We start from the raw sequence: 72089 nt of genomic DNA, 5'->3' as shown, positions 1-72089 counted from the left end.
TCACGGCTTCACACTTAGAAAAATTAGGACTGGAGTTCCTGTAAAAGAGTGAACATAAAGGAAAAAAATTAGGCTTGGAGCTCCTGAAAAAGAGTGAACGCATAAAGGAAAACAAGTAAGAAAACTATACAGGAAAACAAGTAGAGTGTATTGAGCATATATATGTTGTCCCTGGAAGGCGAACACATACAACAACAAGAACAGCAAGAGAATTATCCAAGAATAGAGCATGGAAGCGGATTAACTATATGGAACCAAAAACTGAATCATTGCAGATCAGATTACACAGGAACAGAATGTAGAAGCAGATCATATGGTAGCAAAACCAAATCATTACGGAGAACATAATAATACATGAAGAGAAAGATGCAACTATCCAGGCCAAAACTGGACAAACCACAAACAACAACAACAATAACAACAACACAACGAGAGAAGTAGCCCTATTTGCATCATGTTGACCAGCACAAGCAGCCATATATGCATCGCAAACAAAGAACACTCGACATCCAACATCTGAAGACATTGCAATTATTTCTAAGCACATCTAGCATACTAGTTTCCGCAAAGAGCATAAGCAAGCATGATACCATATCAATTGCACCACATCAACCAAATTATTCAGGGAGCACAATATGCACATGAACAAAGACAGGTTCTGGGTCCTGTTTGATTCACCTAGTTGATGAGGGCGGCTGAGCGGGAGACGAGCTCGATGTCGTTGCCATCAAGGACGATCTCATCCTTGACCTTCGCGGACTACAGCTCCGCCAGATGCAGCAGCAACACCTCCGACAACCACATCAATAGCACCAATAATGACCTGCGTGACATTTCATATCATCATTACAGAATAAAAAAATTAAGACACAGGCAGCAAATATAGCTTCAGCATTACGAAATTATCATGTAACTGTTGAGCAGACAGGAATATAGCTTCAGCATTATAGAATTATCATGTAACTGTTGACTGTGAAGCTGTCAAACAGAAACCTGATTATAAACTATGGACTATGAGATGTCATAGCCGATCCAGTGGACTGTGAGATGTCAAGCAGAGCAACGTCTGCTAGAGCAACAGCTCCATGGACTAAAATAAATGCCCACAAGGATCATGAGAAAGAGCTAAAAAGGTTTGTTGTAAAAGAGTGAACATAAAGCTACAGAATGTACTACTGCTGAGGCCAGAACCAAACAACTTCAATGGAAACACTAAATGTAAGCGGTAGAACAGATCTAAAAAGGTAAACAAAATATGAATTATGGTTCACTTAAAATGTGATAGATGTTTAGCAAAATTGTTTGTGGGAGTAACCTTAATCGTTCAAAATCAGAGTTGAAAATGCAAGGAAATTAAGTTGCAGAAGACAATCAGGTATTCTATTTACACAGCATTGTCAACAAATTAAGTTGCAAGGAAATTCTTGAGGGTGTTGGGCACGATCTCAGACGACAGGTTGAGGAAGGTGCGGAGGAACTCAATGTCGTCGTTGGCCAGGTACCAGTAGTAGTGCTGCCACGAGAAGGTCTCCCTGACGTACTCCTTGGACTCGAAGCTCTGCATGAGCTTGATGACCTCGAGGTTCAAGGCATCGACCTGGGGGTGCTTGGCCAGGTTGTAGTCCTTCTTGGCGTACAAGACTCCCTCTGCACACGCATCACAATAGATTCATCGGTAAAATCATTCAGTCCATCCAAAGGAGTGGCATTCTTGCACACATAAAAAGTTGAAATTAGCACCAAGGAATTCAGTTAAGATGCTCAGACTACTGTAATAGTCAGTAGAATTCTTCCAGATTGCAGCTTGACATGAATAAGATTCTATAGTTAGAAGTTAGTGGTGTCCAAACTGTCTATGCTCGAACCTTGCAGCAACCGCGCATAAGAGCGAACTCGCTGCGGTCAATGGGTGCCAAGAACACTGACGGGGCAACATGGTTAAAACCCTACGCAAGACATGGATCGAACCCTACAGAAGAAGACTAACGAGATGGCATCTGAATCCTGGTCACGGCCGGCGCGGTGCGTAAAATGGGCGGGGGAGGGGGGAGGAGCTCACCCTGGAAGAGGTACTTGCAGATCTCGCGACGGTTCTTCTTGGAGATGATCTGCGGAGGGAGACAAGGGAGGTCAGATTAGGCGGTTCTACGACCGGGGCAACCAACGGGGAGAGCGGACTCGGCTGGGGATGCTTACCATGGTGACAGGCGCCGGGGGAGGAGGCGGGGGCGGAGACGGCAGCGCCGCGGCATGCAGGGGAACGCCCTGGCCTCCTCCGGCCCCCTCGCGACGCCATCGCTCGCCCGCCACTTGGCCAAGCCCCGCGGGTCGAGGCCCGCGCGCCCGCCCACGTCGTCGGGGAGCAGCGCGAGGGGCGCGGCCCCGTAGGCGGAGAGGGAGCAGGGGCGCGAGTGGGCGGAGGGATCCGGAGGCGGGTGGCGCGGCAGGCGGCTGTAGGGGGAGAGGAGCCATCGGTGCTCTACTGCTCAGCTCGCCGAAGCCCGACCACGACCAGGTCGGCGGCGCGACCGGAGAGGAGACGAGCTGTAGGTGGAGGAGGACCGCAGGCTCCGGCGCGATCTTGGCGAGGGAGACCGCGGGCTCGGCGTCGCCTGGAGGTGGAGGAGCCAACGGCGGCGTGCGCGGGTGCGGGGAGGATGGGAGCCGCTGCGGGTGCGGGGAGGGGGTGGGAAGGAGGTTGGCGCCGGAGATCTGGATGCGGTGGGGAAGGGAGGGGTCGGGGTGGCGATGCGGTGAGGATGGGCGCGGGGAGGCCATGGATGCGGGGAGGTCGCCGCCGGCTGGTGGGATCGGGGGAGGGGGATCTGAGGGGGACGAGGGGATCTGCATCGGGGGAGAGGGGAGAGGAAGAAAGAAAGAAAGAAAGAAAGAAAGAAAGAAAGGAGGCGGGGGGTGGATGGAAGATGCCAGCTAGGGTTTCGCCTCAGGTGGGGTTGGTGGGGGAGGCGAGGAGCGACAGCTACCGTTGGATCCAGGAAGATCCAATGGTGTTTTGTGCATGATCCGTGTGCCTTGTCCACGGATCAATCAGAACGCAATACAATATTATGACCAATTGAATTGGTCGTGATAAATTTAAAAATAAGATGTTAGATCATCTTAGCTATTTACCTGACCTGATACATTGGGAAAAAATGAAACAAATGAAAAACCTTCTCATCATGTCATCAAATGTGACCTAGTTTTTAGAATAAAAAAATAACAAAATAGTAATAAGGAACTTTTCATTTTCTTTGCACGAAAATTCATTTTTCATTTTTTGAGTGCTCAAAATGAGTTTTTTTGTGAAGGACCTACCATATATTTGTTACAAAATTGTACCAAATCATTTTTATAAAATATTAGGACATATTTAATGCACAATTGACAAAATGATTGGGTGCCAAAAGTTTTGATCCACCTCTGGTGAAAAAGACAAATTCCCGCCGATTCAGGTGGAAGCGGGTCAAATTTGAACTGCAGCTGTCTCATAGTTTGCTATTTATTTTTTCCAAAAATCATTTCTAGGTACATAAGTATCTATTTAATCAGAGAAATATCAAAAATTTTCCAAGATTCAACCACTAGCTAGGAACGGTCAAGCCCGCCGTTTTGACTGCATTTTGAAACGGGCATAAAAAATTCAAAAAAATCAAAAAATTGGAAAACCTTCGCATTGTGTCATTATATGTGACCAAGTTTCCAGGAAAAATAATAAACTTGTAATACGGTAATTATTTTAGAAAAGTGTTCTCATAAATGAGCTATCACGTGTGAAGATTCATGGATTTCAACCCAAACGCTCAATCTCATGGTCACATTCATGGCATAGTTTGTTCAAATGATCTCATATTGTGCACAAGGGTGCATCTTGGAATTCTAAACAATGTTGCCAAAGGGAGTTTTCATTTTCTTTGCACGGAAAATTCATTTTCCATTTTTCGAGTGCCCGAAATGAGGTTTTTTTGTGAAGGACCTACCATATATTTGTTGCAAAATTGTACCAAATTATTTTTATAAAATATTAGTACATATTTAATGCACAATTGACAAAATGGTTAGGTGCCAAAAGTTTTGATCCACCTCTGGTGAAAAAGACAAATTCCCGCCGATTCAGCTGGAAGCGGGTCAAATTTGAACTGTAGCTACCTCGTAGTTTGCTCTTTATTTTTTCCAAAAATAATTTCTAGGTACATAAGTATATATTTAATAAGAGAAACATCAAAAAAAAAATTCAAGATTCAACCACTAGCTAGGAACGGTCAAGCCCGCCGTTTTGACCGCATTTTGAAACGGGCATAAAAAATTCAAAAAAAATCAAAAAATTGGAAAACCTTCGCATTGCGTCATTATATGTGACCAAGTTACCAGGAAAAATAATAAACTTGTAATACGGTAATTATTTTAGAAAAGTGTTCTCATAAATGAGCTATAATGTGTGAAGATTCATGGATTTCAACCCAAACGCTCAATCTCATGGTCACATTCATGGCATAGTTTGTTCAAATGATCTCATATTGTGCACAATCGTGCATCTTGGAATTCCAAACAATGTTGCCTAAGGGAGTTTTCATTTTCTTTGCACGGAAAATACATTTTCCATTTTCTGAGTGCCCGAAATGAGGTTTTTTTGTGAAGGACCTACCATATATTTGTTGCAAAATTGGACCAAATCACTTTTATAAAATATTAGGACATATTTAATGCACAATTGACAAAATGGTTGGGTGTAAAAAGTTTTGATCCTCCTCTCGTGAAAAAGACAAATTTCCATCGATTCAGTTGGAAGCGGGTCAAATTTGAACTGCAGCTGCCTCATAGTTTGCTATTTATTTTTTCCAAAAATCATTTCTAGTTACATAAGTACCTATTTAATCAGAGAAACATCAAAAAAATCCCAAGATTCAACCACTAGCTAGGAACGGTCATTCTCGCCGTTTTGACCGCATTTTGAAACTTGCATAAAAAATTCAAAAAAAAATCAAAAAATTGGGAAACCTTCGCATTGTGTCATTATTTGTGGCCAAGTTCCCAGGAAAAATAACAAACTTGTAATATGGCAATTATTTTAAAAAAGTGTTCTCAGAAACGAGCTATCACGTGTGGAGATCAATGGCTTTCAAGCAAAATGATCAATCTTATGGCCACATTCATGGCATAGTTTGTTCAAATGATCTCATATTGTGCACAAGGGTGCATATTGGAATGGCAAACAATGTTGCCTAAGGAAGTTTTCATTTTCGTTGGACGAAAAAACCATTTTCCATTTTTTGAGTGCCCGAAAGGAGGTTTTTTTGTGAAGGAACTACCAAATAATTGTTGCAAAATTGGACCAAATCATTTTTATAAAATACTAGGCCATATTTAATGCACAATTGAAAAAATGGTTGGGTGTAAAAAATTTTGATCCACCTCTCGTGAAAAAGACAAATTTCCGCCGATTCAGTTGGAAGCGGGTCAAATTTGAACTGCAGCTGCCTCATAGTTTGCTATTTATTTTTTCCAAAAATCATTTCTAGTTACATAAGGACCTATTTAATCATAAATACATGGTTTGGTGGCGATACGTCGAGGTTTGGGCGGTGGCCGAGGGCCCCAACTCTAGAGCGCGTAAACTCGCATGCCCGTCGCGTGGTCACCGCGTGACCGTAATGTTGCCATGTGTTCTGGGCGGCCTAGGCATGTCTAGTGGGTTGGGCACTCCCCAGGTTGGTGCTAGGAATAAAATTACAACATAAGATTCTCACGAGGAGACCGATCGATGCTCAAACATGAATTAGCAGCCAAGTGTTTGATTAGCGGTACGGGAAATGCACATGGCCAATGGGCGTGAGTTTTGGCTGAGGATGATCATCTACTAAGGAGAATGTCTTCACAAATTTTTAGCTCAAAAGGAGGATCCTAGGTGGTACTTGCTTTGCAAAGTACCACGCTGGACAAAAATATGAATGTTGAAGCTGGGCTCAAAATAATGAATGGAGTGAGCTGAAATTTTGTGGAGGATGGTTATTTGGGCATAGGAAAGCATTGTAGAAAATTGATACCATTTGGACATGCCAAAGTAGTAGTTCCTTCACAATGCTCTTCTATGGACAAAAACTTGGGAGAACTAGTGAGAGAGATTGGATGAATGAAATGAGCTCAAAATTGGTGTAGGTAAGTTACTTTGGTATGGTCATGCTCTGGTAAATTTTCAGATCATTTGGGTAAGCCTAGCTAGTACTTACTTCACAAAGCTTCTCTCGAGGTAGAAACTTTGGAAATTTCCCGAGAAAGATTTACTAGGAAAATTGAGCTGAATATTATCACGTGGCAATGATTTGGGTATGGAAGAGTGCCCGAAAAGTTTGAGGGTAATAGGAGGGGTCTATATAACACTTGCTTTGCAACGTGCCAATTTGTTCATAAAATATAAATTGAACCTGGGCTCACATAGATGATTTGACTGAGCTGCAATTTGGAGGAGGGTGATAATTTGGGCATATGAAGGAACTGTATAAATTTCATCTCATTTAGAGATATAAAAAAGGTACTTCCGTCACAATGCTTCTAGGTGGACAAAAACTTTGGAAATTTGCCGAGGAAGATTTGCTAGGCAAATGGAGCTGAATTTTGTCATGCGGTAATGATTTGGATAGGAAAGAGTGCCCAAAAATTCTGAGGGCAATCAATAATATATAAATAGCACTTCCTTCATAAAGTGTTATTGTGAACAGAATAGGAAAATGAATATTGTTGAATTAGTTTTGAACTAGGAAAGGAAGGATTTTTACATATTTGATGAAGATATGCCCCAAAGAATTTATGAGATTTTTTTGGGAATTTTGGGAATGATATAAATATAGGTTGCTTCACAACCTAGGGCAAAAACTGCCACATGGACATGACACATAGGCAAAACTGATGAGACGGCGCCTAGTCATCACAACCCACCACAATCTACAAGGCTATGACCATCTATATTGGTCATTAACAACTAGAAATAAGGCAGCGGACTAGCACTGTTTGCTTTGTGACCATTTCGTGTAAGGAAATTACGACCTTTCTGACCAAAATGGTCGCAATGGTTTAGGGTTTCAAGCCCCCTGAATAGCTTTTGACCAATTGGTCTAAAATGGTCATAAATTTATGACCAATTCTTCGAGGGTCACTGACAGAAGGTCATAAGTTGACATATTTCTTGTAGTGCTCCCCGGTACTCTGAAAAATACCCGAATCACTCAGAACCTTTCCGATGTCCGAATATAGTCGTCCAATATATCGATCTTTACGTCTCGACCATTTCGAGACTCCTCGTCATGTCCCCGATCTCATCTAGTACTCTGAACTCCTTCGGTACATCAAAACTCATAAACTCATAATATAACTGTCATCGAAACCTTAAGCGTGCGGACCCTATGGTTCAAGAACAATGTAGACATGACCGAGACACGTCTCCGGTCAATAACCAATAGCGGGACCTGGATGCCCATATTGGCTCCTACATATTCTACGAAGATCTTTATCGGTCAGACCGCATAACAACATACGTTGTTCCCTTTGTCATCGGTATGTTACTTGCCCGAGATTCGATCGTCGGTATCTCAATACCTAGTTCAATCTCGTTACCGGCAAGTCTCTTTACTCGTTCCGTAATACATCATATCGCAACTAACTCATTAGTTGCAATGCTTGCAAGGCTTATGTGATGTGCATTACCGAGAGGGCCCAGAGATACCTCTCCGACAATCGGAGTGACAAATCCTAATCTCGAAATACGCCAACCCAACATGTACCTTCGGAGACACCTGTAGAGAACCTTTATAATCACCCAGTTACGTTGTGGCGTTTGGTAGCACACAAAGTGTTCCTCCAGTAAACGGGAGTTTCATAATCTCATAGTCATAGGAACATGTATAAGTCATGAAGAAAGCAATAGCAACATACTAAATGATCGAGTGCTAAGCTAACGGAATGGGTCAAGTCAATCACATCATTCTCCTAATGATGTGATCCCGTTAATCAAATAACAACTCTTTGTCTATGGTTAGGAAACATAACCATCTTTGATTAACGAGCTAGTCAAGTAGAGGCATACTAGTGACACTCTGTTTGTCTAAGTATTCACACATGTATTATGTTTCCGGTTAATACAATTCTAGCATGAATAATAAACATTTATCATGAAATAAGGAAATAAATAATAACTTTATTATTGCCTCTAGGGCATATTTCCTTCACTTCGGCCATAAATATCTGATTATAACCAGCATTACCATCTAAAAAACTAATCACTTTATGTCCAGAAGCATCGTTAATCAACATGTCGGCTATAGGCATAGGATATTCATCTTTAGGGGTAGCCTTATTCAAATCCCTAAAATCAATACATACTCTAATCTTATCAGTATTCTTCTTTTCAACAGAAACAATATTAGAAATCCATTCCGCATATCTACATGGCCGAATAAACCGAGCTTTTAACAACCGATCAATTTCATCTTTGATGCGGTCATATATACTAGGATTGAATCGCCTAAGGGGCTGTTTATGCGGCCTAAAACCAGATTTAATAGGCAATCTGTGTTCAACTAAGTCCCTACTCAAACCGGGCATCTTAGTATAATTCCAAGCAAAGCAATCAACAAATTCCCTAAGTAATGCACATACCTTTCCTCTCTGATCGGCTCCCATATTAGCATTAATAAATGTAGGTCTAGGGACACTTCCATCACCAATATCAAATTCCTCAAGTGGGTCAGCCGATGAGAATCTTTGTCCAAGCTTCTCCATGTCATCGAAATCCTCAATAGCTTCATGCATGTCGTTCTTTCCTGAACGATACTCCTCAACACGCCTTTGCATCCATTTAACACTATCTTCCTTATTCATTGTTCACAAGGATAAGTCATTAAGCCGAGGTACACTAGCCGGCTGTGCGTGTACAGGAACAAAACCATCTCTGCCAATACTAATATAATCATAATCTGATAAATCTCTACCCGTCAAGCATCGCTTCTCACCGTGTTGCCAATCAACCGGAGCCTCAGCCAAAGCAATGCAGGTCGAATTATCCGCCTCAACCACTTCAACATCATCATCAACCCACTGAATCAAACATTGATGCAGAGTAGAAGGGATGCAACAATTTGCATGAATCCAATCGCGCCCCAAAATAATATTATATCGACCTTTGACATCAACAACAAAGAAAGCAGTCGGCAATGTTTTGCTCCCAACCGTGAGCTCCATAGAAATAACACCCTTAGCTTCAGACAAGTCTCCTGAGAACCCACTAAGTCCCATATTGGTTCTCATTAGTTCTTCCTCTTTTCGGCCCAATTTAGAAAAAACCGAAAAAGGCATGATATTAACACCGGCACCGCCATCAACAAGCATGCGACCAATAGGCTTACCATCAATGTGACCCTTGATAAACAAAGGCTTTAGGTGTTGTCCATGCTTCTCTGGTTTCTCAAATGTAACACTTTTTGGGCCAAGAACAAGCTCTGCAACTTCAGCCTCTTCAGCCTTAGGCGCACGAAATTCAGCGGGTAGCTCAAATACCATATTAATGTCCATATCCGCAGGCATATCCTCTTTATCCCCAGAGTTTCCATCCATGACCATGTCATCAGCAATGTTGCCTTCCTCCCTTGCGATGTGCTTCTCTTTCCAAGTCATGTTCAAAGGCACCATTGGTTTTGTTGGAAATATGCCCTAGAGGCAATAATAAAAGCATTATTATTATATTTCCTTGTTCATGATAATTGTCTTTATTCATGCTATAATTGTGTTATCCGGAAATCGTAATACATGTGTGAATAACAGACACCAACATGTCCCTAGTAAGCCTCTAGTTGACTAGCTCGTTGATCAATAGATAGTCATGGTTTCCTGACTATGGACATTAGATGTCATTGATAACGAGATCACATCATTAGGAGAATGATGTGATGGACAAGACCCAATCCTAAACATAGCACAAGATCGTATAGTTCGTTTGCTAGAGTTTTCCAATGTCAAGTATCTTTTTCTTAGACCATGAGATCGTGTAACTCCCGGATACCGTAGGAGTGCTTTGGGTATACCAAACGTCACAACGTAACTGGGTGACTATAAAGGTAGACTACGGGTATCTCCGAAAGTGTCTGTTGGGTTGACATGGATCAAGACTGGGATTTGTCACTCCGTATGACGGAGAGGTATCACTGGGCCCACTCGGTAATGCATCATCATAATGAGCTCAAAGTGACCAAGTGTCTGGTCACGGGATCATGCATTACGTTACGAGTAAAGTGACTTGCCGGTAACGAGATTGAACGAGGTATTGGGATACCGACGATCGAATCTCGGGCAAGTAACATATCGATTGACAAAGGGAATTGCATACGGGGTTGATTGAATCCTCGACATCGTGGTTCATCCGATGAGATCATCGTGGAGCATGTGGGAGCCAACATGGGTATCCAGATCCCGCTGTTGGTTATTGACCGGAGAGTCGTCTCGGTCATGTCTGCTTGTCTCCCGAACCCGTAGGGTCTACACACTTAAGGTTCGGTGACACTAGGGTTGTGAAGATATGTATATGCAGTAACCCGAATGTTGTTCGGAGTCCCGGATGAGATCCCGGACGTCACGAGGAGTTCCGGAATGGTCCGGAGGTAAAGAATTATATATAGGAAGTGCTGTTTCGGCCATCGGGACAAGTTTCGGGGTCACCGGTATTGTACCGGGACCACCGGAAGGGTCCCGGGGGCCCACCGGGTGGGGCCACCTGTCCCGGGGGGCCACATGGGCTGTAGGGGGTGCGCCTTGGCCTAGATGGGCCAAGGGCACCAGCCCCAAAAGCCCATGCGCCTAGGGCTCCACTTAAGGGAAGAGTCCCAATGGTGGAAGGCACCTCTAGGTGCCTTGGGGGGGAGGGAAACCTCCCCTTGGCTGCCGCACCTAGGAGATTGGATCTCCTAGGCTGGCGCACCACCCCCCTTGGCCCTCCTATATATAGTGGGGGAGAGGAGGGACTTGACACACCAGCCCCTGGCGCCTCCCTCTCTCCCCGTTACGTCTCTCTCTCGTAGTATAGGCGAAGCCCTGCTACTGTGACGCCCTGCATCCACCACCACGCCGTCGTGCTGCTGGATCTTCATCAACCTCTCCTTTCCCCTTGCTGGATCAAGAAGGAGGAGACGTCTCCCGTCCCGTACGTGTGTTGAACGCGGAGGTGCCGTCCGTTCGGCGCTTGGTCATCGGTGATTCGGATCACGTCGTGTTCGACTACATCATCACCGTTCTTTGAACGCTTCTGCACGCGATCTACAAAGGTATGTAGATGCATCCGATGACTCGTTGCTAGATGAACTCCTAGATGGATCTTGGTGAAACGAGTAGGAAATTTTTTTGTTTTCTGCAACGTTCCCCAACAGTGGCATCATGAGCTAGGTCTATGCGTAGTTCTTCTTGCGCGAGTAGAACACAATTTGTTGTGGGCGTAGATTTGTCAACTTTCTTGCCGCTACTAGTCTTTTCTTGCTTCAGCAGCATTGTGGGATGAAGCGGCCCGGACCAACCTTACACGTACGCTTACGTGAGACCGGTTCCACCGACTAACATGCACTAGTTGCATAAGGTGGCTGGCGGGTGTCTGTCTCTCCCACTTTAGTTGGAGCGGATTCGATGAACAGGGTCCTTATGAAGGGTAAATAGAAGTTGACAAATCACGTTGTGGCTTTAACGTAGGTAAGAAGACGTTCTTGCTAGAACCCTAATTCAGCCACGAAAAAACTTGCAACAACAATTAGAGGACGTCTAACTTGTTTTTGCAGCAAGTGGTTTGTGATATGATATGGCCAAAGTTGTGATGAATGATGAATGATCTATATGTGATGTATGAGATGTTCATGCTATTGTAATAGAAATCACGACTTGCATGTCGATGAGTATGACAACCGGCCGGAGCCATAGGAGTTGTCTTTATTCTTTTATATGACCTGCGTGTCATTGAGAAACGCCATGTAAATTACTTTACTTTATTGCTAAACGCGTTAGCCATAGTAGTAGAAGTAATAGTTGGCGAGCAACTTCATGGAGACACGATGATGGAGATCATGATGATGGAGATCATGGTGTCAAGCCGGTGACAAGATGATCATGGAGCCCCAAGATGGAGATCAAAGGAGCTATGTGATATTGGGCATATCATGTCATGTTTATTATTTGATTGCATGTGATGTTTATCATGTTTTGCATCTTGTTTACTTAGAACGACGGTAGTAAATAAGATAATCCCTCATAATAATTTCAAGAAGTGTTCCCCCTAACTGTGCACCGTTGCGACAGTTCGCTGTTTCAAAACACCACGTGATGATCGGGTGTTTTATTCAGACGTTCACATACAACGGGTGTAAGACAGATTTACACATGCAAACACTTAGGTTGACTTGACGAGCCTAGCATGTACAGACATGGCCTCAGAACACAGAAGACCGAAAGGTCGAGCATGAGTCGTATAGAAGATACGATCAACATGAAGATGTTCACCGATGTTGACTAGTCCGTCTCACGTGATGATCGGACACGGCCTAGTTAACTCGGATCATGTAATACTTAGATGACTAGAGGGATGTCTAATCTAAGTGGGAGTTCATTAATAATTTGATTAGATGAACTTAATTATCATGAACTTAGTCTAAAATATTTTACAATATGTCTTGTAGATCAAATGGCCCACGTAGTCCTCAACTTCAACGCGTTCCTAGAGAAAACCAAGCTGAAAGATGATGGCAGCAACTATACGGACTGGGTCCGGAACCTGAGGATCATCCTCATAGCTGCCAAGAAAGATTATGTCCTACAAGCATCGCTTGGTGACGCACCCGTTCTCCCTGCAGAACAAGATGTTATGAACGCTTGGCAGGCATGTACCGATGACTACTCCCTCGTTCAGTGCGGCATGCTTTACAGTTTAGAGCCGGGGCTCCAAAAGAGTTTTGAGAGACACGGAGCATATGAGATGTTCGAAGAGCTGAAAATGGTTTTCCAAGCTCATGCCCCGGTCGAGAGATATCAAGTCTCCGACAAGTTCTTCAGCTGTAAGATGGAGGAAAACAGTTCTGTCAGTGAGCACATACTCACTATGTCTGGGTTGCATAACCGCTTGACTCAGCTGGGAGTTAATCTCCCGGATGATGCGGTCATTGACAGAATCCTCCAGTCGCTTCCACCAAGATACAAGAGCTTTGTGATGAACTTCAATATGCAGGGGATGGAAAGGACCATTCCTGAAGTATTTGCTATGCTGAAATCAGCAGAGGTAGAAGTCAAGAAGGAACATCAAGTGTTGATGGTCAATAAAACCACTAAGTTCAAGAAGGGCAAGGGTAAAAAGAACTTCAAGAAGGACGGCAAGGAAGTTGCCGCGCCCGGCAAGCAAGCTGCCGGGAAGAAGCCAAAGAATGGACCCAAGCCCGAGACTGAGTGCTTTTATTGCAAGGGAAGCGGTCACTGGAAGCGGAACTGCCCTAAATACTTAGCAGACAAGAAGGCCGGCAAAACAAAAGGTATATGTGATATACATGTAATTGATGTGTACCTTACTAGTGTCCGTAGTAGCTCCTGGGTATTTGATACCGGTGCAGTTGCTCACATTTGTAACTCAAAGCAGGGGCTGCGGAATAAGCGGAAACTGGCAAAGGACGAGGTGACGATGCGCGTTGGGAATGGTTCCAAGGTCAATGTGATCGCCGTCGGCACGCTACCTCTATATCTACCTTCGGGATTAGTTTTAAACCTTAATAATTGTTATTTAGTGCCAGCTTTGAGCATGAACATTGTATCGGGATCTCGTTTAATTCGAGATGGCTACTCATTTAAATCCAAGAATAATGGTTGTTCTATTTATATGAGAGATATGTTTTATGGTCATGCTCCTATGGTGAATGGTTTATTCTTTATGAATCTCGAATGTAATACTACACATGTTCATAATGTGAGTACCAAAAGATGTAAAGTTGATAATGATAGTCCCACATACTTGTGGCACTGCCGCCTTGGTCACATAGGTGTCAAACGCATGAAGAAGTTCCATGCAGATGGACTTTTAGAGTCTCTTGATTATGAATCATTTGACACGTGCGAACCATGCCTTATGGGTAAAATGACCAAGACTCCGTTCTCAGGAACAATGGAGCGAGCAACCAACTTATTGGAAATCATACATACTGATGTGTGCGGTCCAATGAGTGTTGAGGCTCGCGGTGGCTATCGTTATGTTCTCACCCTCACTGATGACTTGAGTAGATATGGGTATATCTACTTAATGAAACACAAGTCTGAAACCTTTGAAAAGTTCAAGGAATTTCAGAGTGAGGTTGAGAATCAACGTAACAGGAAAATCAAGTTTCTACGATCAGATCGTGGAGGAGAATACTTGAGTCACGAATTTGGCACACACTTAAGAAAATGTGGAATAGTTTCACAACTCACGCCACCTGGAACACCTCAGCGTAATGGTGTGTCCGAACGTCGTAATCGCACTCTATTAGATATGGTGCGATCTATGATGTCTCTTACCGATTTACCGCTATCTTTTTGGGGCTATGCTTTAGAGACTGCCGCATTCACTTTAAATAGGGCTCCGTCGAAATCCGTTGAGACGACACCGTATGAATTATGGTTTGGGAAGAAACCTAAGCTGTCGTTTCTAAAAGTTTGGGGATGCGATGCTTATGTCAAGAAACTTCAACCTGAAAAGCTCGAACCCAAGTCGGAAAAATGCGTCTTCATAGGATACCCGAAAGAAACTATTGGGTATACCTTCTACCTCAGATCCGAAGGCAAGATCTTTGTTGCCAAGAATGGGTCCTTTCTAGAGAAAGAGTTTCTCTCGAAAGAAGTAAGTGGGAGGAAAGTAGAACTTGATGAAGTATTACCTCTTGAACCGGGAAATGGCGCAACTCAAGAAAATGTTCCTGAGGTGCCAGCACCGACTAGAGAGGAAGTTAATGATAATGATCAAGATACTTCTGATCAAGCTCCTACTGAAATTCGAAGGTCCACAAGGACACGTTCCGCACCAGAGTGGTACGGCAACCTTGTCTTGGAAATCATGTTGTTAGACAACGGTGAACCTTCGAACTATGAAGAAGCGATGGCGGGCCCGGATTCCGACAAATGGCTAGAAGCCATGAAATCCGAGATAGGATCCATGTATGAAAACAAAGTATGGACTTTGACTGACTTGCCCGTTGAACGGCGAGCCATAAAAAATAAATGGATCTTTAAGAAGAAGACAGACGCGGATGGTAATGTGACCATCTATAAAGCTCGGCTTGTCGCTAAGGGTTATCGACAAGTTCAAGGGGTTGACTACGATGAGACTTTCTCACCGATAGCGAAGCTAAAGTCCGTCCGAATCATGTTAGCAATTGCCGCGTTTTACGATTATGAGATATGGCAAATGGACGTCAAAACGACATTACTTAATGGTTTCCTTAAGGAAGAATTGTATATGATGCAGCCGGAAGGTTTTGTCGATCCTAAGAATGCTGACAAGGTGTGCAAGCTCCAACGCTCGATTTATGGGCTGGTGCAAGCATCTCGGAGTTGGAACATTCACTTTGATGAGATGATCAAAGCGTTTGGGTTTACGCAGACTTATGGAGAAGCCTGCGTTTACAAGAAAGTGAGTGGGAGCTCTGTAGCATTTCTCATATTATATGTAGATGACATACTATTGATGGGAAATGATATAGAACTCTTGGACAGCATCAAGGCCTACTTGAATAAGAGTTTTTCAATGAAGGACCTTGGAGAAGCAGCTTATATATTAGGCATAAAAATCTATAGAGATAGATCGAGACGCCTCATAGGTCTTTCACAAAGCACATACCTTGATAAGATATTGAAGAAGTTCAATATGGATCAATCTAAGAAGGGGTTCTTGCCTGTGTTACAAGGTATGAAATTGAGCTCAGCTCAATGTCCGACCACGGCAGAAGATATAGAAGAGATGAGCGTCATCCCCTATGCATCAGCCATAGGTTCTATTATGTATGCCATGCTGTGTACCAAACCTGATGTAAACCTTGCCATAAGTTTGGTAGGAAGGTACCAAAGTAATCCCGGCAAGGAACACTGGATAGCGGTCAAGAATATCCTGAAGTACCTGAAAAGGACTAAGGAAATGTTTCTCGTTTATGGAGGTGACGAAGAGCTCGTCGTAAAGGGTTACGTCGACGCTAGCTTCGACACAGATCTGGATGACTCTAAGTCACAAACCGGATACGTGTATATTTTGAATGGTGGGGCAGTAAGCTGGTGCAGTTGCAAGCAAAGCGTCGTGGCGGGATCTACATGTGAAGCGGAGTACATGGCAGCCTCGGAGGCAGCACATGAAGCAATATGGGTGAAGGAGTTCATCATCGACCTAGGAGTCATACCCAATGCGTCGGGGCCAGTCAAACTCTTCTGTGACAACACTGGAGCTATTGCACTTGCCAAGGAGCCCAGGTTTCACAAGAAGACAAGGCACATCAAGCGTCGCTTCAACTCCATTCGTGAAAACGTTCAAGATGGAGACATAGATATTTGTAAAGTACATACGGACCTGAATGTAGCAGATCCATTGACTAAACCTCTCCCTAGAGCAAAACATGATCAACACCAGAATTCCATGGGTGTTCGATTCATCACAATGTAACTAGATTATTGACTCTAGTGCAAGTGGGAGACTGTTGGAAATATGCCCTAGAGGCAATAATAAAAGCATTATTATTATATTTCCTTGTTCATGATAATTGTCTTTATTCATGCTATAATTGTGTTATCCGGAAATCGTAATACATGTGTCAATAACAGACACCAACATGTCCCTAGTAAGCCTCTAGTTGACTAGCTCGTTGATCAACAGATAGTCATGGTTTCCTGACTATGGACATTAGATGTCATTGATAACGAGATCACATCATTAGGAGAATGATGTGATGGACAAGACCCAATCCTAAACATAGCACAAGATCGTATAGTTCGTTTGCTAGAGTTTTCCAATGTCAAGTATCTTTTTCTTAGACCATGAGATCGTGTAACTCCCGGATACCGTAGGAGTGCTTTGGGTATCCAAACGTCACAACATAACTGGGTGACTATAAAGGTAGACTACGGGTATCTCCGAAAGTGTCTGTTGGGTTGACATGGATCAAGACTGGGATTTGTCACTCCGTATGACGGAGAGGTATCACTGGGCCCACTCGGTAATGCATCATCATAATGAGCTCAAAGTGACCAAGTGTCTGGTCACGGGATCATGCATTACGGTACGAGTAAAGTGACTTGCCGGTAACGAGATTGAACGAGGTATTGGGATACCGACGATCGAATCTCGGGCAAGTAACATATCGATTGACAAAGGGAATTGCATACGGGGTTGATTGAATCCTCGACATCGTGGTTCATCCGATGAGATCATCGTGGAGCATGTGGGAGCCAACATGGGTATCCAGATCCCGCTGTTGGTTATTGACCGGAGAGTCGTCTCGGTCATGTCTGCTTGTCTCCCGAACCCGTAGGGTCTACACACTTAAGGTTCAGTGATGCTAGGGTTGTGAAGATATGTATATGCAGTAACCCGAATGTTGTTCGGAGTCCCGGATGAGATCCCGGACATCACGTGGAGTTCCGGAATGGTCCGGAGGTAAAGAATTATATATAGGAAGTGCTGTTTCGGCCATCGGGACAAGTTTCGGGGTCACCGGTATTGTACCGGGACCACCGGAAGGGTCCCGAGGGCCCACCGGGTGGGGCCACCTGTCCCGGGGGGCCACATGGGCTGTAGGGGGTGCGCCTTGGCCTAGATGGGCCAAGGGCACCAGCCCCAAAAGCCCATGCGCCTAGGGTTCCACTTAAGGGAAGAGTCCCAATGGTGGAAGGCACCTCTAGGTGCCTTGGGGGGGAGGGAAACCTCCCCTTGGCTGCCGCACCTAGGAGATTGGATCTCCTAGGCTGGCGCACCACCCCCCTTGGCCCTCCTATATATAGTGGGGGAGAGGAGGGACTTGACACACCAGCCCCTGGTGCCTCCCTCTCTCCCCGTTACGTCTCTCTCTCGTAGTATAGGCGAAGCCCTGCTACTGTGATGCCCTGCATCCACCACCACGCCGTCGTGCTGCTGGATCTTCATCAACCTCTCCTTTCCCCTTGCTGGATCAAGAAGGAGGAGACGTCTCCTGTCCCGTACGTGTGTTGAACGCGGAGGTGTCGTCCGTTCGGCGCTTGGTCATCGGTGATTTGGATCACGTCGTGTTCGACTACATCATCATCGTTCTTTGAACGCTTCCGCACGCGATCTACAAAGGTATGTAGATGCATCCGATGACTCGTTGCTAGATGAACTCCTAGATGGATCTTGGTGAAACGAGTAGGAAATTTTTTTGTTTTCTGCAACGTTCCCCAATAGGTTTATCTTTATTGAACCACTCGTCGCACTTCTTCTCAGCTAGTTCCTCTCTAATTTCCAATGCCCGCAGCTGTTGCACCCTTCTTTTCTGAGTATGTGTGAGCCCCGTTGGGCACCATCGAAGCTTTGGTTTAGTTCCTGGTGCCACTAACCTAATTCTGCTGCCCCCCGAGTTCCTCGGTCTGTACTGATGTGCTACTGCTTGGAGAGCAAACATTATGTCTTTGGCTGAAAAAATTCTGTATTGATTAGGTGTGCTAGCGGTCCCATCTTTCTGCATATTGGGCCCCAAATCAGCATGTGAGTTGCTTTCTTTTGCTAGAATCTCCTCTTGCTGCAATGTATCAGGCCCCTGTTGCTGCAATGCATCATTACTAATCTTTTCTGAACCTGGAACTCTTTTCTGAACTGAACCAAATCTGAAACCTCCAATCATGATTGTTTCTGGATCAGGGGCAACACCTGCGGCTGATTTGAGCTTACCATTATCAAAATTAAGAGCAGCATCCAACCCAGGTTGGTTCGTAATAGCACAACCAGACCTACATTCATCATGTTCAACTGAATTTTTTACAGCACCCTTAGATCTGACCGGTATCCATGCAAACTTCTGGCCACCTATGTGAACCTTGCCATCCGCATTGTGTCTAGGCCATCTACTCTGCACAAATCTTTTGCTGGATGAGCTATCTTCAGCCCCTTTGCTTGAACCATCTTTACCTTGAACCACAATAGCATCACGTGATCTTGCTTCATGATTAAATCGAGCCCTTTTCTCATGCATGTTTGGTTTGAACATAGGCCTAGGCGGGATCCATCCTGGTTGAAAATAACCTGCTGGCCCTATAGGATATGGCGCCCAAGGATTAAAACCCCATGGAGGAATTTGCGGATACATAGGAGGTGCACAGCCCCAATATGCTGGCTCCATTGCGAAACATGGCTGCTGGTCATATGAATTTCTTTGCCATTGCTCATGACCGGCAGGTCCAAAAGGAGATCTAGGACGTTCATTACCTCCAAGCCGGTTAAATACATTGGTGGCCTTGCATGAAGTGTATTTCTCCAACAACATGTTAACTGTCGGCTTTGGCCTCGGAGCTTGTCTCCTTCTTCCATTAACTTTCCACACTCCTACTTCTGGTTTCTTTGGTTTGATCATCCTTGGAGGAGCACTATCATCAACAACATTTTTTTCTCTTGCGGATTCGGTCTGATCCGACTGAATAAGCATTTTCTTATTCTCAAACTCAACCACATTGATAGGAAAAGGATCACTATCGAGCTTCATCTTAGTACCTTCTGTGAATACCAATCGTCCGTCATTAATGGCTGATTGCACCTGTCGACGAAACACATTACAATCGTTAGTAGCATGAGAAAAAGAGTTATGCCATTTACACTAATCTCTTCTACCCAGTTCTTCTTGAGATGGAATCACATGTCCTTCTTTTATTCTAATTAACTTCCCTTGCAACAACATGTCAAAAATCTTGTCACACTTACTAACATCAAAAGTATATTTGATTTCCTCTCTTTTAGCTGGTGTGGGTTTCAGGGCAGCACATGCAAAAGGTTTTGACTTAGGTGCTCGAACCCATTCGGCCATACATATATCAACATCATCTTCACTAGCCGAATCACTATCATGCTCTACAACATTAACCGTAGGTTTTTCCTTGTCTTTGTTCTTATTATCTCTAAACCGGCTGTATGGTTTAACTTCTTTAGCACGGTTTTCCTGTGCCCAAGCCTTTTGCAAAACTTGGTTAACATCTAAAAATTCTTGCCCTTCCAATTTATCTCTAATATGAGCAAGCAAACCCGAAAAGGCAAGATCATCTAAATCTTTTTCGGCTATGGTCAAACTGAAGCATCGGTTTTTGACATCTCTAAATCTTTTAATATAATCATAAACGGATTCATTGTGTTTTTGCTTAACCATTGTCAAATCTGAAAGTCTAAGTTCAGTTTCACCACCATAAAAGTACTCATGAAATTTCTGCTCCAATTGAGCCCATGTTGCAATAGAGTTAGGAGCAAGCGATGTAAACCAAGTAAATGCAGTACCAGATAAAGACAAAGGAAATAATTTCACTCTAAAAATATCTGATGTACCAACTTCACTGCATTGTGCTAAAAATTGTCCTACATGCTCAAAGATTGATCTACCATCTTCTCCTGTGAACTTAACAAAATCTAGAATTCTAAACCCACGAGGATAAGGTGTTGTGTCGAAATATTCAGGGTAGGGTTTTTGATATGCACGTGCTCTACCCTTAGGTTCCAAGCCAAATTCTCTAAGTATATTAACAAGTTGATCCTTAAAATTTTTGGTAGGCTGCGGAGAACTAGATTGTGGCATAGATGCACCATAAGTACGTGGCGGTAACTGACAAAGAAGTATGAGCATGATACATTTGCTGCGGAGAACCATTAAAACACGCATTTGGCACCGGGCCGTAAGGAACCCCGGTACCAATAGGTGGCAAGGGTGGTGTGCTATATGCTACTGTTTGATAGTAGGGTTGCTGCAGATTGGAATTAAAGCCAACACTTCGGTTATTGCTACTGAAATTTTGTGGAACCAAAGTCAGAGCAGGAGTAGCAGCAGTAGGTACAAAATTATTGGCCGAATTGCCAATGTAATTCTGGCCACTTTGGTTATTGCTCAACAGGATGTGGGGTTGCACAACATTGGGTACTGCAACGGGTGTATGCATAGGGTTAGGTACATTAGTGAACCTACTATTTTCTAGACGCACCGGCTGTTTCTCATAACGTTCATCATTAGCCTGTAGCACCATTGAACGAATTTGACGAGGCAAGCTGATCTGAATATCCTTATTAAATTGCTCTCTGAACTCATCAAATTTGCTAACTACAGATTCAGTAATCGTGCGTGCCATGTCTGGCATTTGTTTGCCGTATTTACTAGCTACAGATGCATCAATTAGATGTGCAATTTCTTCTGTACAAGCAGTTTTACTTACCCCAGCAAGATGACTTGGTGTAGCTACCTTCTGGATGATGCCGTTTCTTGTCCTTTGGAAGCCCGCCAACTTCTGCTTCAACTTTTCCACCCTCTCTTCCTCAAGCTCCTGTTCAAGTTTCTGCCGTTCATCCTCAGGCAGATCCTCAAGTGTGACGGCGATGATGTTGTTGGGGTTGAGATCACTCCCATCCTTGGGGTTGGTGCTCATTGTGTTCCTCTTCTTCGTCCCCAGCGGAGTCGCCAATTGTGTTGCTGCGGGAAATTGATCTGCGCAGCAGCACTGATTCCTCGCTTTTGTGGAGGTAAACCGACCGTTTTTCAATGCAAAACGGCAAAGATGAGCCAAACCCTAATTTTGCTAGGGCTGGGCAGAAGCTACGAGCTAGGTGCTGGAAAGTAAAGAGCGTAGGAGAAAAAGTAACGTAAGGTTGTGAAAGGATCGATTGATTTTTCAATCGGCCATGTACCCACATATATAAGGGTATGCCTGGCCTTTGGTAAATTGGAGTAGGACTCCTGACATGCTATTTCCTTGGCACATAAGCCAAAAGGCTTTTCCTAATCTTTCTGTAAAAGCATCAGCCTGGGCTCAATACTAGTAGACTTTCCATATTAGCTCTGTTTTGGCAGAATAGCTAATTATGCAAAATCTTTTCCATCTTCAGTTTTCCAAACCAGGCCTCTTTCCTTCTTTCTCTCCATGTGTGAGCTCTAACACACAATTCTGTTCCATCCAGCCTGCTGCACCTAGCCTCTGTACTTGCAATCATGTGTGAATTCTCAAACCATTAGCTTGACCACCAAAACTAAATAATCCGTGCAACCCCTCAAGCCAGATCCAAATTAGACTATCAACAATTTGATACTTGCGAACCATGCCTCATGGGCAAGATGACTAAAACTCTGTTCTCCGGAACAATGGAGCGAGCTAATGACTTACTGGAAATAATACATACCGATGTATGCGATCCAATGAGTGTTGAGGCTCGCGGCAGGTATCGTTACTTTCTAACCTTCATAGATTATTTGAGCAGATATGGGTATATGAAAGTGCTTGTTATCAACTAGAGGGGGTGAATAGGCGATTTCTATGAAAGTCTTCAAAACATGGGAGTTTCAAAGAAAGACAATAGAAATGAACCTATTTATATGCAGCGGAAGGTAGACTACACTAGGCAAGCCATAGTCAAGTAAGCAATGAAGTGAAAGCACGAAGACTATTAGCAGCTAGGTAGTATGGATCAGGATAGAAGATAATATGAAGCCAAACAACAACAGTCTTTACACAGTGAAGTCAATCAGATCATGAAAGCAGGCAATGACTTCATGAAGATAAACTGTAAGTAAAGAGAGGGAAGTGATAGAACCAGTTGCTTGGAGAGGACAAGGATTTGTTGGACCAGTTCCAGTTGCTGTGACAACTGTACGTCTGGTTAGGGAGGCTGAGATTCAACTCAGAATACCGCGTCTTCACCTTATTCCCCTTGAGCTAAGAACACTTAGTCCTCGCCCAATCACTTAGGTAAGTCTTCAAGGTAGACTTCCAAACCTTCACAGACTTCGTTCACCGGCAATCCACAATGACTCTTGGATGCTCAGAACGCGACGCCTAACCGGTTGGAGGATTCATAGTCCTCAAGTGTAATAAGTCTTCAGATCACGCGGACAGAAAGACTTCAGTGATGCCTAACACTTTTTGGCTCTGGGTGTTTTGGGCTTTGTCCTCACAAGGATCATTCTCTCAAATGCTTCGGAGGTGGGTTGCTCTCAAACGACAAAAGTCGTGCACTAACTCTGAGCAGCCACCAATTTATGGTGTAGGGGGTGGGCTATTTATAGCCAGGAGGCAACCCGACCTGATTTGTCCGAAATGACCCTAGGTCACTAAGGAACTGACACGTGTCCAACGATGAGATTTCAAACACACGCGGCAGCTTGACTTGGGCTACAAGTAAAGCTCACTCATCCAGCTCTGGATAAGATTTGCTCTCATTGTCTTCGCTCGAAGACATAGGATTTGGTTGAGCATCACTTCAGTCACTCTGACTTTGTTCACTTGGACCCCACTTAACAGTGCGGTGGTTCCTATGACTCAACAAAGAAGAAAAGAAAACTACGAAACAACTATGTCTTCGTACTCCATAGTCTTCACGTGAATGTCTTCTCGAGTCATAATCTTCGTTGTGAATATCTTCACATACCACCATTGTCTTCAATGTCTTCACACATTTTTAGGGGTCATCTCCGGTAGGTAAACCGAATCTATGAGGGACTACTACATGTGTTATCCTGCAATTCCCACAAACACATTAGTCCCTCAACCAAGTTTGTCGTCAATACTCCAAAACCAACTAGGGGTGGCACTAGATGCACTTATAATCTCCCCCCTTTTGGTGATTGATGACAAACTGGTTGAAGTTTTCAACGGGGATAAAAGTATGTGAAATTGCAAGGGTTAAGGCATTGTCCTCATAAGTAGCAAAAGGCTCCCCTTGAAGATGTGCATATAAGTAGTTTGCTCTTGAATGCAAATGCACATGGCAGGTTTTACTTGTGGAGATCCTCTTCAACCTATGAAGACAATTCATCATGCATATACAGATATAACAAAGATAATGACATGCATAATGAAAAATGGACGTCTGCGGAATGACTTAATGCGGAATTTATCATCGCATCACAGAGTAGCAGAAAACGTAGCAGACGACCATCGAGTTTAAGCGTTACAACTCAAAGAACCAAATGTATCAAAAAGGAGAGTTGTAACTGAGGGAGTCCTGGATTAGGGGGTCCTCGGACAGCCGGACTATATACTTTGGCCGGACAGTTGGGCTATGAAGATACAAGATTGAAGACTTCATCCCGTGTCCGGGTGGGACTCTCCTTGGCGTGGAAGGCAAGCTTGGCAATTCGGATATGTAGATCTCCTCCCTTGTAACCGACTCTGTGTAACCCTAGCCCCCTCTGGTGTCTATATAAACCGGAGGGTTTAGTCCGTAGGATAGGAACAATCATAATCATAGGCTAGCTTCTAGGGTTTAGCCTCTACGATCTCATGGTAGATCAACTCTTGTAATACTCATATCATCAAGATAAATCAAGCAGGAAGTAGGGTATCACCTCCATCGAGAGGGCCCGAACCTGGGTAAACATTGTGTCCCCCGCCTCCTGTTACCATCTGCCTTAGACGCACAGTTCGGGACCCCCTAACCGAGTTCCGCCGGTTTTGACACCGACATTGGTGCTTTCATTGAGAGTTCCACTGTGTCGTCACCATAAGGTTTGATGGCTCCTTCGATCATCGGCAACGATGCGATCCAGGGTGAGGTTTTTCTCCCCGGACACATCTTTGTATTCGGCGGCTTCGCACTGCGGGCCAACTCGCTTGGCCATCTGGAGCAGATCGAGAGCTACGCCTCTGGCCGTCAGGTCAGGTTTGGAAGTTTAAAATATACCGCCGACATCCGTGAAGACTTGATATTCGACGGATTCGAGCCCATGTCAGGTGCGCCGCACAGTCACGACGGGCATGATTTAGCTCTGCCGCCGGACAGTGTTCGGGAGATCACCCCTGTGGCAACTCCGGCCCTCAATCCGGAGTAGATCGCGTCGTCCGAGGATGGGTGGATGGACCCCGCCCCGGAGGCCGCACACTCAGCGGCGATAGAACCGAATACGGACTTCACCTCCCGCAAGACCTATGTTGCCGAACCCTTGGATCCGTCCCCAGCCACAGGCTCCGAACCACCTGCATCCGTGCCTATCGAATCTGATTGGGCGCCGATCATGGAGTTTTCCTCCGCGGATATCTTTCAGCACTCACCCCTGGGCGACGTGCTGAATTCATTAAGGTCTCTCTCCTTGTCAGGAGGCCCTTGGCTGAACTATGTCCGGCTCGAGTGGGAAGCGGACGACGAAGAAATTCGTTACCCACCGACCACCCACCTAGTAGACACTGTCGAAGACTTAACCAACATGCTCGATTTCGGCTCCAAAGACATCGACGGTATGGACGACGATGTAGGAGAAGAACAGGAACCACCGCCCACAGGGCGCTGGACTGCCACCTCATCATATGATATATACATGGTGGACACCCCCAAAGAAAGCGATGGCAATAAGGCAACGAAGGATAATTCCCTCGAGAAGCAACCTAAGCACCGGCGTCATCGGCGCCGCTCTAAGCCCCGCCATAGCAAAAGCAGCGATACCGGCACTAGAGACAATAATGCTGCGGATAGTGCCGACGACGAAGACAATCCCCTCCAGCCAGGCCTCGAGCGGGAGGATGGGCAAGCTAGCCCTCAGGAACAGGCAGCAGATGGAGAATCAGAGGATGACAATTACATGCCTCTCTCCGAAGACGAGGTGAGCCTCGGCGACGAAGAATTTATCGTGCCTGAGGATCCCGTCGAATAGGAGCGCTTCAAGCGCCGGCTTATAGCCACAGCAAAAATCCTGAAGAAAAATCAACAACAGCTTCAAGCTGATCAAGATCTGCTAGCAGATAGATGGACTAAGGTCCTGGCGGCCGAGGAATACGAACTCGAGCGCCCAACCAAAAGTTACCCAAAGCGCAGGTTGCTACCCCAACTTGAGGAGGAAGCATTAAAGCCTATGCTTCCAGCGTATGATGCGGCTGACCGGCCACCTCGTGGCCGAGACAAAGCGGCATATCAGGCCGAAGTCAAGCCCACCCCCCATCGCCAGTCAAACAAAAATACCAAGGCCCGGGGTAACACGCAGGACCTGCGAGACGTATTGGAAAACAAAGCAGGACATGCAAGATCGATCTACAGATCACGCGGACGCGCCCCAACGCGTGACGACGACCGTCACACCGGATATACTAAAATCAAATCCGGCCGGGCCGAATACAGCAGACAAGACTCGTATGAACTGCGTTGTGATATAGCCCGGCACAGAGGCGCCGCACACCCCCTGTGCTTCATTGATGAAGTAATGGATCACGAATTCCCAGAAGGATTTAAACCCGTGAACATTGAATCATATGATGGTACAACAGACCCCGCGGTATGGATTGAAGATTTCCTCCTCCACATTCACATGGCCCGCGGTGACGATCTACATGCCATCAAGTACCTCCCATTAAAACTCAAAGGACCTGCTCGGCATTGGCTCAATAGCCTGCCGGCAAACTCCATTGGCAGTTGGGAGAATTTGGAGGACGCATTCCTTGACAACTTTCAGGGTACTTATGTGCGACCACCGGATGCCGATGACTTGAGTCACATAACCCAACAGCCAGGGGAATCAGCCAGGAAATTGTGGACTCGGTTCCTAACTAAAAAGAACCAAATTGTCGACTGTCCGGATGCCGAGGCCTTAGCGGCATTTAAGCATAACATCCGCGACGAGTGGCTCGCCCGACACCTCGGCCAAGAAAAGCCGAAGTCCATGGCAACCCTCACGACACTCATGACCCGCTTTTGTGCGGGCGAGGATAGCTGGCTGGCTCGCAGCAACAGCACATCAAGAAACCCTGGCAACTCAGACGCCAAAGATAGCAACGGCAGGCCACATTGCAACAGACACAAGCGCCGCAACAACGGCGACAACACCGAAGACACGACAGTTAATGCCGGATTCAGTGGCTCTAAATCCGGTCAGCGGAAAAAGCCGTTCAAAAGAAGTAATGCGGGCCCGTCCAGCTTGGACCGCATACTCGATCGTTCGTGTCAAATTCACGACACCCCCGATAAACCAGCCAACCACACCAATAGAGAATGCTGGGTGTTCAAACAGGCCGGAAAGTTGAATACCGAAAACAAGGAAAAGGGGTTGCATAGCGACGGCGAGGAGGAGCCCCGGCCGCCGAACACAGGAGGACAGAAGAGGTTTCCTCACCAAGTGAAAATGGTAAACATGATATACACAACCCATATTCCCAAGCGGGAACGGAAGCGTGCACTAAGGGACGTCTATGCGATGGAGCCAGTCGCCCCAAAGTTCAACCCATGATCTTCTTGTCCGATCGCAGGGACCATCCCACCAGTATCCATCATGGTGGTTCTGCCGCATTGGTCCTTGACCCCATCATTGACGGATTTCACCTCACTCGAGTCCTTATGGACGGTGGCAGCAGCCTGAACCTGCTCTATCAGGATACAGTGCGCAAAATGGGTATAGACCCCTCGAGGATCAAACCCACCAAAACCACTTTTAAAGGGGTCATCCCAGGCGTAGAGGCCTATTGCATGGGCTCAATCACACTGGAAGTGGTCTTCGGATCTCCGGACAACTTCCGAAGCAAGGAGTTAATCTTCGATATCATCCCTTTCCGCAGTGGTTATCACGCACTGCTCGGACGAACCGCATTTGCAAGATTCAATGCGGTACCGCATCATACATACCTCAAGCTCAAAATGCCAGGACCTCGTGGGGTCATAACAGTCAATGGAAACACAGAACGCTCGCTCCGCACAGAGGAGCACACTGCAGCTCTCGTAGCAGAAGCACAAAGCAGTAGCCTTATGAGGCAAACCGCCAATTCGGCGAAAAAGACCCCGGACACCTTCAAGCGAGTCTGGAGTACCCTACAAGAGGATCGTCAGGCACGTTTAGAGCTCGCCTAGCAATTCGGCCTCCGTCCTAGTCCTAGTCAAGCGGCAAAATTTGCACCGCGCGCACATAATTACGCACTCAAGATACCATGGGCATAGGCGGAGGCACGGCCATGGCATGACCCACAATGCGTCTCAACCGCTTCAGGACTCGTATACCTTTAACATTTTCTTCCTTTCAGGCACCTATTCTCTGAAGGCCCTCCCCGATCGTCTGATTATCGGACCCGTCACGGGAAGGAAACACCAAGGAAGCAAGAAGGTTTGACGTACAAGGGAATCCTCAGGTGGTAACGATCGATATACCTGTTTTGCATACCCACACGCAGCTTGACCTTGGATAGGACATGTCAAATAGTCCTATTTTAATTTTTTTACTTATTGCACTACATGTATGCATACGCTTTGACGTATCATCTAAATAACAATGTACATCATTAGCTCATTATTGCATTATCTTTTTTTCCCTGTCTACTTATTTACGACAAATCGCACCCGTACATTCTGATACGTCCAGTGCGCCAGGGGCTTCAGTGTACTAATTGAGGCGCAAGGAGCGGTCATCAGCAGAGCTGAGGAGCTCTCTGAAGCACAGAACTCCGTTAGAGATCTCAAACTAAAGCTGGAGAATCTCGAGAAGATGCTGTCGGAGAGCAAGGCTCGGGAGGAGACCTTAACCAGGGGCCTGGAGGAGGAGAAGTAGCTGCGGGCGAACGAGGCCGCCTCCCACCAGGATTATGTGGCAGGTGAGAACCGTTGGATCAGCCGTCTGGAGGACATCGCCGGCAGGGTCACCTCGCAGTTGGCCACCATGGGGATGCCGAACGTGAGGTATGCCCCTGAGCGCAGTGGGACCGTCAACGCCAAGCTGACCCAGTTCTTCGAGGGTGTCCTTGGAGCCTTGGCTTATCTTCACTCCAGCAGGGCGGCCACGCTGGCCGAGGAGGCCCGGCGGCTTTGCCGGGGGGCCATGACCAAGGTCCTCACCAAGATGGCATACTGGAATCCTGACCTCGACTTCAAAGCCGCGATGGATAGCTTGCCGGATGGTACTGACCTCACGGTGCTCAAGGAGCGCATCAAGCCCATCATCAGCGGTATCGACGAAATCAAGAGGGTGGAAGGCCAGCGCCGGGACTAGGCATCTCGTTCCTCATTGCCGCTGCAGGTTCACGACCAAGACAATTTTTATCTTTAGTTGGAACTGCAGCAATGATGTGATGTAACATAACTTCCGCAGTACTTTTAATTTTCGTGCGTGTTATTTCCCTGTTCAATTCCCCTTTGTATGTGCGCCCTACACCGATTGGGCAGGTTCGCCGGCGCGGAAGCCCCAAGCGGCGTTTTGGGGATGGATCCCCATTGGCCTGCCGGGTATGCGTGCTACCGGGCGAGCCACCTTACTGTTCTAAACGCGTCCGCTCGAACTATCGAGCTTGACTCGAGTCAGAATCGAGAGCGTTGTTGATCGCGAAAGGCTATCCTGCCGCTCTCAACGCAGCTGCTTGAGCTGTTGAGCAGACTTGAAACAGGGCAAGGGCGTTGCCGATTGCGGGAGAGCCCCCTGGCGTGCAGGTTTTCCATACAAAGGCATGACATCTCCGGGGGAAATAACCCCATATAAAAATGATAGAAATGGTCAGGGTTCGGTGTGACTTAGCTTTCTGTTTGTAATCGCTCCGGGTTGATCTTCTGGCCCTCTTCCTTCTTCAAGAGCCGTGAGGATGAAGAAGCGCTGGACTAACTGCTAAAGCCGATTCTCACAACTGCAACCCCCTACCTGGCGCGCCAAAGATGTATGTGGAAACGACACATATGGGATCACAAGAATCCCTACTACGGTTAGCGGGGCGCGGGGTTGAGAGAAGAGCGGATCAAACAGATAGCACGCAGTTCGTTTATCCAGGTTCGGGCCGCGAAGATGCGTAAAACCCTACTCCTGCTTTGGTGGATGTATATTTGTGTTCTTGAACTAGCTATGGGGCGTGAGGAGCTCCAAAAAGCCGAATCCCTCCACTGGTCGCCTCGGGCCTCCTTTTATAGGGAAAAGGGGTTGCCACAGTGGCACACAGGAGGTGGAAAGGGCACAGTGTTGCGAGGTTATCCCTCGCATTACATGACAAGGCGCATTTAATGTGTCTGCTTAGGTGTCCTCTTGCTTTATCGGGGACGGGGGCGAAGTCCGTCCCGTCCGTCGCCGCTCCTCCTCGTGTTGACACGCGCCCTGGCCAGCGGTGCGTGCGATGCCATGTAGGCAGGCAGGCAGCTGTGGTGGCGCGGTGGTGGGGTCTTCACGAAGATCTGCATGCCGCCACGCAGGTGCCTGCCCAGTTGGTTGGGTCGGCAGCTGCATGTGAACGGCGGTGGAGACTTGGTCGGTGCGGGCCTGGTGGTGGCCCTGTAGATGTCCTCGGCAAGGGCCTTGCCGGGGCCTCGACAAGGGTCTTGCCGTGGTGCCCGCTGTCGTCCCCGGCAAGGCGCTTGCCGGGGGTCTCGTGGTTTTCCTTGGCTGGGATCTCGCCAAGGGTCGTCGTCTTCTAGTGCTTATCTGATCTTGAATGTTTCTTCACAAAGATCTGCATGCCACCACAGAGGTGTCTCCCGAGCCCTTGCCCCAACATAGTGGACCATGGTGGGGGCTGTGAACTCAAGGGTGACTCACTCCGTAGGCCTGGGGCAAGCTGCCGCGGCAAGGGTCTTGCCGTGGCTGCTAAGGCTGACCCCGACAAGGATCTCGCCGGGGGGGAGCCCGCTTCGTCCCTTTGCTCTTCGTGGTCTTGGCCTTGGCGTTATTCCAGCTACCTTGGACTTCGGTCTTACCCTGGCTCACCTCTCTTGCCCTGCTTGGTGTGGTCACTGGCGTGGCTCTGACTGTCCGTGCATAGTCATAGGGGTACAAAAAAGTGTACCCCTCTTTTTGTACACCGACACGGAGCTAGAAGAAGTTCGACTACATCAACCGTGTTGTCAAACGCTTCCGCTTACGGTCTACGAGGGTACGTAGACACACTCTCCCCCTCGTTGCTATGCATCTCCTAGATAGATCTTGCGTGAGCGTAGGAATTGTTTTGAAATTGCATGCTATGTTACCCAACAATAATAAAGTGAAGAAGAAACATTCAATTGCGAGAGGATCAAGCATAGTGGTGCTCCTCATCGGCATGAGATCAGAAGTTAGAATTGATTTCAGTATGTTCATAAGGACAGAACAATACATTAAGAATGCAGATTTCCATACATTTGTTTGAGCTGCAGGCATGTTTACATCTAGCAAAGGGACCTACCAAGAGCAGGATGTAGTTTAGCATTACATTGACAGGTCTATAGAGATCAAGGTTGAATTCTTATGTTACATGAGTCCAAAGTCAAAGGGCATGTGATGAAATAGTCTATGCTAGTAGAACATATAAGTCTGCCTTGTGACAATTGTAATGACAGGCCGCAACTACAGGGAAGAATCCAGGTCTCCAGCAGAAGCATCCTCTCACCAAGAATTCCTAGTATCTGCGGGAGAAAAGTTCAGTAAGATGAATCCATGACATATACATTATTTTCTTCTAGTAAATCAAGGAACAATACACTTGATTTATGAAGACTCGATAGTATGTAAACTTATTTACCAACTCTAAACATACACTTCTCATCCAAAATTTATTGACCCTACCACGTTTGTATATCAAAAGGTAGCTAGTGCACAAAAGATATAACAAGAACATGTTGATCTCCACAATAAGAATTGTATCTTTTAACTATAGATAATATTTTTCCTGAATTACATTAGAACAGATAGAAAGCATATAATTACCACTATATATAATGCAACTAAGAGTTTATTAGGCCATAATATGCCTTTTATGGTAGCCATAGTAACTTCAATGTTCATGTCCCGAAATGTTAATGTGAGAAGTCAAGAGAGATAGAAAAAACTCCATGTGTTTACCCACACTGAGCATGGAAAAAATTACAACCCGTAGAAGCATCAAAGAACACATTATTAGAACCAACATGGTCCAGACTTACTCTAAAGCAACACTAATAAATTCACATCTTGTACATGCCAAAACAAAAATAATGTATTACCAAGAAGCAAGATGAACAAAAGCATGTGCCTCCTGTAAAAAAGTGAACCACCTGGAAACAGCCATGTCATACAAAGAACAACGACCATCGAAATAAAACAACCATCAAAAGAACTTCCACAAAAAACCATCAAAAGAACCGCCCTAGAAAAAAATATCTATGACTGGACACCGCCATTGATACGTCTCCAATGTATCTATAATTTTTTATTATTCCATGTTGTTATATTATCATTCTTGGATGTTTTACAATCATTTTATAGCAATTTTATATCATTTTTTTGAACTAACCTATTGACATAGTGCCCAGTGCCAGTTGCTGTTTTTTGCTTGTTTTACATCGCAGGAAATCAATGTCAAACGGAGTCCAAACGCAATGAAACTTTTTGAGGATTTTTCTGGATCAAAAGACACATGTTGGGCCAAAGAAGTACCAGAGGGGTGCTCCGAGGGGAGCACAACCCACCAGGGTGCGCCTGGGGGCCCAGGCACGCCCAGGTGGGTTATGCCCACCTCGGTGGCCTCCTCCACCGCCTCTTTGCTCTATAAATACCCCAATATTCCAGAAACCCTAGGGAAGTCGGCGAAAATCAATTCCAGACGCCGCAAGTTGTAGAAACCACAGATCCAATCTAGACACCATCACGGAGGGGTTCATCATCCTCATTGGTGCCTCTCCGATGATGCGTGAGTAGTTCATTGTAGACCTATGGGTCTGTACTTAGTAGCTAGATGCCTTTCTCTCTCTCTTTTGATTCTCAATACAATGGCCTCTTGGAGATCTATTTGATGTAACTCTTTTTGCGGTGTGTTTTTATTGGGATCCGATGAACTTTGAGTTTATGATCAGATCTATGTTTTTATCCATGAAAGTTATTTGAGTCTTTTGATCTCTTATATGCATGATTACTTATAGCCTCGTATTTCTTCTCCGATATTTGGGTTTTATTTGGCCAACTTGATCTATTTGTCTTGCAATGGGAAGAGGTGCTTTGTGATGTGTTCGATCTTATGGTGCTTGATCCTAGTGACAGAAGGGGAACCGACACGTATGTATCATTGCTATTAAGGATAACGAGATGGGGTCTATTTCTACATAAATAGATCTTGTCTACATCATGTCATCATTCTTGCATTACTCCGTTTCTCCATGAACTTAATACACTAGATGCATGCTGGATAGCGGTCGATGTGTGGAGTAATAGTAGTAGATGCAGGCAGGAGTCGGTCTACTAATCTTGGATGTGATGCCTATATAATGATCATAGCCTGGATATCGTCACGATTATTTGAAGTTCTATCAATTGCCCAACAGTAATTTGTTTACCCACCGTATGCTATTTTTCTCGAGAGAAGCCACTAGTGAAATCTACGGCCCCCGGGTCTCTTCTTTATTATATTTGCCTTCGAGATCTATTTTCATTTGCTTTTATTTTCAGATCTATTAATCCAAAAATACAAAAATACTTTGCTGCACTTTATTTTGTTCGCGATCTATTTATTCAATCTATTACAACTTTCTCCCGTCCACGTGCCAATTTCTGGCGCCGTTACCCGAAAGGGATTGACAACCCCTTTAACACGTCGGGTTGCAAGTATTTGTTCTTTGTGTGCAGGAGCTGTTTACGTGGTGTTGTGTGGTTCTCCTACTGGTTCGATAACCTTGGTCTCATCGCTGAGGGAAATACCTACCGTTGTTGTGCTGCATCATCCCTTCCTCTTTGGGGAAATACCGACGTAGTTCAAGCAAACATCAAAAGGAATTTCTGGCGCCGTTGCCGGGGAGACATCATCAACACATACCAGGTTCCTAATCACAAATCTCATCTCCTTGCAATTTACATTATTTGCGATTTGCCTCTCGTTTTCCTCTCCCCCACTTCACAAAAATTTGCCGTTTTATTCGCCCTCTTTTTCGTTCCCCGTTTTCTCGCCAGATCTGTTTTTGAGTGCAATCTTGTTGAGTAGTCACAATGACTCAAGAGAACACCAAGTTGTGTGGTTTCTCTAATACAACAACAATGATTTTATTAGCACTCTGGTTGCTCCTCCCGCCACTAGTGCGGAGTCTTGTGATATTAATACTGCTTTGCTGAATCTTGTTATGAAAGATCAATTTTTCGGTACTCCTAACGAGGATGCCGCGTCCCATCTTAACACATTCGTAGAACTATGCGATATGCAAAAGAAAAAAGATGTGGACAATGATGTAGTGAAGTTGAAATTATTTCTATTTTCTTTGCGAGATCGTGCAAAAATTTGGTTTTCTTCTTTGCCTCGCAATAGTATCGATTCTTGGGATGCAAGCCAGTTTTGCACGTGCAGAATACTCGGGTTAAACTTGACGAGCCTAGCATATGCAGATATGGCCTCGGAACACTGAGACTAAACGGTCGAACGTGAATCATATAGTAGATATGATCAACATAGAGATGTTCACCATTGAAAACTACTCCATCTCACGTGATGATCGGACATGGTTTAGTTGATATGGATCACGTGATCATTTAGATAACTAGAGGGATGTCTATATAAGTGGGAGTTCTTAAGTGATATGATTAATTGAAGTTTAATTTATCATGAACTTAGTCCTGATAGTTTTTGCATATCTATGTTGTTGTAGATCAATGGCCCGTGCTACTGTTCCCTTGAATTTTAATGCGTTCCTAGAGAAAGCTAAGTTGAAAGATCATGATAGCAACTACACGGACTAGGTCCGTAACTTGAGGATTATCCTCATTACTGCACAGAAGAATTACATCCTGGAAGCACCGCTAGGTGCAAGGCCCGCTGCAGGAGCAACTCCGGACGTTATGACCATCTGGCAGACTAAAGCTGATGACTACTTAATAGTTCAGTGTGCCATGCTTTACGGCTTAGAATCGGGACTTCAAAGACGTTTTGAACGTCATGGAGCATATGAGATGTTCCAGGAGTCGAAGTTAATATTTCAAGCAAATGCCCGAGTTGAGAGATATGAAGTCTCCAACAAGTTCTATAGCTGCAAGATGGAGGAGAACAGTTCTGTTAGTGAACACATACTCAGAATGTATGGGTACCGTAACCACTTGACTCAGCTAGGAGTTAATCTTCCTGATGATAGTGTCATTGACAGAGTTCTTCAATCACTGCCACCAAGCTATAAAGGCTTCGTGATGAACTATAATATGCAAGGGATGGAAAAGATAAGTCCCGAGCTCTTCGCAATGCTAAAGGCTGCGGAGGTACATATCAATAAGGAGCATCAAGTGGTGATGGTTAACAAGACCACTAGTTTCAAGAAAAAAGGGCAAAGGGAAGAAGGGGAACTTCAAGAAGAATAGCAAGCAAGTCGCTGCTCCCAGGAAGAAGCCCAAGTCTGGACCTAAGCCTGAAACTGAATGCTTCCACTGCAAAGGGACTGGTCACTGGAGGCGGAACTGCCCCAAGTATTTGGCGGATAAGAAGGATGGCAAAGTGAAACGTATATTTGATATACATGTTATTGATGTGTACCTTACTAATGCTCGTAGTAGCGCCTGGTATTTGATACTGGTTCTGTTGCTCATATTTGCAACTCGAAACAGGGGCTACGGATTAAACGAAGATTGGCTAAGGACGAGGTGACAATGCGCGTCGGAAATGGTTCCAAGGTCGATGTGATCGCCGTCGGCACGCTCCCTCTACATCTACCTTTGGGATTAGTTTTAGACCTGAATAATTGTTATTTGGTGCCAGCGTTGAGTATGAACATTATATCTGGATCTTGTTTGATGCGAGACAGTTATACATTTAAATCAGAGAATAATGGTTGTTCTATTTATATGAGTAATATCTTTTATGGTGATGCACCCTTGATGAGTGCTCTATTTTTGTTGAATCTCGATCGTAGTGATACACATATTCATAATATTGAAGCCAAAAGATGCAAAGTTAATAATGATAGTGCAACTTATTTGTGGCAGTGCTGTTTAGGTCATATTGGTGTAAAGCGCATGAGGAAACTCCATGCTGATGGGCTTTTGGAATCACTTGATGCTTGCGAACCATGCCTCATGGGCAAGATGACTAAGACTCCATTCTCCGGAACAATGGAGTGAGCAACTAACTTATTGGAAATAATACATACTGATGTATGCAGTCCGATGAGTGTTGAGGCTCGCGGCGGGTATCGTTATTTTCTGACCTTCACAGATGATTTGAGCAGATATGGGTATATCTACTTGATGAAACATAAGTCTGAAACATTGAAAAGTTCAAAGAACTTCAGAGTGAAGTGGAAAATCATCGTAACAAGAAAATAAAGTTTCTATGATCTGATCGCGGAGGCGAATATTTGAGTTATGAGTTTGGTCTTCATTTGTAACAATGTGGAATAGTTTCACAACTCACGCCACCTGGAACACCACAGCGTAATGGTGTGTCCGAATGTCGTAACCGTACTTTATTAGATATGGTGCAATCTATGATGTCTCTTACCGATTTACCACTATCGTTTTGGGGTTATGATTTAGAGACGGTTGCATTCATGTTAAATAGGGCACCATATAAATCCGTTGAGACGACACCGTATGAACTGTGGTTTAGCAAGAAACCTAAGCTGTCGTTTCTTAAAGTTTGGGGCTGCGATACTTATGTGAAAAAGCTTCAACCTGATAAGCTCCAACCCAAATCGAAGAAATGCGTCTTCATAGGATACCCAAAGGAAACTGTTGGGTACACCTTCTATCACAGATCCGAAGGCAAGATATTCGTTGCTAAGAATGGATCCTTTCTAGAGAAGGAGTTTCTCTCGAAAGAAGTGAGTGTGAGGAAAGTTGAACTTGATGAGGTAGTTGTACCTTCTCCCAAATTGGAAAGTAGTTCGTCACAGAAATCAGTTCCAGTGATGCCTACACCAATTAGTGAGGAAGTTAATGATGATGATCATGAAACTTCAGATCAAGTTACTACCGAACCTCGTAGGTCAACCAGAGTATGTTCCGCACCAGAGTGGTAAGGTAATCCTGTTCTGGAAGTCATGTTACTGGACCATGACGAACCTACGAACTATGAGGAAGCGATGATGATCCCAGATTCCGTGAAATGGCTTGAGGTCATGAAATCTGAGATGGGATCCATGTATGAGAACAAAGTGTGGACTTTGGTTGACTTGCCCGATGATCGGCAATCCATAGAGAATAAATGGATCTTCAAGAAGAAGACTGACATTGACGGTGATGTTACTGTCTACAAAGCTCGACTTGTTGCGAAAGGTTTTCGACAAGTTCAAGGAGTTGACTATGATGAGACCTTCTCACCCGTAGCGATGCTTAAGTCTGTCCGAATCATGTTAGCAATTGCCGCATTTTATGATTATGAAATTTGGCAAATGGCTGTCAAAACCGCGTTCCTTAATGGATTTCTTAAATTAGAGTTGTATATGATGCAACCAGAAGGTTTTGTCGATCCTAAAGGTGCTAACAAAGTGTGCAAGCTCCAGCAATCCATTTATGGACTAGTGCAAGCCTCTCGGAGTTGGAATATACGCTTTGATAGTGTGATCAAAGCATATGGTTTTATACAGACTTTTGAAGAAGTCTGTATTTACAAGAAAGTGAGTGGTAGCTCTGTAGCATTTCTAATATTATATGTGGATGACATATTGTTGATTGGAAATAATACAGAATTTCTGGATAGCATAAAAGGATACTTGAATAAGAATTTTTCAATGAAAGACCTCGGTGAAGTTGCTTATATATTGGGCATCAAGATCTATAGAGATAGATCAAGACGCTTAATTGGACTTTCACAAAGCACATACTACCTTGATAAAGTTTTGAAAAAGTTCAAAATGGATCAGTCAAAGAAAGGGTTCTTGCCTATGTTACAAGGTGTGAAGTTGAGTCCGACTCAATGCCCGACCACTGCAGAAGATAGAGAGAAAATGAAAGTCATTCCCTATGCCTCAGCCATAGGTTCTATCATGTATGCAATGTCGTGTACCAGACCTGATGTGTGCCTTGCTATAAGTTTGGCAGGGAGGTACCAAAGTAATCCAGGAGTGGATCATTGGACAACGGTCAAGAACATCCTGAAATACCTAAAAAGGACTAAGGATATGTTTCTCATTTATGGAGGCGACAAAGAGCTTGTCATAAATGGTTACATTGATGCAAGCTTTGACACTGGTCCGGATGACTCTAAGTCGCAAACCGGATACATATTTATATTGAATGGTGGAGTTGTCAGTTGGTGCAGTTCCAAGCGGAGCGTCGTGGCGGGATCTATGTGTGAAGCGGAGTACAAAGTTGCTTCGGAAGCAGCAAATGAAGGGGTCTGGATGAAGGAGTTCATGTCCGATCTAGGTGTAATACATAGTGCATCGGGTCCAATGAAAATATTTTGTGACAATACTGGGGAATCAAGATTTCACAAGAAAACTAAACACATCAAGAGACGCTTCAATTCCATCCGCGATCAAGTCAAGGAGGGAGACATAGAGATTTGCAAAATACATACAGATCTGAATGTTGCAGACCCCTTGACTAAGCCTCTTTCACGAGAAAAACATGATCAGCATTGTTTATTATTCATGCTAGAATTGTATCAACCGTAAACTTAGTACATGTGTGAATACATAGACAAAACCGAGTGTCCCTAGTATGCCTCTACTTGACTAGCTCGTTAACCAAAGATGGTTAAGTTTCCTGACCATAGACATGTGTTGTCATTCGATGAACGGGATCACATCATTAGGGAATGATGTGATGGACAAGACTCATCCGTTAGCTTAGCATAATGATCGTTAAGTTTTATTGCTATTGCTTTCTTCATGACTTATACATATTCCTCTGACTATGAGATTATGCAACTCCCGAATACCGAAGGAACACCTTGTGTGCTATCAAACGTCACAACGTAATTGGGTGATTATAAAGATGCTCTACAGGTGTCTACAAAGGTGTTTGTTGGGTTGGCATAGATCGAGATTAGGATTTTTCACTCCGAGTATCGGAGAGGTATCTCTAGGCCCTCTCGGTAATGCACATCAATATAAGCCTTGCAAGCAATGTGACTAATGATTTAGTTACGGGATGATGCATTACAGAACGAGTAAAGAGACTTGCCGGTAACGAGATTGAACTAGGTATGAGGATACCGATGATCGAATCTCAGGCAAGTAACATACCGATGACAAAGGGAATAACATATGTTGTTATTGCGGTTTGACCGATAAAGATCTTTGTAGAATATGTAGGAACCAATATGAGCATCCAGGTTCCGCTATTGGTTATTGACCGGGGATATGTCTCGGTCATGTCTACATAGTTCTCGAACCCGTAGGGTCCGCATGCTTAACGTTCGATGACGATTTGTATTATGAGTTATGTGTTTTGGTGACCGAAGTTTGTTCGGAGTCCCGAATGAGATCACGGACATGACGAGGAGTCTCGAAATAGTCAAGAGGTAAAGATTGATATACTGGAAGGTGTTATTCGGACATCGGAATGGTTTCGAGTGGTTCGGGTATTTTACTGGAGTATCGAGGGGTTACCGGAACCCCCCGGGGGAAGTCATGGGCCTCATGGGCCACGAGAGAGAGAGGGGACATCCCACAAGGGGTGGTCGCGCCCCCCTCCCCATGGGAGTCCGAATAGGACTAGGGGAGGGGGCGGCGCCCCCCCTTTCCCTCTTTCCCTCTCCCTCTCCCACTCCTTCCTTTTCCCCTCCGATGAAGAAAGGAAAAGGTGGGGGCGAATCCTACTAGGAGTGGAGTCCTAGTAGGACTCCCCCGTGGCGCGCCCCTCTTGTCCGGCCACCTCCTCCTCCCCTCCTTTATATACGGGGGCAGGGGGCGCCCCAAAGCACAACAGTTGTTCTCTTAGTCGTGTGCGGTGCCTCCCTCACAGTTTACTCCTTCGGTCATAGCATCGTAGTGCTTAGGCGAAGCCCTGCGCGGATCACATCACCATCACCATCACCACACTGTCGTGCTGACGGAACTCTCCCTCGACCGTCTGCTAGATCAAGAGTTCGAGGGACGTCATCGAGCTGAACGTGTGCAAAACTCAGAGGTGCCGTACGTTCGGTACTAGATCGGTTGGATCGTGAAGACGTTCGACTACATTAACCGACTAACCTAACGCTTCCGCTTTCGGTCTACGAGGGTACGTGGAAACACTCTCCCCCTCTCGTTGCTATGCATCTCCTAGATAGATCTTGCGTGATCGTAGGATTTTTCTTAAAATTGCATGCTACATTCCCAACAGCGCGGCCCTGGCCTTTGCCTCGGCATCGGTGGTGATGGCGATGGCACACGCGCAGGTCGTCCCACCCTCAGAGGTGGCCGCCCGACGAGAAGGCGCGTGATGCCGGGTGTGCTCGGCGTGACCTGGTCGCCATGTCCAGGTGAGGAGGCTCTGGTCGCGGTGCGAGGGGGAGCAGCGGCGTGAGGGGGAGGATGAGGGAGGCGGCGACTGCAATAGAGAAGGGAGGGGGTGGAGGCGGGTTCTCACCCAATTGACGCCCTCGTGGATCCACAGCCAACCAGCGGCCACCACACAACGACCCAAAACATGAAAAGACGAAAATGCCCTCGGTGGGGCTTGGGAATAACGGCGGTGGCAAGAGTGAAACTATTCATTGCAAGAGTGTCCCCTCTTCATCCGACGGCCGAGGTCCTCCGGTGGCTTGATCCAACTGTCCAAATCGCATCAAGCAAACGGTCAGACAACCACCAGTTGCTAAACTCTGAGAGCGTCTGGCGGATGCTTCGTTTCTTCTTCTTTTTTTCGAGAGTATGCAAATTGCATACCATAGCTTTACAGAAGAAGAGAGAATTACAAGTACAAGATGACTACAACTCGTTGCGAACAACAAGTGTAGCATGAACTCCACATCCGGCTAGTCCAAAAGACAGCCACCCACGACAACACCACTACAACGCAAAGGAACTTGTCCAAAACAGAAAAACCTTGCCGCGTCTCAGCCCAAGCTAGCCACCTCTGAAGAACTGCAACTCCCACCGAGCATCCCTTGTCGACGCACCATCCACCCTTAATGCCTAAAGGAGGTGGCAGGTAAATGGCAGGACTCGATCAGACTCGAGAAAGGCACCGTCTTGGAATCACTAGCAACGACCGTACATTGCACCGTGGAAGATCGATCATGAACAATGGCGAGCACCAGAGGAGCGCAATGAAGAACCTCCAACCCGTGTCTCCAGGCACGATGCTCCCATCAGAGGGACGACGTCGTGGCCGCCGCCATCATGCCGATCCTGCACCGAATCAAGGCTTTCGCGCGGAGACAACTACCAACCCAAGCGAGCGAGGGAATGTCGAAAGCAACGGCTTTTGCCTCGTCGGGTGCGCCGCCTGACTCAATGGCGTGAGAGGTCACATTCATGGCTGTAATTGTCAAACGAGGTGAGTAATTCGTTTTATTTGTTTTTTTAAGAAGATGGAAAGAAGGTTAATCCTTTCTTACCCGCAAAAATATAATAAAATATTCCTTCCTTTCCCTTGTTACCACGGTGATCAAGGATTTTTTTTTCTTAATTCGTTTCCTTAGCGAGGCTGTGGACTTATGGAAAGAATATTAATCATTCCTTTCTCCGGTCACCACGACTACGTTTCATGTATCGAGTCTATGGCTACCACGTGAATACAAAGAAGGATTCGGTTTGTTTATTAATTGGCGGAACGGCCCTCCCCGGTTAACGCCTGATCTGAACCGACCAACGCGTGGGGGAGCCAAACCGACCGAGTCTGACGCGACGCGTTGGGAATGGAAAGGAAAACGAACGGACGGGCACCGAGCCAGATCCGGTTTTCCGGTGGGTGGAGAGCATAAAAAGCGGCATTATTATTGCTGTGGGCCCACGCGCCTCACGCGTACTAGTATAAAAAACACCCCTGCCATCCCACAACCGGATCTCACCAAGGATTTACGTACTTGTTTCCTCCTCCTCCTCCTCCTAAATATTCCCTTCCCCTTGAAACCACACCACACCACACCACAGAGCTCCCAATGACGTCGACCACGGCGACAGAAGGTACGTTTGGCTACTTGGCTGGCTGGTATGCATGGTCTTTTCAGCTCCCTTGATTCATCTTTTGGCCATGGTTTTCATCTGTGTCAATCTACCTCGCGCAGTGGTCGGACACAAGGAGCTCGGGACGGCACATATGTTGTGCGGTGCAAGCAACTTCTTCTCTATTGGATTGGATTGGATTGGATTAGATTTCCGCTGGTAAGCATAAATTTTCACCTCCGTTGTTCCATCGACTGGGTATAGTTGTATCCATCCTGCTCATCCGTCAATCCAATTTTTGATGCAGAGAACACGGGCGAACGCAAGCGCGCCACACCGCAGGACGTGTCCGGCGGTCCACTGGGCCAAAGGCCAGATCTCGGCCCAGGCTACCCCGTACGCATGACATGATGTGCGCAAGCCCAACCCACCGCCTGTGATCCACCGGGCTCGTTATTGGGTGGACGGGCCTGGCTATGGATGGATCTGGCCCAATACGTGCCATCACCTCCCGACCCAGCCGCCGTCTCTCTCTTTCGGGGGAGGAAAGGGCGAGAGGCCGAGTCGAGGGGCGGCGGCGGCGACAGCGTCGACCGGTGGCGGAGGCGTCCGCCACCACCTCAACCCCCCGTGACCAGAGGTATCTCTCCCTCTCCTTATCCCCCCATCATCTCTCTCCCTCCTTAGGTCTCATATTGTTGGGGAACGTAGTAATTTCAAAAAATTTCCTACGCACACGCAAGATCATGTGATGCATAGCAACGAGGGGAAGAGTGTTGTCTACGTACCCAACGCAGACCGACTGCGGAAGCGATGACACGACGTAGAGGAAGTAGTCGTACGTCTTCACGATCCAACCGATCAAGCACCGAATCTACGGCACCTCCGAGTTCGAGCACACGTTCAGCTCGATGACGATCCCCGGACTCCGATCCAGCAAAGTTTTGGGGAAGAGTTCCGTCAGCACGACGGCGTGGTGACGATCTTGATGTACTACAGCAGCAGGGCTTCGCCTAAACTCCGCTACAGTATTATCGAGGTATATGGTGGCAGGGGGCACCGCACACGGCTAAGGAATAGATCACGCGGATCAACTTGTGTGTCTAGAGGTGTCCCCTGCCTCCGTATATAAAGGAGGAGAGGAGGGGAGGCTGGCCGGCCAAGGAGGGAGGCGCAGGAGAGTCCTACTCCCTCTGGGAGTAGGATTCCTCCCCCCAATCCTAGTCCAACTAGGATTCCTCGGAGGGAAAGGGAGAGAGGGGGGCCGGGCACAGCCACCTTGGGCTGCCCCTTTCTCCTTTCCACTAAGGCCCATGAAGGCCCATATGGCTCCCGGGGGGTTCCGGTAACCCTCCCGGTACTCCGGTAAAATCCCGATTTCACCCGGAACACTTCCGATGTCCAAACATAGGCTTCCAATATATCAATCTTTACGTCTCGACCATTTCGAGACTCCTCGTCATGTCCGTGATCACATCCGGGACTCCGAACAACCTTTGGTACATCAAAATGCATAAACTCATAATGTAACTGTCATCGTAACCTTAAGCGTGCGGACCCTACGGGTTCGAGAACAATGTAGACATGACCGAGACACGTCTCCGGTCAATAACCAATAGCGGGACCTGGATGCCCATATTGGCTCCTACATGTTCTACGAAGATCTTTATCGGTCAGACCGCATAACAACATACGTTGTTCCCTTTGTCATCGGTATGTTACTTGCCCGAGATTCGATCGTCGGTATCCAATACCTAGTTCAATCTCGTTACCGGCAAGTCTCTTTACTCGTTCCGTAATACATCATCTCACAACTAACATATTAGTTGCAATGCTTGCAAGGCTTATGTGATGTGTATTACCGAGAGGGCCCAGAGATACCTCTCCGACAATCGGAGTGACAAATCCTAATCTCGAAATACGCCAACCCAACATCTACCATTGGAGACACCTGTAATGCTCCTTTATAATCACCCAGTTACGTTGTGACGTTTGGTAGCACCCAAAGTATTCCTCCGGTAAAAGTGGAGTTGCATAATCTCATAGTCATAGGAACATGTATAAGTCATGAAGAAAGCAATAGCAACATACTAAACGATCGTGTGCTAAGCTAATGGAATGGGTCTTGTCAATCAGATCATTCAACTAATGATGTGACCTCGTTAATCAAATAACAACTCATTGTTCATGGTTAGGAAACATAACCATCTTTTATTAACGAGCTAGTCAAGTAGAGGCATACTAGTGACACTTTGTTTGTCTATGTATTCACACATGTATTATGTTTCCAGTTAATACAATTCTAGCATGAATAATAAACATTTATCATGATTATAAGGAAATAAATAATAACTTTATTATTGCCTTTAGGGCATATTTCCTTCAGTCTCCCACTTGCACTAGAGTCAATAATCTAGATCACATCACCATGTGATTAACATCGATAGTTCATATCATCATGTGATTAACACCCATAGTTCACATCGCTATGTGACCAACACCCAAAGGGTTTACTAGATTCAGTAATCTAGTTCACATCGCTATGTGATTAACACCCAAGGAGTACTAAGGTGTGATCATGTTTTGCTTGTGAGAGAATCTTAGTCAACGGGTCTGCCACATTCAGATCCGCATGTATTTTGCAAATTTCTATGTCAACAATGCTCTGCATGGAGCTACTCTAGCTAATTGCTCCCACTTTCAATATGTATCTAGACCGAGACTTAGAGTCATCTAGATTAGTGTCAAACTTGCATCGGCGTAACCCTTTACGACGAACCTTTTTTTTCACTTCCATAATCGAGAAACATATCCTTATTCCATTAAGGACAATTTTGACCGCTGTCCAGTGATCTACTCCTAGATCACTATTGTACTCCCTTGCCAAACTCAGTGGTAGGGCATACAATAGAGCTGGTATACAGCATGGCATACTTTATAGAACCTATGACTGAGGCATAGGGAATGACTTTCATTCTCTTTCTATTTTCTGCCGTGGTCGGGCTTTGAGTCTTACTCAACTTCACACCTTGTAACACAGGCAAGAACTCTTTCTTTGACTGTTCCATTTTGAACTACTTCAAAATCTTGTCAAGGTATGTACTCATTGAAAAAAAACTTATCAAGCGTCTTGATCTATCTCTATAGATCTTGAAGCTCAATATGTAAGCAGCTTCACCGAGGTCTTTCTTTGAAAAACTCCTTTCAAACACTCCTTTATGCTTTACAGAATAATTCTACATTATGTCCGATCAACAATATGTCATTCACATATACTTATCAGAAATGTTGTAGTGCTCCCACTCACTTTCTTGTAAATACAGGCTTCACCGCAAGTCTGTATAAAACTATATGCTTTGATCAACTTATCAAAGCGTATATTCCAACTCCGAGATTCTTGCACCAGTCCATAGATGGATCGCTGGAGCTTGCATATTTAGTTAACACCTTTAGGATCGACAAAACCTTCTAGTTGCATCGTATACAACTCTTCTTTAGTAAATCCATTAAGGAATGCAGTTTTGTTTATCCATTTGCCAGATTTCATAAAATGCGGCAATTGCTAACATGATTCGGACAGACTTAAGCATAGATACGAGTGAGAAAAACTCATCGTAGTCAACACCTTGAACTTGTCGAAAACCTTTTGCGACAATTCTAGCTTTGTAGATAGTAACACTACTATCATCGTCCGTCTTCCTCTTGAAGATCCATTTATTCTCAATTGCTTGCCGATCATCGGGCAAGTCAACCAAAGTCCATACTTTGTTCTCATACATGGATCCCATCTCAGATTTCATGGCTTCAAGCCACTTTGCGGAATCTGGGCTCATCATCGATTCCTCATAGTTCGTAGGTTCATCATGATCTAGTAGCATGACTTCCAGAAAAGGATTACCGTACCACTCTGGCGCGGATCTTACTCTGGTTGATCTACGAGGTTCAGTAGTATCTTGTTCTGAAGTTTCATGATCATCATCATTAGCTTCCTCACTAACTGGTGTAGGTGTCACAGAAACAGTTTTCTGTGATGTACTACTTTCCAATAAGGGAGAAGGTACAATTACCTTATCAAGTTTTCTACTTTCCTCCCACTCACTTCTTTCGAGAGAAACTCCTTCTCCAGAAAGTTTCCGAATTTTAGCAACAAAATTCTTGCCTTCGGATCTGTGATAGAAGGTGTATCCAATAGTTTCCTTTGGATATCCTATGAAGACGCACTTCTCCGATTTGAGTTTGAGCTTATCAGGATGAAACTTTTTCATATAAGCATCGCAACCCCAAACTTTAAGAAACGACAGCTTAGGTTTCTTGCCGAACCATAGTTAACACGGTGTCGTCTCAACGGATTTAGATGGTGCCCTATTTAACGTGAATGCAGATGTCTCTAATGCATAACCCCAAAACGATAGTGGTAGATCAGTAAGATACATCATAGATTGCACTATATCCAATAAAGTACGGTTATGACGTTCGGACACACCATTACATTGTGGTGTTCCAGGTGGCATGAGTAGTGAAACTATTTCACATTGTTTTTACTGAAGGCCAAACTCGTAACTCAAATACTCTTCTCCACAATCAGATCGTAGAAACTTTATTTTCTTGTTACGATGATTTTCCACTTCACTCTGAAATTCTTTGAACTGTTCAAATGTTTCAGACTTATGTTTCATCAAGTAGATATCCCCATATCTGCTCAAATCATCTGTGAAGGTCAGAAAATAATGATACTTGCTGCAAGCCTTAATATTCACCGGACCACATACATCAGTATGTATGATTTCCAACAAATCTGTTGCTTGTTTCATTGTTTCGGAGAACGGCGTTTTAGTCATCTTGCCCATAAGGCATGGTTCGCAAGCATCAAGTGATTCATAATCAAGTGATTCCAAAAGCCCATCAGCATGGAGTTTCTTCATGCGCTTTACACCAATATGACCTAAACGGCAGTGCTACAAATAAGTTGCACTATCATTGTTAACTTTGCATCTTTTGGTTTCAATATTATGATTATGTATATCACTATGATCGAGATCCAATGAACTACTTTCATTGGGTGTGTAACCATATAAGGTTTTATTCATGTAAACAGAACAACAATTTATTCTTTTACTTAAATGAATAACCGTATTACAATAAACATGATCAAATCATATTCATGCTCAACGCAAGCACCAAATAACACTTATTCAGGTTCAACACTAATCCCGAAAGTATAGGGAGTGTGCGATGATGATCATATCAATCTTGGAACCACTTCCAACACACATCGTCACTTCACCCTTAACTAGTCTCTGTTTATTCTGCAACTCCCGTTTCGAGTTACTAATCTTAGCAACTGAACTAGTATCAAATACTGAGGGGTTGCTATAAACACTAGTAAAGTACACATCAATAACATGTATATCAAATATACTTATGTTCACTTTGCCATCCTTCTTATCTGCCAATCACTTGGGGTAGTTCCGCTTCCAGTGACCAGTCCCTTTGCAGTAGAAACACTTAGTCTCAGGCTTAGGACCAGACTTGGGCTTCTTCACTTGAGCAGCAACTTGCTTGCTGTTCTTCTTGAAGTTCCCCTTCTTCCCTCTGCCCTTTTCTTGAAACTAGTGGTCTTGTCTACCATCAACACTTGATGTTTTCTCGATTTCTACCTTCGTCAATTTCCGCATTACGAAGAGCTTGGGAATTGTTTCCGTTATCCCTTGCATATCATAGTTCATCACGAAGTTCTACTAACTTGGTGATGGTGACTAGAGAATTCTGTCAATCACTATCTTATCTGGAAGATTAACTCCCACTTGATTCAAGCGATTGTAGTACCCAGACAATCTGAGCACATGCTCACTAGTTGAGCGATTCTCCTCCATCTTTTAGCTATAGAACTTGTTGGAGATTTCATATCTCTCAACTCGGGTATTTGCTTGAAATATTAACTTCAACTCTTGGAACATCTCATATGGTCCATGACGTTCAAAACGTCTTTGAAGTCCCGATTCTAAGCCGTTAAGCATGGTGCACTTAAACTATCAAGTAGTCATCATATTGAGCTAGCCAAACGTTCATAATGTCTGTATCTGCTCCTGCAATAGGTCCGTCACCTAGCGGTGCATCAAGGACAATTCTTCTGTGCAGCAATGAGGATAAACCTCAGATCACGGATCCAATCCGCATCATTGCTACCAACATCTTTCAACACAATTTTTCTCTAGGAACATATCAAAATAAACATATGAAAGCAACAACGCAAGCTATTGATCTACAACATAATTTGCAAAATACTACCAGGACTAAGTTCATGATAAATTTAAGTTCAATTAATCAGATTACTTAAGAACTCCCACTTAGATAGACATCCCTCTAATCCTCTAAGTGATCACGTGATCCAAATCAACTAAACCATAACCGATCATCACGTGAGATGGAGTAGTTTTCAATGGTGAACATCGTTATGTTGATCATATCTACTATATGATTCACGCTCGACCTTTCGGTCTCCGTGTTCCGAGGCCATATCTGTATATGCTTGGCTCGTCAAGTATAACCTGAGTATTCCGCGTGTGCAACTGTTTTGCACCCGTTGTATTTGAACGTAGAGCCTATCACACCCGATCATCACGTGGTGTCTCAGCACGAAGAACTTTCGCAACGGTGCATACTCAGGGAGAACACTTCTTGATAATTTAGTGAGAGATCATCTTATAATGCTACCGTCAATCAAAGCAAGATAAGATGCATAAAAGATAAACATCACATGCAATCAATATATGTGACATGATATGGCCATCATCATCTTGCTTCTTTGATCTCCATCTCCAAAGTACTGTCATGATCTATATCATCACCAGCATGACACCATGATCTCCATCATATTGATCTATATCAATGTGTCGTCACGTGGTCGTCTCGCCAACAATTGCTCTTGCAACTATTGCTATCGCGTAGCGATAAAGTATAGCAATTATTGGACGCTTGCATCTTATGCAACAAAGAGACAACCATAAGGCTTTTGCCAGTTGCCGATAACTTCAACAAAACATGATCATCTCATACAACAACTTATATCTCATCACGTTTTGACCATATCACATCACAACATGCCCTGCAAAAACAAGTTAGACGTCCTCTACTTTGTTGTTGCAAGTTTTACGTGGCTGCTACGGGCTTAAGCAAGAACCAATCTCACCTACGCATCAAAATCACAACGATAGTTTGTCAAATAGACTCCGTTTTAACCTTCGCAAGGACCGGGCGTAGTCACACTTGGTTCAACTAAAGTTGGAGAAACAGTCACCCACAAGTCACCTTTGTGCAAAGCACGTCGGGGAAATCGGTCTCGCGTAAGCGTACGCGTAATGTCGGTCCGGGCCGCTTCATCCAACAATACCGCCGAACCAAAGTATGACATGCTGGTAGGCAGTATGACTTATATCGCCCACAACTCACTTGTGTTCTACTCGTGCATATAACATCAAACCATAAAACCTAGGCTCTGATACCACTGTTGGGGAACGTAGTAATTTCAAAAAATTTCCTACGCACACGCAAGATCATGTGATGCATAGCAACGAGGGGAAGAGTGTTGTCTACGTACCCAACGCAGACCGACTGCGGAAGCGATGACACGACGTAGAGGAAGTAGTCGTACGTCTTCACGATCCAACCGATCAAGCACCGAATCTACGGCACCTCCGAGTTCGAGCACACGTTCAGCTCGATGACGATCCCCGGACTCCGATCCAACAAAGTTTTGGGGAAGAGTTCCGTCAGCACGACGGCGTGGTGATGATCTTGATGTACTACAGCAGCAGGGCTTCGCCTAAACTCCGCTACAGTATTATCGAGGTATATGGTGGCAGGGGGCACCGCACACGGCTAAGGAATAGATCACGTGGATCAACTTGTGTGTCTAGAGGTGTCCCCTGCCTCCGTATATAAAGGAGGAGAGGAGGGGAGGCTGGCCGGCCAAGGAGGGAGGCGCAGGAGAGTCCTACTCCCTCTGGGAGTAGGATTCCTCCCCCCAATCCTAGTCCAACTAGGATTCCTCGGAGGGAAAGGGAGAGAGGGGGGCCGGCCACCTTCTCCTAGTCCTATTAGGACTAGGGGAGGGGGAAGTGGCGCAGCCACCTTGGGCTGCCCCTTTCTCCTTTCCACTAAGGCCCATGAAGGCCCATATGGCTCCCGGGGGGTTCCGGTAACCCTCCCGGTACTCCGGTAAAATCCCGATTTCACCCGGAACACTTTCGATGTCCAAACATAGGCTTCCAATATATCAATCTTTACGTCTCGACCATTTCGAGACTCCTCGTCATGTCCGTGATCACATCCGGGACTCCGAACAACCTTTGGTACATCAAAATGCATAAACTCATAATGTAACTGTCATCGTAACCTTAAGCGTGCGGACCCTACGGGTTCGAGAACAATGTAGACATGACCGAGACACGTCTCCGGTCAATAACCAATAGCGGGACCTGGATGCCCATATTGGCTCCTACATGTTCTACGAAGATCTTTATCGGTCAGACCGCATAACAACATACGTTGTTCCCTTTGTCATCGGTATGTTACTTGCCCGAGATTCGATCGTCGGTATCCAATACCTAGTTCAATCTCGTTACCGGCAAGTCTCTTTACTCGTTCCGTAATACATCATCTCACAACTAACATATTAGTTGCAATGCTTGCAAGGCTTATGTGATGTGTATTACCGAGAGGGCCCAGAGATACCTCTCCGACAATCGGAGTGACAAATCCTAATCTCGAAATACGCCAACCCAACATCTACCATTGGAGACACCTGTAATGCTCCTTTATAATCACCCAGTTACGTTGTGACGTTTGGTAGCACCCAAAGTATTCCTCCGGTAAACGGGAGTTGCATAATCTCATAGTCATAGGAACATGTATAAGTCATGAAGAAAGCAATAGCAACATACTAAACGATCGTGTGCTAAGCTAATGGAATGGGTCTTGTCAATCAGATCATTCAACTAATGATGTGACCTCGTTAATCAAATAACAACTCATTGTTCATGGTTAGGAAACATAACCATCTTTTATTAACGAGCTAGTCAAGTAGAGGCATACTAGTGACACTTTGTTTGTCTATGTATTCACACATGTATTATGTTTCCAGTTAATACAATTCTAGCATAAATAATAAACATTTATCATGATTATAAGGAAATAAATAATAACTTTATTATTGCCTCTAGGGCATATTTCCTTCACATATCTCGGTCAAACAGCCGGCCGTCAATCCGCCATAGCTTTTCGGGGGAACGTGGTGAGGTTGTTCTGACCGGCGGTGATCTGTTTTGGAGGCGGCCGTCCCCAGCCCAAGCTCGTCTGCCTAAGGTACCGGACCTGCATTTCGAGTTCCCACCCTCCCTGTATCCTCTCTCTCTCTCTCCCAACAGCCCTTCATCAATCCGCATCTTAAATTTGGTTAGGTCGACGGCAAGACGGGACTGAGGCTGCATCTGCGGGTTCTATCTGTTGAGGACGCTGCCTTTCTTCCAACAAAAGCTTTCTCAGATGGCCCCCAAGGAGCAAAGACTTCACCCTGATCTGTTCAAGGTGACCCACCAGAAGGTGGTTGATGCCATCAGGGCAAACATGCCTAATCAGACCTCATATGATGTAAGATGTAATTGTATATCTTGATTGGTTAGGATGTTGATTTCTTTTTCAGTTTTGCTAAAGCACATTTGCACATCTAAGTCATACCATTGATTTTACATGAAAATTTGTGCATACATTTTCTTTTGTCTTTTTCCTTTTTCTTTGCAGTGTGATTTGGTCACTTACATGTGCAATAACTTGGGCACTAGACAAGCCCTTTCTTTTTCCTGATCAGTTGCTTATTTAGTGTTCTTCTCTTTTTCTTACAGCAAATTAAGATTATCCAACTCAGCTGCGAGCCGACAGATGAAGAATTGTTGACGTTTTATGCGGAGGTCCATAATCACCTATTGGAGGTGGCTTCCCTTTGTATTGACAAGAATGCAGATTTCTTTGCTCCAGAGGAGGGATTCGCGGAAGGCTTTGTTCCTGAGATTGCAGAAGGACTACCAGTGTTAAGGCCTCAAACTAAGGTACATTGTCAATTTTTTGCCAAGCATCATGGTTTAAGATGAATCACAAGTGATCTTGATTACATATGCATTCAATTTAAGTTTAATAAAAGTTATTTTTACTATGCTTTTGAACAGTTTTTACCTTTCTTGCAAATGATTTCGTTTTAATGGAAGTTTTGTCTTTGTGTGCAGAATATATCATATTTCATTGTTGAGTTTGTTGGTCCTGGAGAACCACGCCTGCAATTTGCTGTTCGCCATGACAACCTGTACTGTGTCGGTTTCCGGGTGTTGTCTGCAAATGATAACGCAAAAACCAAAGCTTGGTCCTCTTTTGGTGATGTTAGTCTTTTGAAGTGTGCTGCATTTCCGAATGTTGAGGCATCTAGATTGTCAGAGAGCTATAAATCTTCGTAAGTTTGTGCTTGATCTAGATTTTGCATTTGTCCTTTAATTCCTTATTTGAACGAAGTTTGGAGCAATTGTCATGTTTGTAGATTTTGCTTTAGTTGTTAATAAATCTTGCACTTGTTTCATTTCTCAGCAAATCAGTGCGAATATACCCCAAGGTTTTCCGACGAATATATATGTACTTCTCCAAATACACTTGCACTTCTGCTGTAGCTGTTGGGGAATTGTTAAAAGACACATTGTTTGTTGTTGCAAGTTTCTAATGAAAAAGTACTTCAGGTCAAAGGTCAGGGAATATACACTTTTGTTATCATGGTTGTTTCCTTATAGTGAACAACTTTGATCACCACTTCAGCAGCTACTATCTATAAGAAGACATTAGCTAAGTAGATACAGGCAAAGAAAGCATGTAGGCAAAACCAGAATTAAAAACATCCTTCTCAATGGAGCTCGTGCAGTTCGGAAGACCCTAATGATCGATGAGGGACCCCTCCGATGGTAGCATGGCGTGACAATTGCCGTCAATGACGACACCCAAAGTACCTTGCACAATCCATCGATCCAGTTCGGAACAATCAAGCACATACCTTGCAAAGTGATGTGGATCTGAAGCAGAGGTGGGAAGGTAAAGGCTCAGGTGAGGTGGAATGAGACGTTGATATAGACGTGCACGCATGAGAATAAGGCGGTGCCCAGGATGGATCTCCATCGGAGGAGGACAGATCCGCTGGGGAGGAGGTCGCTGTAGTACCTGCCATCTGTGCGATGGATCACGGGGCTAGCAGGCAGGGGGAGGGGATAGGAGGGAGCGGGTGGGCTAGAGCGCAGATGGCGGGTGCCCCCGACGACGGCTGGGAAGGATGGTGGAGGAGGTGGATGAGGATGGCGGCGGCGGCGTCTGCGGTTGCGCCTCGTCCGCAGCCGTGCTGGTGGTGGTCGATGCGAGAGCCGGATGGCGTCGGCCAGAATCAGGTAGGGGCGACAAAGATTTAGAGGAGAGAGAGAATGGAGGCGATGAGCGATGGGAGGAAGGGCCACTGGCGATTGGGGTGGCCTCAGATCCGCCCTCCGTGGCCGCCTATTTCATGGGACGAACACCCGTGCTCACCGTCGGGCTCGCCTTCGGCCGCTGCCTCGCCGACATTCACGACGTAGAGCCCCTTCCTCCGATCCCATTTGCCAGGGAGGCAGCGCCATCCTTCATCACAGAGAACGAGTCCACACTGAGATCCCAACCAGATCGTGATTGCGCCTCCCCAAACCGCAGCGGCACATCCCACTCCATCAACGACCAACCTATATGAGGCGGAGGGTCAGTGTAGGACGCGAGCGCCGTCACCATGGACGTGGGGGACGCCGTAGGTGGGAAGGAGGCAGCGACAGCGTCTGTGTCAGGAAGATCGCACGACGGTGGCGGCGTTTACTCGAGGGGATCGAGAGGAGCCGCGTTTGGTGCCGGGTGGGTTCTTTGGTGCGTGCGTGGGGCTGGAGGTTGTGATAGGTGATCAGGTGAGGGCGTGCCATACCTGGATCGATAGCCTTACCATACCTGGTGGTAATTTAAATTTATTACCATATTCGATATTTCCCGAGTTATGGCCTTACCATACCTGGATTGATAGCCTTTGGGGTAATTTAAATTTATTACCATATAATTACCATATTCAAAATTTCCTGAGTTATGACCTTACCATACCTGGATTGATTTATTACTATACGTGGATTAATTATGATTGATTACCATAAATACGTTGGTGCGTGCGTGGGGCTGGAGATTGTGATAGGTGATCAGGTGAGGGCGTGCCATACCTGGATCGATAGCCTTACCATACCTGGTGGTAATTTAAATTTATTACCATATTCGATATTTCCCGAGTTATGGCCTTACCATACCTGGATTGACAACCTTTGGGGTAATTTAAATTTATTACCATATAATTACCATATTCAAAATTTCCTGAGTTATGACCTTACCATACCTAGATTGATTTATTACTATACGTGGATTAATTATGATTGATTACCATAAATACGTTGGTGCGTGCGTGGGGCTGGAGATGGTGATAGGTGATCAGGTGAGGGCGTGCCATACCTGGATCGATAGCCTTACCATACTTGGTGGTAATTTAAATTTATTACCATATTCGATATTTCCCGAGTTATGGCCTTACCATACCTGGATTGATAGCCTTTGGGGTAATTTAAATTTATTACCATATAATTACCATATTCAAAATTTCCTGAGTTATGACCTTACCATACCTGGATTGATTTATTACTATACGTGGATTAATTATGATTGATTACCATAAATACGTTGGGTATTGCCGGTCAGACGAGAAAAGAGAAAAACCGGTGGGAGGGGCTGGTGGGAGGTGGGACGAAGAAAAACCGGTTGAAAATAAACCGGTTGAAAGTGGGGGGGGGGACTATTCAACCAATTCGTCCATTAGGAGTAGAGATATTTGATATTTCCTGAGTTATGGCCTTACCATACCTGGATTGATAGCCTTTGGGGTAATTTAAATTTATTACCATATAATTACCATATTCAAAATTTCCTGAGTTATGACCTTACCATACCTGGATTGATTTATTACTATACGTGGATTAATTATGATTGATTACCATAAATACGTTGGTGCGTGCGTGGGGCTGGAGATTGTGATAGGTGATCAGGTGAGGGCGTGCCATACCTGGATCGATAGCCTTACCATACCTGGTGGTAATTTAAATTTATTACCATATTCGATATTTCCCGAGTTATGGCCTTACCATGCCTGGATTGATAGCCTTTGGGGTAATTTAAATTTATTACCATATAATTACCATATTCAAAATTTCCTGAGTTATGACCTTACCATACCTGGATTGATTTATTACTATATGTGGATTAATTATGATTGATTACCATAAATACGTTGGGTATTGCCGGTCAGACGAGAAAAGAGAAAAACCGGTGGGAGGGGCTGGTGGGAGGTGGGACGAAGAAAAAACGGTTGAAAATAAACCGGTTGAAAATAAACCGGTTGAAAGTGGGGGGGACTATTCAACCAATTCGTCCATTAGGAGTAGAGATATGACCTTACCATACCTGGATTGATTTATTACTATATGTGGATTAATTATGATTGATTACCATAAATACGTTGGGTATTGCCGGTCAGACGAGAAAAGAGAAAAACCGGTGGGAGGGGCTGGTGGGAGGTGGGACGAAGAAAAAACGGTTGAAAATAAACCGGTTGAAAATAAACCGGTTGAAAGTGGGGGGGACTATTCAACCAATTCGTCCATTAGGAGTAGAGATATGACCTTACCATACCTGGATTGATTTATTACTATATGTGGATTAATTATGATTGATTACCATAAATACGTTGGGTATTGCCGGTCAGACGAGAAAAGAGAAAAACCGGTGGGAGGGGCTGGTGGGAGGTGGGACGAAGAAAAAACGGTTGAAAATAAACCGGTTGAAAATAAACCGGTTGAAAGTGGGGGGGACTATTCAACCAATTCGTCCATTAGGAGTAGAGATATGACCTTACCATACCTGGATTGATTTATTACTATACGTGGATTAATTATGATTGATTACCATAAATACGTTGGGTATTGCCGGTCAGACGAGAAAAGAGAAAAACCGGTGGGAGGGGCTGGTGGGAGGTGGGACGAAGAAAAAACGGTTGAAAATAAACCGGTTGAAAATAAACCGGTTGAAAGTGGGGGGGACTATTCAACCAATTCGTCCATTAGGAGTAGAGATATGACCTTACCATACCTGGATTGATTTATTACTATACGTGGATTAATTATGATTGATTACCATAAATACGTTGGGTATTGCCGGTCAGACGAGAAAAGAGAAAAACCGGTGGGAGGGGCTGGTGGGAGGTGGGACGAAGAAAAAACGGTTGAAAATAAACCGGTTGAAAATAAACCGGTTGAAAGTGGGGGGGACTATTCAACCAATTCGTCCATTAGGAGTAGAGATATGACCTTACCATACCTGGATTGATTTATTACTATACGTGGATTAATTATGATTGATTACCATAAATACGTTGGGTATTGCCGGTCAGACGAGAAAAGAGAAAAACCGGTGGGAGGGGCTGGTGGGAGGTGGGACGAAGAAAAATCGGTTGAAAATAAACCGGTTGAAAGTGGGGGGATTATTCAACCAATTCGTCCATTAGAAGTAGAGATGCTTGCCGAAATGCTGATTTTGTCTTTGTGGATCACTTGGATACTGAAATACCAACTTTATTTGCAATTAGTCCTATTTATGTGAATTGATGTCCTGGAGTTTTCACAAGACTTTTTTAGTTTTCCTACTTTTGCTGGTGGAGTTATTTGAACGCCTCTTGTTGCAAACTTAATAAAAATATCAATGCACGTCCACTCAGCTGTTGATCTTCATTACAAATTATCATGAGCTGATTTTCGTATAACGCTGTGTTGTTTCATACTGATAAAAATGTATCCTTGCCCTGTGTTTCACACCCTACATCAGGCCTGGCGATGCAATTATCTGGAAGGTAACCATTGAAATGTCTGCATAACGTGGCTTCCCAGGCTCACCGCATCAACTGTTGTTTCGAACAGATCGTGTTGCGATACTTGAGAAAGCGTTCGTTCGCTTCTCCCCCGCCCACGCGGGGATGGCGCAGTTGCACGTACACCGCTGGGACCTGTCTCCTCGTACTTGCAAAATTGTGCAAGACAAGTCCCTCTGCCCGTCGCCCGTGCCCGGCCAGTGTCAGGCGCCGCCCAGGACTTGCTCCCCTGGCGTCGTCCATGAACTGCTCCGCCGCCGCCTCCGCAGCCAAGGACCTGCGCCCCCGTGATCCCCTCACGCCCAGAACTTGCTGCCACGATCCAGTGGAGCTCGTCCTCCTCGAGCTCCCCCGCGCGCCTGGAGCTCGATCGCCTTGACCAGGAGGGCTCGACCTTCTCCCCACGGTGCTGCTCTGCCGCGCGTCGCTGGTGGAGCTCTGCCCGTGCTGCTGCTCCTCCTCCTCTGCCCATGCCCGTGATGCTGCTGCTCCTCTGCCTGATCCTAGAAAAAATGTGCACAGAAGATCAATATCAATTCTAGCAGATTCTCAGTGTTCTTAGTTTGTTGAGGAAACATGTCAAAGATCATGAGAAGAATTCTCCCTTTATTCCCTTCCCTGCGATAAAATTCAAATTTACAACAAGAGAGAACAAATGCCAAAGTTTGGAGTACTTTCATTTAGTACTGAAAATTTACTGATAACACAACTTGGAACACCATTCTTGTCCTACCAACATGAACACAGCTCGTTAAAAAGCATAGTTACCAAAATGTCACAAAAGGGATAGGCAGTTCAGGGCCTTGAGGGCACGTTTGGAAATAAACATGTGTTCAGGGCTATTGAGCCAAATGCAATGCAATTCCTTGCTAAAAGGTCTGATTCTTTTCTAAAAGAAGATGTTTGGTGCATCCACAGCTGAATTTTGGAGTATGTATCAGTGGTATAGTACTAGGAGTATGTATCAGTGGAGTACTCAAGATTTGCAAGCGACAACACCGTTTTGCAGCCTTTCTTCTTCTTTCTTGGAATTAACAACACAAAGCAAACCAAGAAAGAAAGCAAACTACACGACCTCGTCCCATGAAGCTCCAACCGGCAGAAATTTACCTGAAAAAAGGAGCAAACTACACAAACTACACAGCTGAATTTTACCTGAAAAAAGGAGCAAGAATTGCTGTTCCTACTGGCAGAAATTTAGAGCTGAACTAACCTAACCGGCTGAAGCTCCAACCACAGCCGAACTGAACTGACAAGAGACTAAGAGCAAAGCAAGCTCAATTTGCAATTTTAACTGACGGCTGATTCATGAACACTGTTTTTAAGCACTCCGTCGCAGAAATCTTTCCTGTTTGTTGCTGGAGGACCAATTCAAGAACCCTAGAAACTAATTCAACCCAAAAGGAACCATTGTATGGAGATAGTGTTAACAAAATTCAGTGTTACAAATTGTATGGCTACTCACACTGCTAGAGAGGATGGCAGAAAATTACCAATTGCATTGCTCCTTACACTGCTAGACAAGATAGCAGAAAATGTGTGGTAACTACTGAAGACAAAATGCAATTCAAGACAAATTCAAGATTAATCAGACTTGACTTGACACTACCACTTCAAGTTTGATAATTCAAACTAAATCAAAATTCAGTAGTTACCACAAACTTACAGTTTTGTCATAATTATCATAATGCAGTGCCAGCTCCTTTGCCTCGTTTACACTAGTCTGACAAAGGTATATTGTCATGGAGTACTCCTAGCTACTCCTAGACACTGAAGTTTCATGACACTTACAAGACAACAATACTTTGTGTGGGAGTAGTAAAAGCGTTGGCGTAAAATATAGGAAGATCGTATTCAGGTTCAGAGAAAGCAGCAAAGTCCACAAAACTTTCACGTGTCAGGACATCAAGAGTAAATATTTTAGACTAACTAAACCGAGCAAACAAACACGGATTATGTCAGAGACCAACTAATTTCAGTCACCTGATTGCAACTGAAGAATAAAGGGCTTGTGGCTGCCTGATGTAGTTTTTTCAGAGCTTTTGTAATCTATGCCATACTTCTGCTGGCCGTTGGTACTTCGCTTTCTTCGCGTGTTTAACACTCATGTGGTGAATGCTGTGGCTTCATTTCTAATGGAACCACGGCGATGCCCTCTTCTCCTAAAAATAAGGCTTGTGCTCGAGGTCATTGTTTACAGGAGATTCGTTCAGACTGCAGACACCACAGGCACCAAAATTCAGCAGGCAGCAGCGAGACCATTAAATCTAGCTAGGCAAGATTCAATGGCGATTCAGCATTTTTCTCTCAACAGTTTGCTGTGCAGTTCAGCAGCGTGTTACCAGGATTAACTGGTTGGAGCTCCAGCTGCCTTTCAGGAGAAACAAACCTCTTCTATCTCTGAGATCTTCCTCTCCTATCTCTGAAATCTTCCTCTCCTATTAGCCTTTTTCAATATTCAACCGCATCCCATACTTACACCACCATCATAATTTACTGCTTAAATGCGAGGCAATAAGATTTCAGTAGCCTGTCGAACAATTTCTCTAGAATCTCCATCAACAATTTCTCTAGAATCTCTATCAACAATTTCAGTAAAAAAAAAACAATTTTGAGACATAAATCATGGCGGGGAATTGAAGGGGGGAGGCATAACCTGCCAAGAAGACGCCGCCGCGGCCGTATTCCTCAAGCCTCAAGGAGTATGCTAGAGCTAGTAGTCTATTCTCGCAATTGATTGGTGTGACTCCTGCTCATGCTGAGTTCTAATAACTCATCACAAGGACAAGAGCGCTCGTCTTGGCACCGCACGGCTTCCATTTACCGGCAACGAATGAATGCGCTCGTCAGCCACCCAGTTGCATGCGACTTACTCCGTATTACGTACATGGCAGGGATCGATCGGGATGTGGCAGTTCCAATTCCAACTGCTTCTCGCTTGCCCGAAACGTGCATATCCATTCGCACTGTCCCAGCTCGCCTTTTTTGTTTTTTTGTTGTTGTGAAAATGATATGCACGTATTCGTATGAGCGTCACTAGCCCAACTCCTAAAAGAATTGTACTTTGTGAATAAATATGGCCCAAGTAGCGAGGCATCGTGCATAGACATCCTCTGACTCTGACAATTCGCTGAGCAGCAAGGTCTCACGGCTCGGATTAGGGGTTTTCCTTTTGAGGCTTATTGATTCGATTTAGTTGGTGCTTTAGATGACATAATGATTTCCTACAAGGATTGGCGCGGCACAACAAAAAATGTCTCTGGCGCGCGAAAAGCTCGTGACTTTTGAAGCCATGTGAGTGATTTTTCATTAATTTAGTTTCAGTTGTTGTAGTACATCAATTTTGTGCTGTTTTAGTAACTTCAGTTTAATTGTTTACTAGTTGAGAGATTGAGCTTGTTTAGCACAACATGTCACTGGTAAACATAAGTGCTTTCAGTTGACTCATCTTATAGTCTGTTGATTTATGAGCTTTATCAACAGTTTCAAGTCTCTTATTATTTTTCATGTATGTTGAACATTAAGGAAGGAATAATTTTGTGGGAGTGAATTGCAAAAAACCATCACATTTTGAGTTCATGGCCGGATTTGCTACCACATTCCTTGGACGCCCCAAAAATCGACCAATTTCCTTACTAATTTTTTCAATAAACCCTAACAGGTTTGGAGAGATTTAAACCGATTTCTGACTGGTTGGGCCTACTTGTAAGTGCTCACTTGGCACTGAAAGTCAAATCCACTTGTTTGACCGTTATATTTGACGCGGGTCCACGTGTCAGTGTTAGCACTACCCCGTCACAAACACTTTTCTGTTTGAGGCATTTTCTCAAACACGTTGCATGCGTGTGTTCGCATGTCAATGCGCTCGTGAACGCCGAGGGCATCGCCGCTGGACACGTCGTCATTGTTCCCGCCAATGGAGCGACGGCGAACCCCACGGACACTCATCCTGCACCTCCCACCGTTTCCTCGCACACGGCGTCATCCGTTCTGGGCGGCCGCCATGACCGCCATCGTGCGCATGGCCCCGAGGAGCTGGGCAGCGAGGAGGACAGAACGGAGACAACGAGGAAGACGAAATGGAGGGGGAGGAGGGGCGGCGCTCTCAGGTGGCGTCACCAGAGGCCGGTGGGAGGCAGGTGCGCGGCGCCGGAGAGCCACGGCCGTGAGCACGCATGAGCTCGTGGCGGCTCGGGGCGTCGCGAGGGACGCCAAGAAGGAGCGGTCGGAGGTGCGCAGGTCCGGCGGTGCGGCGCCCTCCGGTGGCTCGCCGGAAGCCGGCAGGATGCGTGAGCGCGGAGTCGGCACGCCACGGCCGTGAGCACGCATGAGCTCGAGGCGGCTCAGGGCGTCGCGATGGAGGACGGGAAGGAGTGGGAGGAGGTGCTGAGGTCTGACGGAGCGGCGCACTCCGGTGGCGGCGTCGGAGGCCGGCGGGAGGCGGGTGTGCGGCGCCGTTGAGCGCGCGGATGCGACTCCTGGTGGCTGTGCAATCCGTTCTCGGGAGAGGAGCGGCGTCGCCGGCGTGGGAGAGATGGGTTGATGGTCAACAAACGGCGTTGATGGTTTATGCCAAGTCAGCACTTACAAGTGGGACTTTTCTGTCAGAAATCGGTTTAAATCTCTCCAAACCTGTCATAAGGGTTTATTGAGAAAATCAGTAAGGAAACTAGCAGTAGATTTTTGGGGCAGCCAAGGAATGTGATGGCAAATCTGACCATGAACTTAGAATGTGGTGGTTTTTTGCAATTCACTCAATTTGTGGCTATGTGGAATGGGCTGACTGTGGTTGCCCAGATTATTTGAAAATGCATCTTACTAGCCACAGGAAGAAGAGAAAATTCCTTATTTGACGCTGTTTTAAAATCTGGTTTCTTATTTGACACTGGAAAAGTTTTTCGTCCCTATTTGACACTAGTCCTAAATTTTATTCCCTATACGACACTTCCGTCTATTTTGAACCTAAATGACATCTGAAAAGACGATTTTGCCCCTCATACGGTATGTGTGTGCGCGTGTGTGTGCTGCTGCGTGTGTGGGTGCACGCGCACATGTGTGCTGCTGCTGCATGTGTGTGTGCATGCGTGCTGCTGTGTGTGTTTGCTACTGCGTGTGTACGTGCCCACGCGTGTGTGTGCTGTTGCGTGCCTATTGTTGGAAATATGAGCAAATTACTACGAGATTTAATCCGAATAAACAGAAGATAAATCATGACCACAGCAACAGAGATTAAACTAATCATGCGAACTAGTATAGCAGATGAACATATCACATCTAGGGCACATACTAGGAACATGAATTCTACCACGATCTCGAACAGGAAGGATAGAATCACATACAGTGCAGCGGGTGCAGCACCTTCGGCGTTGACGTTGTCGCCCATGTCGTCGAGGATGAGGTTGCCGAGGTCGGGGAAGAAGTCGTCGTTCGCGAAGTCGTCGCTGCCAGCAGTCGCGTGAGTGCGCTCCCCAAAAACCTGATCGCCCCTCTCCCGTACAGGATCACGAGAGGCGGGGTTCCGGAGGCCTGCTGTCCCTTCTCGCGGTGCACGCCGGAAGGAGGGATGGAGAAGACTTGCTTGGCGGCGCAATGATCTGGAACGGTGGTGAGAAACCATACAAAGCGGCGGCGGCTAGGGTAGACGTCTGCCTGACTATATAGTGCGGGCCGGGTAGGTCGTGGGAGTAAACCCCACGTCCGAGTCGTCATGATCCAAAATAATCGGAAACGGTTCAGTAATTAACGCGTCCGTTAATTATTAATTAATGACTCATTAATTTTTCCCATGCAGCAAAAATATAGACAACGTGCATAGCTCTGTCCTCGGCTCGGCTCAATCCCGCAACCCGCGGCGCGTCGTGACGAGGCGTGGCGTGGCGAGGCGAGCGAGGAGGAGGAACGCGCGTGTAGGTCTCCTCTTCTCATGCTCATACAAGTGGTAGAAGAGCTCACCTTATAAAGAGGTGCAACTCTCTCTCAACTTATGAGGTGGGACTAAACTTTAGCCTCACTCACTCCACTCACATGTGTGCATGAATGGGCCAAGAAAATTTCAGAATTTTAGTTGGGCTTTGGGCCAAAGGCCTACTAGCAAAATTCGAACAATCCCCCACAAAGTCTCATTGGCACATCTCATCATTTAGTTTCAAAACATTGTTTTATGTACCGGTGCTTAGTGGAGACTGTGAAGTTGAACTTCCACTTAGAAATTTATGCTACACTAGATCACAACTTAAATAGTGGACTATGCCTTGAACTATAAGTTTTCTGTGAAACTAGTTCCACACAAATTCTTGATCGATACTGGGCTGCCGCAAGGCTTCCCCGCGGGTGGAGCGTATACGTCATACTCCAGGGCCTTTCATGAATTTATTAGAGAACACCCAATTCTCACAGACTGCAACGTTAACAGTCAAATTCATATAGGTGTGTTCCTCAGAAGATGTTCTGCAGGACAACATCTCTGCTTACCCGAATAAGCCACTTGGAACACATTAAGATAAGTATCAACCTGCCATGCAGATCAGGAGAGTATTGCATCTTCACGGAGTGGGATAATTAATATAGGGATACTCTCCTCCCAGCTGACCAACATCTTGTCTCCCACTTCTACTTCACGGGATCTCCGATCACATAGAGTGGGTTATCACTATGGACAACTCATGCGGTGGGTCTCAAACCCATCTCCATCGATGCATTATCTATCACGTTACGTGATAGACCCTTTGTGAAGGGATCTGCCAAGTTTTTCGACGTTTGGATATAATCCAACGTAATAACTCCGGAGTTCCTCAATTTTCTGACAGATTTTAGTCTCCTCTTCACATGCCCTGAGGACTTCATATTGTCCTTAGAACTGTTTATCTTGACGATCACAGTTTGATTATCACAGTTCATCAGGATAGGGGGTGTTGGTTTTTCAACCATAGGTAAGTCCATCAAGAGTTCACGAAGCCACTCTGCTTCAATAGTGGCAGTGTCTAATGCTGTGAGTTCTGCTTCCATAGTTGACCTCGTTAAGATGGTCTGCTTGCAAGACTTCCAGGAAACAGCGCCACCACCAAGTGTAAAAAGATAACCACTTGTGGCCTTAATCTCATCAGCATCAGATATCCAGTTTGAGTCACTATAATCCTCCAGTACCCTTGGATACCCGGTGTAGTGAATCCCATAGCTCGCGGTGCCTTTCAAATAGCGCATAACTCTCTCAAGCGCATGCCAATGATCATCTCCCGGTTTTAACACAAACCGATTCAGCTTGCTCACAGCAAACGAGATGTTAGGCCTCGTGGCACTCGCCAAATACATAAGCGAGCCAATAATCTAAGAATACCTCAGTTGATCTCTAGCAATCCGTTGATTCTTTCGAAGCAACACACTAGCATCATATGGAGTTGGAGAAGGTGTGCAGTCGCTATACCCAAAAATGACTCAAGACCTTTTCCACATAGTGAGACTGAAGCAGTGTGATCCCACCATTCTTATCTCTCAACAGCTTGATGTTTAAGATAACATCAGCTACTCCTAGATCCTTCATCTCAAAACAGCGAGATAAGAAATCCTTAACCTCCTTGATTAAATCAAGTTTGGTTCCAAAGATCAATATGTCGTCGACATACAGACAAAGAATAACTCCTTCGCCCCCACCATAGCGATAGTACACGCACTTGTCACCATCATTTACTACAAAGCCGTCAGCAGTTAATGTTCTTTCGAACTTCTCATGCCACTCTTTAGGAGCTTGTTTAAGTCCATATAAAGACTTTAATAACTTGCACACCTTTCCTTCCTGACCAGGTACTACTAAACCATCTAGCTGATCCATGTAAATTTCCTCCTTCAACTCTCCATTGAGGAAAGCTGTCTTAACGTCCATATGATGAACGAGAAGACCATGTGAGGCAGCCGGTGATAGTAGCACCCGAATTGTGGTCAGTCTAGCCATGGGTGAGTAAGTATCAAAGAAGTCCTCACCTTCTTTCTAGGTATAACCATTGGCCACAAGCCGTGCCTTATACTTTTCAATCATACCATCGGGTCTAAGCTTCTTCTTGAACACCCACTTACATCCTACAGGTTTGCACCCATAAGGACGGTCAGTGATCTCCCAGGTACCGTTAGCTAAGATGGAATCCATCTCGCTACGTACAGCTTCCTTCCAGTAGTCAGCATCAGGAGATGCAAAGGCTTCTGAAATAGTCCTGGGTGTGTCATCCACGAGGTACACAATGAAATCATCACCAAAGGAATTTGCAGTCCTCTGTCTCTTACTCCTCACAGGAGTTCCATTGTCACCCTCAACAGGATTCTCAACGTGTTCCATCGCAATGGTGGGTTCAGGAATTACAATGAATTCCTCACTAGATGGAGTAGGTATCTCCTAATTTGATGAACTCGACATATCCTTCATAGGAAATATGTCCTCAAAGAAAGTTGCATCATTCGACTCCATAATCGTACCAACATGCATGTCGGATACCTCACATTTTATTATCAAAAATCTATAGCCGATGCTATGAAAAGCATAGCCCAGAAGAACACAATCCACGGTTTTTGGTCCAAGCTTGCGCTTCTTGGGAAATGGTATATTGACTTTCGCCAAACAACCCCAAGTACGTAGGTAAGAGAGTTTCAACCTTTTCCTTTCCCATTCCTCAAATGGAGTCATGGTCTTATGCTTTGTGGGAACTCGGTTTAGGACATGACACGCAGTCATTAGCGCCTCCCCCACCATTCCTTGGATAGACCCGAAGTGTCTAACATGATGTTAACCATATCAGTTAGAGTTCAGTTCTTTCTTTCGGCTACCCCATTTGACTGGGGTGAGTAGGGAGGCGTCCTCTCATGGATTATACCATGTTCCGCACAAAACAGATCAAATTCATTGGAAAAATACTCTCCACCATGATCGGACCTAAGCCGTTTAATTTTTCGATCAAGTTGGTTCTCTGCCTCAGCTTTATAGTTTTTAAAGAAAGTCAAAGCCTCATCTTTTGATTTCAGAAGATACACATAACAATATCTAGTGGAGTCATCAATAAACGTCATGAAGTATCTCTTTCCACCTTTTGTCAACACGCCATTCATCTCACAAAGATCAGAATGTATAAGCTCTAGTGGCGCCAAGTCTCTTGCCTCTGCAGTCTTATGGGACTTGCGAGGTTGCTTAGCTTGCACACATACTTGGCACTTGGAGCCTTTGACAACAGAGATTTTCGGAATTAAATTCATATTGGCTAGCCGCGTCATGCAACCAAAGTTAATATGACAAAGTCGTGAATGCCAAATATCAAACTCATTATTGTGGCAAACATTATTAATAACTTTAGTGCAAATATCTGACAAAGATAGGCGGAACAAGCCTCCGCACTCATAGCCTTTTCCAAAAAATTGTCCACACTTAGAAACTACAACTTTATTGGATTCGAAAACCAACTTAAAACCATCTCGACATAAACGGGAACCGCTAACGAGATTTTTATTGATGGACGGCACATGATGAACGTTCTTCAGACGCACAGTCTTCCCTGAAGTAAACTTTAGATCGACCGTACCAACACCTCGAACGATGGCATGTGACCCGTTCCCCATCAGCACGGGTGAAGTCCCTATTGCCTGGTAAGAAGAAAACATGGAGGCGTCAGCACAAACATGTACATTGGCACCGGTGTCAATTAACCAATCAGGGGATTGAAATACTGAAAGGATGGTAGGAAAAATACCGTACCCTGATTCCTTCATATTAGTATCACCGATAACAACATTAGCGGACTTGCCGCTCTTCTCATGTTCGCGCTCCTCAAAGCGGTTAGGACACTTCAGAGCCCAGTGATTAGGATCACCGCAGACATGGTAAAGTCCCTTCCCCTTCTTATGAGAATTCTTCTTGAAGTTGATAGAATGTGATGGCTTGTTCTTTGTATCAAACTTGCCTTTGCCTTGAGTTTTGTTCTTATTGTTTTTGAACTTGTTGGGCTGGAAGTTCTTTTTCTGTACCAATGAGATCCGCAACGGAAAACTCCTGTCTCTTGTGTTTCAGGGAAGTAGCAAAATTGTTCCACGAAGGTGGAAACTTGGCAATGATGCCTCCGGCAACAAATTTGTCCGGCAACACACACTTAAAGTACTCTAGTTCTTTTGCGAGCGACTATATCTCATGAGCCTGCTGTACAACAGGGCGCTCATCAGTCATCTTGTAGTCATAGAATTGCTCCATGACGTACAACTCGCTGCCGGCGTCCGAGGCACTAAACTTGGCCTCGAGCGCAGCCCACATGTCCTTGCCGTTGTCAAACGACATATATGAATCCACAATGGAGTCATCAAGAACACTCAGAAGAGCGCCTTTAAAGAGGGTATCGATCTTCTCAAAAGCTTCCAGCTTTGCTGGATTAAGATCGCCCTCAGGCTTTCCCTTGGTGGCATCATAGCAGCCCATGGTTTGAAACCAGTAGACTGCTCTCGTGCGCCACCTCTTATATTGCGCCCCCTTAAAGGCAGGCGGCTTCAGATGCGCAGCAAAACCACTCGGAGTAAATTTCCTATAATCAGGTTTTTGGATTGTTAGAAATATGAGCAAATTACTACGAGATTTAATCCGAATAAACAGAAGATAAATCATGACCACAGCAGCAGAGATTAAACTAATCATGCGAACTAGCATAGCAGATGAACATATCACATCTAGGGCACATACTAGAAACATGAATTCTACCACGATCTCGAACAGGAAGGATAGAATCACATATAGTGCAGCGGGTGCAGCAGCGCCGGCGTTAACGTTGTCGCCCATGTCGTCGAGGATGAGGTTGCCGAGGTCGGGGAAGAAGTCGTCGTTCGCGAAGTCGTCACTGCCAGCAGTCGCGCGAGTGCGCTCCCCAAAAACCTGATTGCCCCTCTCCCGTACAGGATCACGAGAGGCGGGGTTCCGGAGGCCTGCTGTCCCTTCTCGCGGTGCACGCCGGAAGGAGGGATGGAGAAGACTTGCTTGGCGGCGCAATGATCTGGAACGGTGGTGAGAAACCATACGAAGCGGCGGCGGCTAGGGTAGACGCCACGTCCGAGTCGTCACGATCCAAAGAAATCAGAAACGGTTCAGTAATTAACGCGTCCGTTAATTATTAATTAATGACTCATTAATTTTTCCCATGCAGCAAAAATATAGACAACGTGCATAGCTCTGTCCTCGGCTCGGCTCAATCCCGCAACCCGCGGCGCGTCGTGACGAGGCGTGGCGTGGCGAGGCGAGCGAGGAGGAGGAGCACGCGTGTAGGTCTCCTCTTCTCATGCTAATACAAGTGGTAGAAGAGCTCACCATATGAAGAGGTGCAACTCTCTCTCAACTTATGAGGTGGGACTAAACTTTAGCCTCACTCACTCCACTCACATGTGTGCATGAATGGGCCAAGAGAATTTCAGAATTTTAGTTGGGTTTTGGGCCAAAAGCCTACTAGCAAAATTCCAACACCTATGTGCTGCCTGTGTGTGTTGCTGCTGCGTGTGTGTATGTGTGTGTGCTGCGTGCGTGTGTGTTGCTGCACGTGTGTGCGCGTGCATGTGTGTTGCTGCGTGTGTGTGTGCATGCGCGCGTGCATGTTGTTGCGTGTGTGTGTTGGTGCATGTGTATGTGTTGCTACACGTGTGCTCCTACCCTCGCACTAATGCTGCGTGTGTGCGCCATTGCCCCCACACACATACCACATGAGGGGCAAAAGAGTCTTTTCAGATGTCATTTAGGCTTAAAATAGACGGAAATGTCATATAAGGAATAAAATTTAGAACTTATGTCAAATAGGGAAGAAATTTTTTCCAGTGTCAAATAAGGAAGCAGATTTTAAGATAGTGTCAAATAAGGAATTTTCTCCAGAAAGAACCACACAGAACTTCACCTGGCACGCATCCGTGTGTTTTTTGAATTTGTTTTACGGATATGTGGAGGGCCCTTGGTTACCCGGACTATTGTTATCGCCACCCTTGACCCGATGACATCGTTTGGAATGTATGCCTGTCTTCCGGGCGTCGCGGCCCGCCCCGCTGGCGTACTTGGTGTGTGCCTGTGTGATGCATGCCCCTCTAATCATGCTCTTCCCCTGGGCTAGCTGATTGTTTTGTTTGGTTCCCTTTTCTTGTGGTGAGCCGAGCGGGGCGACGAGGTATAGGTTCTTGCGGTCGAGGTCGAAACCTCGGCCAAATAGGATCAAGGGGACGTGGTCCCAGAGGTCCCCAAGGAAGGGTTGGGCCAGACCAAGCATCTCCAGTGCCACCGCCACAGCCAAAGGCCTCCATTCCTACCACAATGGTGGTGGGACCCGAGGTTGTTCTGCCCATCCCTCTTGCCCAAGGACGTGTTACCGTGGGGTGGGCCGAGGAGATGGAGGTATCCTTAGTGGGCTCCAGTATCACAGAAGAGTACCATGCCCTTATCGGCACGACACTGTGTGGCTTCTGGTCCGTATAGGCCGGAATGCATGAGGTCTTCAAGGGCCTCATCAAGGGCTTCTAGGTATGCTTCCTAGCGCTTGTTTCATACGTAAATGGATTTAACACTAGTGTTACATGTGGAAGCGGCCTTTATTCGAAGACTTTTTGCTGTACCGTGACGTAGCACATGAGGGTGTGTGGCTGGCAGTAGCCCCCGAGCCCAAAACAAGTTTTAAAAAATTGGCTTTGGGTTCGAGATAGATTATTGGTTCAAAAAATGAAATGTAGTAGCCCCAAGACTCTGGCTGGTTTTATTAAGAAAGTTGTCTGGAGGATTAACTTCGGAACTACTAGGAGACTATTAGTAAGTAAATGTGCATGTGCAGGCCTTGTCCTCGGCTCCGAACTCCGCTTCCGAGGAGATATGGAGATGAATCGGAAGCTGAAACGATTCGAGGAGCACCTCGATCTGATGCAAAAGCAGATCGAGTGGGCCTAAGGTAAGCAGAAAAACTGTCATGTTATCAAATATAGTTAGAGTTTTGTTTTAGCTTTAATGCTAACGCCGAGCTATTTTATATGACAGCTGTGATGACGAAGCTTGAGGCGCTTAAGGCCAAGTTGGAAAAGGCTTGGCAGGAAGTGGAGCAGCAGAAGGCTACGGGCGTGAGGGCCGAGAAGGAGTTGGCCGAGGAGAGGGCGGCTCGGGACAAGGACCAGGCTCGAGTCCTCGAAGTAGAGGAAACCCTGAATGGCGTGCACCAAGAACGCGACGCCTTTTAGGAGAAAGAAAAGGTGGCGACCGCAGATCTCAAAAAGCTGAGCTCGGCCCACGTCGAGGTCCAGGCGGACTGTGAAGCATTCCAACAAGTGAGGCAGATTGTTGCTAGCACTAGTAGAAAAAGGGTCAAATGTGAAGCACATTAGTGGCGGTTTGAATTTGAGCCGGCACTAATGTGTCCATTAGTGCCGGTTCCAACGGCTAGCCGGGCCGCTCTCATTAGTACCAGTTCGTGGCGAACCTTTAGCACCGGTTCGTGCCACGAAACGATACTAATGAGAGTGGTGGCAGGATGTTGTCAGTCTGGGGCCCCTCCAGCACCTTTAGTACCGGTTCATGTCACGAACCGGTACTAAAGGTCGTCCTACATAAACCCTTCGTCCACCCGAGCTTGCTCTGTTCTACCGCTTTCCCCTCCCTCTCTGTTCTTCCCCTCTTCCTCTCGAGCTCATCACACATTTTGCCCAAAATTTGTCAAGATTTGAAGGTCCCCATCGATTCAAATGATCACAAAGGTTAGCAACTTTGTCATTTCATCTCTCATTGCTAGATTAGCTCTTGCAATGCTTTATATAGTGTTTAATTGTGAGTTTAGTAATTTGGGAGGAATTATATGTGCTAGTATTTGATTTATATACAATTTGAGGTCAAAAATAACACTTAGTTTGCATATGTAGGTGTGGTTTACTTAGTGCCTTCTAAATCTCTGCCGTAACCACCGTCGATCGCCCGCACCGTCCCGTCGCCGGCACCACGTTGTGGTGAGCCTCTTGTTCATGAAATTTTATATAAAAATTGATGTTTGTGTGATTTGGATATATAGTTACTCGTATAATTATCTTACCCGTACGTTGTTTGTTATACATAGTGCCATGGTTTTGATATCCGTCCCCGTCGGCCCTCGCCCTTGTTATGATTCGGATGTGGTATATATATTCTCTTTTAAAACTAGTTGCATTTCGTGTTTATGACAAATTATGCCCATCAAGTTGACATAGATATTTTTTCTAGGAGGTATGTGAACCGGAAATTCCAACCGACCCTATTGTCGAGAAGTTAAATTTAGTTGAAAGAGAAAACGAGTACTTGAAAGAAAAATTGAAAAGAATTGAGGGGGAGAAGATGGGATTGGAGTTGCATGTTGCCGATGTCGTCGATGATCACAAGATCAAAATGGAGAAAATGCGCTTGAAGATTAGAAAGATTAGAAAATATGCCATCGATAGTGAGGCTTGGTATCATTATGTTGTTGGATCAATTGTTACCTTAGTTGCGATCTTGATCGCATTTGTTGTTGCATTTAAATGCTTTAGCTAGAGAGTTATTTGTTTGTTGCATTTAAGTGTTGTATGAACTTTATGTATGAACTTGTATTAATTTGGTGTTTTTGGTGCTGTGTATTGAAGATGAGCCGACAATGGATGTACGATGACTGATGCTCTCCCGAGTTCATTAATGGCGTGCAAACTTTTCTGCTTGCGGCTGAGGCAAACAAGCGGGCGGATGGTTTTATGCCTTGTCCATGTGCTGTCTGTAAGAATGGTCAAAATTACTCTAAGTCAAGAACCATTCACGTCCACCTGTTTAAGTCCGGTTTCATGCCCCACTATAATATTTGGACCAAGCACGGAGAAAGAGGGGTTATGATAGAAGACAATGAAGAAGAAGAAGAGGACGACGATAGCTATCCTGACCATGGGTTCCCTGAATACGATGACACAACAATGGGGGAAGAAGCTGAGCCGGTAATGCGG

The 72089-nt window shown here is 45.4% G+C and overlaps 1 protein-coding gene across 1 annotated transcript; it reads left to right on the top strand.

The window, feature by feature from the left end:
• Positions 1–41980: 41980 nt before the first annotated feature.
• LOC125536371 (uncharacterized) lies at positions 41981–57747 on the top strand. Its single transcript, XM_087543485.1, has 8 exons — positions 41981–42106; positions 42208–42304; positions 42393–42725; positions 51307–51448; positions 51544–51733; positions 51985–52188; positions 52363–52583; positions 57092–57747. Exons 5-8 carry the CDS (start codon positions 51629–51631, stop codon positions 57138–57140), a joined length of 579 nt encoding a protein of 192 aa, XP_087399611.1. The 5' UTR covers positions 41981–42106; positions 42208–42304; positions 42393–42725; positions 51307–51448; positions 51544–51628; the 3' UTR covers positions 57141–57747.
• The last annotated feature ends 14342 nt before the right edge of the window (positions 57748–72089 follow it).

This window comes from Triticum urartu, chromosome 2A, assembly GCF_056163025.1.
Source record: "Triticum urartu cultivar PI428250 chromosome 2A, HENAU_Tu73, whole genome shotgun sequence".
Classification (NCBI taxonomy): Eukaryota; Viridiplantae; Streptophyta; class Magnoliopsida; order Poales; family Poaceae; genus Triticum; species Triticum urartu.
Note: the sequence above shows the minus strand (reverse complement) of the source record. Positions and strands in the feature narration are given on the sequence as shown.

Bases quoted from the DNA above. Each gene is read 5' to 3' on its own strand.
- LOC125536371 (XM_087543485.1), top strand. From the start codon at position 51,629: ATGGCCCCCAAGGAGCAAAGACTTCACCCTGATCTGTTCAAGGTGACC. The intron at 51,734-51,984 runs GTAAGATGTAAT...TTTTTCTTACAG, and splicing joins CTAATCAGACCTCATATGAT to CAAATTAAGATTATCCAACT. The intron at 52,584-57,091 runs GTAAGTTTGTGC...ACCCTACATCAG, and splicing joins TCAGAGAGCTATAAATCTTC to GCCTGGCGATGCAATTATCT.